Genomic DNA, 60,948 nt, shown 5'->3' on the forward strand with positions numbered 1-60,948 from the left:
CTCATGGGGGGGGCCACTAAATTCACAGTTTCATTGACCATGTCCAATGGTGCAGTTCAATCAATCTTATGGGTGTGAAATTACTAAAGACGATAAAAAAAATAATACGATTTGACGATCTCTGAATAATGTTTTTACGACAATCGAACAAAGAAAATCTTATCAAATAGTTCGAGTTAATGACATATTATACACTTGTGTAGAAAATTCGATTTAAATATAAAAATATAGTTCCGTTTATAATATAATATTTATGTGTAATCTTTGAAATATGGTAGATACTTGAAGCATGTTTCAACCAAACTAACTTTTTTCTGATTAAATGCCTTTAAATATGATTGTAATAAGAAAATAAAAATTATTATTAAAAAAAAATACTCAAAATTCAAGATTAAGTTTGAATCGAGTATTCAAATAGTAAAGGACGTTTTAAAGTAATAGATATACAACCACAAAATAAATAAAAGTGTATAATAAATATTACTTAATAATATGGTATTAAAGTTTGTACCTAAACAAATGCTGTAAGCCATACTATGTGTATACCACAGTTCTCAATAAAAATATGAAATTGATAAAATATAGGTATCAATTATATTAAAACATTTTATAATAATTACCAAGATATCTTTCGAAAGTAGTTATCATTTCAATACTGTTCATATTTCATAGTCAATAATAACCTAAACGTTGTTGAATTAACTAAAATATAAATTAAATATTTTAATTGTATAGTTTATTAATCATCAAAAGTTACATTATTTTTAATCTTCATTATTTATTTGTATATTTACCTAAAAATAAAGATTTAATATGTTAAGATACTACTTAACTGATCAAATCGTACACATTTTAAACTGTAGTTCTTAACTCTCATCTATGCAACAGGGGTTGTCTTTTTTTTTTCTTTTTTTTATTGGTTCATTGAAACGACCTTATCGGTCTTTATCAATGTTTTTTTTTTACTTGGGAAAGGTAGAGTTATTTATATCTTATACGTTGCTAACCCCCTCTTTAAGAAGAGAATCTTCACTTGTGTGGACGTCACTTCCAATGGAATGAATCCGACGAGCAGGGTGGAACAATCGGAACAAAGGCAGGAATGAGACTACGATGTAGTATTTTTACACTACGCCAAGTTTGAACCGATGAACACGCGCATCATGGCCAGCTGTGTGACCATTGCACTACAATACCCTAAAAACAGCAATTGTTTAAAAAAATATATATAATATTACATATTGTTAGGGTTTTCATTTTTAATCCCTCTAAATACATTGGTATTACATTTTTTTTTTTTTTTTTCATAAAGTTTTCTGAAATTCTCTTATTCTTTTTTATTAAAGCAAAATACATTTTTTTATTTCTAACATGAATAATAAAAAAGTTTATTCATAAATAAAATTATACGAAAATGTTAGCTGATATGAACAAAATTAGGAACCAATGAACAATAAATTATTATCATATAGGAACATGAATTACTTGTGTTTTTATATTATAACACAATACTTAATTTAAACAAATTTTACTTATTTAGTTTTATTTAAAATAACCTTAAGTTTTATCTTTTTTCCTAAACTTTATGTTATTTTTCGTAAAATACAACTTAACAAAACTTTAGTCTATTAATCATAACCATTATATTGGCTTGAACTTGTAACATTTCATCCTTCATAAATTTTAAAAAGAATTTAAAGAAAGTAATTCAACAAGTATTTCTCATAGTTTAACATTTGATATGGAGTAGAAATGTTTTAACAGTTATTTAATTTTGTTTATTATGAATTGAAATTTGTTCAACTTTAGAAATAATTTTCTAAAAACTTATACTCATAAATGTCATTGGATTTTATTTTTCAAATAATTTTCAACTATGAATATTTTTAAATATATTATATTTTATTCAAATGTACACTATGTAAATTGTATCGTCATTTATAATAATATAGTAAGACATATGGTTTAATTCAAACTTTGTTCCAAATTGTATTTGACTAATATAATGACTAATGAGTAATAATTAATCTCAAATTAAATATCAAAGCACATAAGCTCACCACTATCCTAAGCCATGTATTTAAATTATGTTGTACAATTACAATGTTCAATAAATGATAATTGACTTTAAACACTTAAAAAAACTATTAAAAGCTAAATAAAATGTACCTGACATTTAAGAAAGAACTTAAAATATATCTTGGTATTCATTTTATTCAATCTAAATTAATAACAATATAATGATAGAATGTAAATAAAACATATTATTTTCTCTATTATTAAATTAAATGTTTTTCAGTACCTATGTTCTTTGTATAAATATTTCATTGAACCAAAATTAATTATGCCATTAATCAGTATTTTCTTCATAGACCTTCGGTTAGAAAACTATAATAAATCAGTACTAGTTTTAAAAAACGACTTGTATCTTATCACATAAATTGAGTTTTATAATGTTATATAGGTATATAAAAAAAAATCTTACTTTAAAAGGATTTAAAACCACCTTACAGTTTATTAAACAGTTTTATATTTTACAATAAAAGTCACTAAACCAACTAAAGGCGTCTATGCATTAAAAAAAATATATATATATATGTGTGTGTATACCTATATCAATTATTACAATGTAAATTTATTTTAATTAAATTAGCTTAAGAATCCTAAAAAAAACTTTAAGTTGAATAATTATGTAAATATTTATATTTATTTAAATACAAAGAATACGAAGTATATTTTCAATAAGTTATATATTTTAAAGTATAAATTTATTTTAAATACATGTAATTTTGGTCATTTTTATATCGTATTGTTACATAAAATAATATATCTATTAAAAGATATATTATAGTTTTTAATCCATAATATAGAAAGATCGATAAACAATTATAAACAATAATGGAATTCAAAATTATTACATAACAATCCAAATCTTACATTTTTATAAATTATATATGAATAGGACATAAAAATGTATTTAGTTTCTAATTTTTCAGAATATTCTGTTGGTGCCTTGAATGAATTAATAGTTTTATGTTAACATAATTTGAATGATTCAAGTAATGTATTGAATTCATAAAGTAATGTGGTTTTTTTTTTTTTAATTTATATGACAACGAATTTGAGTAAAATAAAAGTTTCACAAAACATCTTTTATAGTAATATAAAGAAGATCAAATATTTTATCTATATGGTATCTTCATCAATGTTCTCATAATGTAAAACAAAACTAAAAAAAATTTTACGACCTAACACTCTTCAACAAAATTTGCTATTAAGCCAGTGTAATAATTGTATTTTTAAAAAACTTTGTGCATAAAATATATGTAATAAAATTATTAAAAAACATAGTAAATATTTTTTATTTTAGTAAATTTTTATTTATTAATATAAGAAATGTAATAACGATTATTTTATTCTGGTAAAATTAAAAAAAAAAAAAAAATCATAAAAGCTAAAAACTTATTAAAATGATTAATAAAAACTTATCATATTTCTACTAAAAAAGAACACAGGTATATTTTAATATTTCTTAACTCATAAGCGTATAGGTATCTACTACACTTACTAAACAATAAAAATGCAATAAAATAACTTTTTAATTTTCTCTTATCTAAATAATTATTTGTACCTTCATACTACTTTCTTAACTTTTTAATTAAGTTTATAACACAATTTATATTTATAATTCTTTTTTTTATATAAAATATTTATAAATTGAATGACAATTAAAATTTTAAATTAAAGTACAAAAATTAAACTATAACAAATATTTTTTTATTTTTAAAGAATTATGAACTCGTTAACCAAATTCTATTCATTAGTTGTATGTCAATAAATTCAATATTCTTATAAATCATAACAAATGTTCCACTAACAAATTTGACCATAAAATATAAGACAGCAAAAGCACAACATTTTCTTAAAGAGAATTCGAATACCTTAAAAAACATTTAAAATTTTCTAAAAATTTCATTAATAAAAAAAATTGAAAATTTAATTCAATGATAATAAATAGCTGTTTAAAAATATGGAATTCAATCTTCTTCCTTTATCAATTTTTTTTTTATAGTTATTTAAAATTATGATTTTAAAACAATTCGTCAAAATTTGTAAATCATTTTGTACTTGAAAATGTATAAATTATTTAATTTTTATAACTAAGAATTAAAAATTTAATTCAAAGTTTCTCACAAGTAGTTTATGTTGTAATTAAAAAATCTAAAAAATAAATAAACTGAAAAAACATTACTAATAATATTATAAATTACTTGAAAATCAATATAAATATATAATAAAATATGCTTAGTAATATACAACTCCAATTAAAGTATTTAACACGTACCTACATACCTATCCAGAATCCGTGGTTTTTGGGTTATATTATTTATAATTATACTAAGAAAAATTAACAATATTATAATAACTTAATCATTGTGTTAAATTGGTAACTTTTATGCGTTTAAAGATACGAGATTATCTGACGTCTGGGCTAGCAATGTTAACAAATAACATTATCATTTTTCTATTTTAAACTTATATTATTGAACCTAAGAATGATTAAAAAAATTATATGCTAGATAGGAGTTATTGAGTGACCTATGTATAGAACGATGGACATAAAGATAGTAATAAATACAAAAATATTTGATAGATAATTAAATCTAAAACTATAAGGGGCATTACATTCAGATGTGCATAATATTATGTAAGGTTTGGGATATCAAAGACTGATGAATAATTATCATAACAATATGCACAAATGAAAATACATATACTTGTTCATAAATAATTGAAATGCAAATATTAATTGCTCATTAGACAAAACTATTTGAAAGCCTAAACTATGAGTTAAATGAAATAAAAGATTTTCAGAAAAATGATAATTTTTAAAAAATTACATAACATCTTATTGAATTTTACTAAAGCATAATAATTATTAGAAAATCGTATTATCTCTCAGTCTGGTATAAATAATGGCTAATAAAATAGTCAAATATAAAATTACAAACGTATATTATGTATTTATATTTTTATGACATTATATAGACATAAAATTAAGACATATCTGGCTAACGTTACGTGAATACAATTACAGGATGTATTGAAATTAGATTTTATAGATTTTTATGGTTACAAAATTATTTTTATTTTATTCGAATTATTGATGGAAATACTATCGTAAAGTTTGTTAGCTAATATGACAAAACCTACGTTTAATTAAGAATAATATAATTAATTTAGGCACAGAAAAAAAATAATAATAAATTAAATTAAATTGATGATAACTATAATAGGTACGAGTATCATTAATGCTCTAAGGAATAAGTCTATTATTATAGTTCCGAATAGTCCAACAATTACTTATCATAAAGGTTCTCTAGTGTAACGAACTTTCTGAGAAAAAAGTTACTTCAAGATGTTAGTCTATAATAAAATAATGATGCGAACTACAAAACAATAAATATTAAAAGTATATTGAATCCTGCAAGATTTTCAATAATATAATATTGAGAAAGAACTTTTAAAATCTCGAACATTTCTAAGCTTATAGCTTAACTATAATGTCTAAGAAAATATTATGTGAATATCATAATTAAATATTTATAATATTCACTGTTAATAACATACAAATACAACACAAGTACATAGTAATTAAATTTAACATAAGTAAAAAAAGTAAGTAACATATTAAACAATAAACACATTCATGGAGAAAAGACTAGAAGTGGATGAATTAATATCATTCTATATAAGCAACCGGTGTAGACAAGAAAAGAAAAAGTTTAACATTCGGTACTTGATTAATGAGCAAACATGTAGTCTAGGACACCACGCCCTTTGTTCATACAAAACGGTGACCTCTTGTGTCCTGCATTATAAGTCGGTATGTGTCATTTTGTGTGTGCACGTATTGATATATCACACAATTAGTTCACTATCAAAACATATTTTTATACATTTATCGTTTTTATGAAATTGTGTAGTTATTTCAACGTATAAACAAACAATTTAAATATTATTTTTTTATTATTATTATTATTAAATAAAAACAAAAAAAAATTATTTTTTATTAAACAGTAGTTAATACTATTAAAAATTATTTTAAGTATAATATTATAATATTATGAACATTATTATTTACTATTTCTGAAATTATGTTTTCTATCATTTTATCATATTATAAATTAATTTTTATTATTATATTATTTCTCTATATTTCTATTTTATTTAGTATATTATATTTAGTGTAATATAATACTAATATTTTAAATATTTTAATAATAATAAAAAGATTTATGTTTTATAAAAACAATTTAAATAATTTCACAGCTTGATATAAATTATAAATAGTTATTAATATCTTTCCTTATTAAAAAAATACCTAATGTGAGTTCTAAAAATGAATTTAATGAAAAAATATGAAATATAATATTATTTTTTTAAAGTTTCATAAGTACAAAATCCCGAAGATAATTTAGGTATTTTAAACTGGACAAATGATAATACTCATGATAATATTTTTTTTAACTTTCTGCAGAATCATTCAACTATTATATTTTTAAATACAAGAAAGTACTAAATCTATGAATTTTAACGAGTATGACTTTTAGTATTAACATATAATTTTAATGTGATATAATTGCACAACTTATATATTATTATATACCTATTATTCAAATATTCAATTAAATTATTATGTATTGATAATATCTAAAAGCCATGTTGGTTTTTTAATTGCTACTTTAAAATGTATTGAATAAAATATGCAATAAAAAACTAAAAATTGAGTATTCGCTCTGTATTTCAATTCATAACTAATATATTGAAATATTAAATAACTGTGACAGTATAATACTTTAATAGAGTTAACGTGTCTCATATCGTTTAATTAATATTTGGCACTTACACCGAAATGCATTTATATATTATCTAATATATTGGTTATTACAATGTGTGTAATTAACTGTTCATCTTCATTAATACGGTATGAAAATCACTCTTCGACGTTTTACATTAACGAAATATAAAAAATAATTATAAATTTCGCATTCATCTAATTCACTACTATACGATTGATCTAACTTACAATTACAAAATATAGATAAATTTTTACAAATCAAACATGAAAATAAAATTTATTAGTATAAGAAATGATGCATTATGTATCTATTCATTAGCATAGTGAAACAATTATGTGATTCAATTTTTATAAACTAAAAATAGAAACTCATTTAACATTTATATTAAACTTCAATCAAAAACTATTTATTAAAGGCAATTATACATTCATATAAATTATTAAGTAAAAAAATATGTATACATTTTTAAGGCAACAAGTATTTTATTTAAAAATTAGTAGAGATAAGCTAGAGAGACACCAGAAGACTATGTTCTTTTATTAAACATAAAAAGCATTAAACAATAAGTGTTACTTAATTTATTGATTTTTCAATTTGAACAATACATATTGATTTTTAAAAAGCACATATCAAAAATTTATTAGATTAATAAAATAACATTAAGCCTGCTAAGGAATCTCTACTAGTTTTTAATTTCAACATAATCGTCGTCAAAATACTACTGTATATTCAAACAATGAATCAAGTTGCGAAACGTATGAAAATTTAAATTTAAGCAGCATATATATTTTATTTACTAAAGCGTTTGAATATTATTTGTTAACTAAGAAGTATTTATTAAAATATTATGAATATATATATATATATTAAAAATATAAAAATAATATAAAATATGTTATCCATATAAATTTAAAACATTTAAGTATAAAATAATCAAAAAATGTTTTTGATTCAATGTTAACTTTTGAAAAATAATGTTTAAAAATTTGAAATTATAAAAATAATAATAATAATTCGTATAATATTATAACAATTTGATAATTTAAATGAATACTATTTACATTTTACCAATCTATATTTTTATCAAACACACTAAAATAAATTAAAGCTTATTAGGTGAATACTAGCCAATAAGTAATTTATTAACTGTTGAAGTAATATTATTTTTTATAAAAACCTAAAAAAAATAATAACATTTTAGAAAAATATTTATTTTTCATATTAAACCTAAATTAGTTAATAAGTGTATTTTATATTTTAGCAATTTAAAATAATGTGATAATTAATTTAAACACCAATGATTACTTCATCAAAAAATTGATTAGAGATTTTCTCTAAATAATTGTAATCAAAAATACTTGTTTTTTTTGTTTATTCTGTGCAGTTACACTTTTGTCTAAATTTTCGAATCTAGTACAAATTTAATTAAAAATAATAAATCAACACCTTCAAAATCCAAACAAAATTCAGATAACAGGTATTGGATACTTCACTATCCATCACATTTAGATCATCTCAACACAAGATAAACGGCATATGCATATTAAGTTATTAATAAATTTAAATACAGTGATGAATCGTCACATTATTTACATTCATAAAGCAATTTAAAGAAAAATAGAATTTTAATCGAACGTATTTAATATTTTTGTCAATTGATGATAGTTTAAAACCTTTTTAAAGTCTCTACAAAGCACTAACTAAAGAAAATGGCCGATTTATGAATACAACCGTATAGATCTGTTTCACAGCTTAAAAACAAGAAAAGAAAAGAAAATTGCTATAAGTCGAATTAAATATTTTATATATCATGTACTCAATTTTCTAATGAAAATATATGATATACATTTTTTAAACTAGTTTATACTTAAATATCTATTATTTTATTTTAAATTCATAGTGAATAAACTATGAATAATTCAGTCTTAAAAATAAAAGATCTTATAACATTTAGAAACTATAATATTCTTTTATAAATAAAGAACTTTCCTCAACTTAACGGAAAAATGATGTGATCGTTCATCATTTAATATATAAATGATAATATTTCTTATAAACTCAACAAAATATGTACACTTAATATTATATAACTTTATAAACAATGCTTGACTTGAAAAAGAAATAGTGGACTATAATAAAACAAAAAATTGAGAAAAAATGTGTCCTTAGCTAATTAATATACCTAATATAATCGTAGGGACTTCGACCCCTACACCCCTCTGTTACACACTTAAAACATATTCTCATAATTCAACAAACATTTAATAACTTCTTATACATGTTTACTTAAAACGTTCAGCCATAAGCGTGCGTAGGTGGTATACTTTTCAAATAATTTAAGTTAAACTAATATTGTAAATGGATCAATAATTAAGAAAAGTTTTAAATATTTTAATTAAGTTAGTTATTTATAAAATATTCTATATATCAATATCTTATACAATACCAACTTCTATTTTTAAAATACTAACCCCTTTCATTTTACTATGAACTATTTATCAAATAATTTGTCTAAGATTTGTGTTTATCAAAATCAAAATTTGAACGAGTAATTTTTAGTTATTTAACTCTGTATTGTAAGAATAATAAATCCATGATGTTTGGTCTAGAAAATTTAGAGGCTATAGTGCCTATACTAATATAAAAAGTTTTAGTGATTTATATTAATCTATCAGTATTTATAATTTATAAAAATTAAAAAAGTAAAAAAAAAACATATTTTTATATTTTTGTAAATCTATTTTCGAGAATTTAAATATAAATATTATAATAACTGAAAAATTACTCATTTAAATTTTGAATTAGGTAAATAAAAATTTTCAAAAATATTATCAACTAAATAATTAAAAAAAAAAAAAAATGAGGGTTTTCAATAAAAAATGAAAAATTTGAATTACCATAAAATCAGTTCTAAAGTAGTTCAAAAAATCTCAAGAAATTGAAAATACTATCCAACTCTACACACATTTAAAAATTTAAAAATAACGGATTTCAAATAACTGCACTATATAAAAAAAAAAAAAAAGATGAGCATGCTTGATGAATAAACGTATATATAAACTTACACAACTCTGTAAGTATAAAATCATTTGAAATTATATCCCAAGAGGCAACTGCAGACAAGATAAAAAAAAAAAAACACAACATTGATGTAAAACCAATTTATTCATCATTCTGTTTAGAATTTAATACGATGAAATTGTGTTAAAATAAATATGAAGTATAAAATATTTAAATGTCTAAACAAGAGATCTAAAAATAAAATACTAATATAAAATACTAATAACTGCAACTATACATCTAAACATATAAAATGTAATATTAAAGATAAATTTATCTTTTTATTATTATATATTTCATATAATTATTTCACATATTGATATAACATTAAATTGTATTTGTTTTAATTAAATATTATTGCAAAAATATAATGAAAATTAATTCTACTAATATTTGTTAACTTTATTTTGTTTCAGAATATTGTAAATGAGAATAAAAATTTTAAAATTATATTTTCCTGAATTTAATTTAATATCAATGATTCTCATGTATGATTGTCAACGAGAAAATTAATAAGCATCAATATGCGTAGCTTAGTATGATACTGTGGCAGATTTTTTGCATACTATATGGATTTCAAACAGTGTGTAAGTATGTTATAATTTTTTAAATGGTTAATTCATTTATTCAAATTTATTTTATATTCATTTTCTATTATCCTGTTCCCAAAATCAATAGTTTAGGCCCATCAACCAATTATCCATTATTTTTTTTATTAATTCATGAAATACAAAATTAAATTATTAAACGTAATATTATCTTTAAATTAATGTATTTATATTAAATCAACTACACACACATTCACTATTATATATACTGTCTCAAATTAGGCACCACATACAATAATGAAAATATAAAAATTAACAATGATCACACTACCTTCCTTCATTACAATGGTGCATTAAGTTAAATTATTTTAAATTATCCGTTTTTTGAAACAGATAAACCTCTTCAAATATGAATATCTTTATAAATTCAAAATAATATGTTTTGTCATTTTAATATTTTCTGGAGGGAAAATGTCAAAAAATGTATTATATCATAAAACAATTAATGTGTATTTGACTAAGTAAAAAAAAAAAAATCGTTTAAACACATAATATATTTATACGTATTAAATAAATTAAATTAAATTATGAAATATGTCAATTCTAGAAACTCAATTAATTTACCAATACATAAAAAACAATGATTCTTTATTAAAAAAATATTATCAGTGTTATAAAAATTACAATTTATTTGACCATTGAATAACCAATAACAAAAGAAAAAAACGTATTTGAATTAACAATTCAAAAAATATTGAAAATTCTAATTTTATCTCCCAGCTCCACAAATACCAATTATACCTAGGATTTTATAAAAAAAATTACACTAAAAATTGATGATTTGTACATTTTTAATACTCCATAAGATGATGACAAGCACAAAGAAAAAAAACCTATATTAACGTAAAATACTAGAAACAATGTAGGCTTTAATCGCTTCAATCAGACTTTAAAATTCAAGATTAATGTTCATAAAGTTCTAGATTTATTTTTTAAATTATAGTCTAGTGTAAAACCACGATTTGTTATACTAAATAAAAAATGCAAGCTATATTAAATAAATAAACAAGAAATTAATGACACATCATTGAATATTTATAACACTTAAAAACGTAAAAAGTCTACAAGTAATATTTATTAATTGACAAGAGGTATAAGATTAAGCAATAATTCCCAAATTGTATAACTTATAATAGGTAATATTTTAATTAAACCTATTTTTGTTCTCATAGGGAGTTCTTCTACCAGCCAAGCTCCTGGCGACATCACGGTAATGTTCATAAGTCCAACCACTGTCAAAGTATCTTGGAAAATATCACTAATAGGTATTGAAAAATATGACGTCATGTACAAACCAACCAACGCCAGGTATGATTACAACTATTTTAAGTTTATAACTACTTACGCTATATGACCTAATAAATTATTTAATTTTATAAAAAATCTGATCCTATCTTACGTGAATACGTATTCACAAGGAATGATTTTCTTTAATTTTAAACTTATTTTTATTATTATTAATATTAATTTTATTCAATTCAGTTGATTACAATAAAATATGATACAAATGAATACTATTATAATACTTTTAATAAAATATATTTTAGAATAATATACTTAATAATTTAGGGCGACGAATTTTCTTCGATCAGAATCGTTTTTCGTATAGGTATAATGATTGAACTCAAGTTTAACACATACATTACAGTAAATTATTCGATGCCAAGGTACACTCAACACCAGCTGAGCAGTTCACCTTCTTCCCTTTTTAAATTTTAAGAAGTATATAAATTATAATATTATACAAATTTTGTAGTTTCTTAATAATTCAAAATTAAGTTTTAAGTATTAATATATTTTTTTGTCTCTCAATAATATGTATTATCTATAAGTATAAAGTACTCTACTAAATCTTTTCTAGGATTGTCTATTATGATTTTGATAAAATAACTAAATTTGAAAAATATTCCCTATGGACAATGCAAAATTGAATAAAATCCCAAAATATAACATTTTCTATACATAAAATAATCTAAAATATTTTTAAAATAAAAATACAAACTACAAATTTTTATGTTCCATAGTATAATATAACTTTTAATCATACACATCGTTTGTTAATAAATAAGTCTAATATCAAAATGTAAAAGTGTTTTACATTCTACTTTTCGTGTATTATAAAATGTATAATTTCTCACATGATTAAACACATAAAAACAAATACTGAATGCTGTTTATTTACAAAAATCTTATAATTAATTTTAAACAATAAAAACATTCAATATTTTTATATTAGAAAAAAAAATACATATTTACAGTAATTTTGTAGAAATAAGTTGCGTAAAAATGTAAATGAAAAAGCTAACAAATATAATAATAAAAAAAAAACCAATGAAGTAAAACATTTTCGTGGTGTTTTTAAATATAGTTTTACAGTCGAAAAAATACAAAATAATAAAAACGTACATTTTTTGTGTTGACTGGTTGGAATTTGATTATTAAAATTAAAATAATAAAAGAAAATATATATTAATTAACACTATGTGACTGTTATTATTTTTAAACGTAAACATTTTAACTAATTAAACATTGAATATCTTCCATTTCATGAAACTTGATTTATATTATGTAGTGATTAAAATAGTTTAAAGAAAATTTTACTTTTACACAGTAGGAAAAGTTTTCAAGCAGTGTGTACCTATGAATTCCGTTTTATATTAAATTATATATAAGAACACATTGTTTAAACAACAAAAATACCAGATGATTAAACATTATAAAATTTCAGTTTTCTATCTTATATATATTATTTAAAAATAAACTTTAAAAAAAAATGTTTTAATTTAATACCTATAATTCTATTCTATTTAAATAATTATTATATTTAACTATAAATGTGGATACATAATATTTTATTATATAATTAGTTTAAAAAAAATAGTTCGATTTCCCTTAAAATTAAAAAATCTACAAATTACAATGCTTCATGTCAACGTAATATTACGAACATGCAACTATATAATTTTATTGAATAACTCCTTCTTACGGTCACGATACGTATCATATAGTCATATATATTTAGGTACATTATATATAACTATGACCAACCAACCACTAGTCTACTATTGCTATTAAATATGTAACGATTTGTTTATTTGAGTGGGTATTTTTTCCATTGGTCAGTTACAAGGTAGTAGCGGAGATAGCAGTCAACTCTGATTCCGTGACACTTGGTAACTTGATGCCAAATACACAATATCAAGTAACTGTGACAGCGTTCAAAGCAGGTCGCCGATTTCGGAGTAGACCAGTTATATTTAAAACACTTGGTAAGCAAAATCAAATAATATTAAATATTTAACTTGGTAATATTTTTAATTAAGTTGAATAATACATGACACAAAATTCCAAAACTAATGTTTAATTATTAAATTAATAATTCTTGAGTAATCTCAAGACTTGGAAAATATATCTAGTATTATTATACCACTTTTTAAATGAAAAAATAAACTTAACGTAATATTATGATAGACTTTAAGCTTAAACCAATTTTATCACATAAGTTTGACAATATAATTATCATTAAATTATTTTATGGTAATTTTATATATTATTTTAATTATTAATGAACTTTTAAATTGAAAATTATGATATTATTATTATAATATTTATAAGACCAACACAATCCTACCCTTCCCTTAAAATGTAAAACCAGAAATTTCAAATATTTACACTTAACAGGCGTAATAACTGATTAAAATTTACTACATATTATATTTTTAACTCGCCTAAGAATTGTGTTAAATACTATTTTTTAATGAAAATTAAAATAAAATAATATTTTATAAACTAATAAGAATTATTCTAATATCAAGCATACAAGTATATAGTAAATAAAGTACGAGCGTATTCTACATTACACTTTACGCTGTATATTTACTTAACTAACATTAATTTTTTTAATCTAAAATTATACACGGTAGTTAATTTACTATTATAATTTAAAACCGGTACCTGTTATTACTTCATTGTATTGACTTAATTAATATCTATAAATGTTTGTGTAACCCAACTTCGCCATTAAAAAAAAAAAAATTATCAAATATATAAAATGATAGTTATAAAGGTTGTATCTAGTTTTTCGTGTACTTTGTTTCACAGCAAATTGAGTTCGGTGTACCTTGCTTTGTGGACAAATTTAATCGAGATAGGTTAAATATGGTGGATTATTTATAGCATTTAGTATATTTTTTAACGTAATTCAAACAGCACTTAAGACTTTTCTCATATCTTTGAAGTTTTACTCAAAACCAGTTGAATTTTTTGAGTATACAAACTAAAATATAAGGTTTACAAACATTGTCTTTTAATTTATATTTAAATAAAAATGAGAAATTTAAAAAAAACATTGTAACTTATTGCAGATTTTTTAGATTAGTCTATACCATTTTTTTTTTTTTTTTTTTTTTTTTTTTAATTTTATTTCATTAACCCCGTACCTAAAAATTATTTGATTTTTGTGATCCAAAACAAAATTTATGTTAAATCCCCTTAAATCAACCTATAGAGGTTGATAAATGAATAAGCGAAAAACACTTCCTTCATCTTGAGAATTATGTGTGAAAAATTGATGCCAATTATTGGTTATGTGGTTTTCAAGTCTTTAAGTTTCATACAAACGTACATTAATTTATATATAATATTAGACTGCAATGTATACTATATAACAAATAGCATTACATAATATGTAATAATTTTTTTAATTAAAGATATTATTATTACATAGATTTTGACTTACTGAACATAAATTGATTATTGTAAAACAGAACATTCATTATTAAATGTATCAAAACTTATTTTTTCTTTAAAATTGTCTATAAAAATAAATGATAACTTTACAAATTAAAAAGAAGCTATCTTTAAATTACTTGTCAAAAAGTATTTTTAATATATCTCAAATTATCAACGTATTATTATTTGTTCAATATTGTTTAACATATGAAGTTAAAAACTAATATTGTGTATTCAATATATTTTTTTAAGATAAAGGTGTTTCGTGGCCAGATATTCATCATTCACAAATGAATACTAGTGGTGATTTGGATATATCGCCACCGAATGTTGTAGGTGGTGTTGGACATTCAGTACCACCAGAAGGATCTACTTCCCCTCCTTATGTACAGGTAATAAATAAATTTGACTCTTTTCCATTATTATAATTTTAAAAATATCTATGACAGCAAATCACCTAGTTTGACCTTTATCTTATGAAGAAATTAATGAAAATATACCTATATTATATTCACGAGTATATAAGAATCATCTATTTACTAAACAAGATTTAAATAATAATTAAACAATAGGTTATACGTTTATTCTATTTAAATAAATTCAAAATATTTTCAAACAAAATAAATAAATTCAATTAAATAGTTAATAAATAATACACCGTAATTTTTAAACGAAATGTATTATTTTCTTGTTCATAATATGGCTGCAAAAAATAGTCACGTTAAACTATTATGAATCACGAACTCTGCTAAATGAATATCACTAAAATAGTATGTAGTACTAATAAAGAAAACAGCAGAAATCAAAAAAAAATAAATAAATATTATTTGATACAAATATTTTTTCAACTGAATTAAGCACGTATACAACTTTAAAATCACCCAAGGTCAACACTTTTTCAATAGGTATTTTTTTACCTCATTGAGTAAATTTTTCCTTTAACTTAGTAGTATTTTATTTTTTTCAAATTAATCTCAAAAAGCAAAAAAATAATGGTGACACAGTGAAATAGATTATATATTTAGGTACCAATTCATGGATTAATGTTTCCAGTATATTTTAGGAAATATTATAGATTGTTAATTTAACTGATCATACATTATAAGTTATATGTATAATTTAATATATGTATATATAAGATAAAATTAGAACAAATTACATAAATATTATGTCTATAACAAGTAAATTTGATCTAAGATAATTAGAAGAAAAGAATTAATATTTTTTATTTTTTTTGCGGAGAAATTTAAATTTTATTTAAAATATATTAACAAATAATAATAAAATAAACAACAATTTAAAAAATATATACGTATCACCTCATCATTAATCGCCAAATAAATACTTAAGTAAACTTTACATTTTCAAATTAATTACAAGGTTTCTTAATTTCTTTTTACTTGTTTAAAAATAAATTAACTGTACTAAAACTGTATTTTATGTCGATAAAGTAACTCATTATTAGTGGCTTCGATGTTAAATGTAAATAATTAAATTAAAACTATAAACTATATAAGAATGTCATGTCAAAATACCATCTATTACTATAAGTTATAAATATTAATGTTTATTTAGGTGCGAGGAATAGAAATTACTATTGTAGTACTTGTCTTAATGGTTTGGGTCGGTGCTATAATAATGTTTTTCAACCGCTGGGGTAAAATAAGGATGCTTATACCATATCAACCAGACTATAAAGATACACAACTCAAAGTGCCCGGAACAGGTGCATGCAATACAACCAATTCGTGCCAAAATCAAACAGGTCCAAGTTTTTGTTGTTCACAGGTCAGTATTGTGTTTTTTGTTTTAAAATAACAAGTGTTTATTTTAATTGTGTGATGCACGTGAAAATGTGATTTTTGAACATTCTTTTCTTCTACTTACTATCATTTATTTTTTTTTTTTCTAAATTTATCAACCTAAATTCAGCGCCCCGACATGTAATAAAAGTTAGATTTTAACATAATGTAGTACAATGTAGCATCTAATGTATATTTTATTGCATACCATTAGTCATCAGAGAGATTAAGGAACACAATATTTTTAAAGAAACAAACCGTATATATGAAAAGGAAAATATAAATACCAACAGGCAACAACCCTTATCTCATTTGTAATGGTAAATGGAGTAAAATTATCAAATGTTGGATAGTCTTAAAAAAAAAAATTGTATTCAACTAAATGATAAATGGAAAATTATTAAGTTACCTACTAGGTATTTAATGAGTAGTATTAAATAAAAGTAATAATATTATAAATTCTTGACTAAGAAAATCTTTATATGTTATATGATATAATATGGCTGACACTATTTTTATCTAATCCTTATTTTACCTTTAATATATCTACAAAAAGAATAATTAATGTTTCAAATAATTTCTATGAAATGTTTAAAATAAATTGTTGAGGCTAAATAAATTTACAAGCTTTTAAAAACTTTATTATACATTATTATTTGCATTTATTTAAATCAAGTGATACTATTATTACTTATTTAATATTTAATAATTTTCTGACCTTAATGTATTTTTTCTTAGTTTTTAAGCTTTTACTTTTTTCAAAATATAACGAATTCCATTCAATAAAAACACAAAAATTGAATAACAATTAGTTAAACATTAACTGTTCAATTAAATAAATAAATATTACTAAGTCATTTTAAATATTACATATGTTTTAAGAAATTGTAAGTAAGTGTAATCAAAATTAAGTTATAAACTAATAATTACAATATATCAATTATCTATTAATTATTTTTTTAATTATTCATATGTTATACAACGTTTACAGTAAATTATTTAGATGATATATAGGTGATAACAACAGTAATTTCAGAAGTTTAAAATCATTTTTTTTTTTTTTTTAATTTAAAGACAACAGATAAATAATTATTACATAAAAATTGTATAGTATATTTAACTGTTTTTTATACCTACAGTAATTAACATTTTACAACCAAAAATAACTAAGAATATAAAATATCTGCTTTATAATAGGTATATAATATTAAAAGTGTATATTAAATAAATTATTCAATTTCATACAACTAAAAAATGTGACCAGGTGTGCAATGGGTATTTACTATTTTCACTAATATTATCCTTGTCCCTTGTTAGTGTCATAACCAGCTTTGGATATTAAGATACACTAGAGTACACGACGTTTTTATAAATATAATTTTATGTTCAATCGTGTAAATAAGCTAGATCAATATAATTTCATAATAACAACCTTGGTACTTTTGATGACAGTGAAATGTGAAAATATATATGTATACATATGTCATAGAAATAGTGTAGGGATAAGGGTTGACATTATTTTGAAAAATGTGAGAACAAATAATATTAAAAACAGCCGATACCCTCCCAGAAAAAAAAACATCAAAAATAAAATTAATATTTATAATATTATTATATCATATAAATATATAATCAAACAAAATTATATTCTAAAATTGTCTTGGTTATTAAAAATATCTCGATTAATATGATACAAATACAACATACCAGTAGGTACAATATTGAATGTATACATTGAACGCAAGACCTTTTATTCTATTATGTATAATATTAAATGTAAATGCAATATTTTAACATTTCTCGTTTATATCATTATTTATAGAATATTTTTAGTATTACATTCAAACTCAATTTATAATTGTATAAATTAAAGCAACTATCAACAAGATTATTTCAACAAACAAATTAAATTCAGGTATTTTATGTAAAAATACTTAATATACCGTTGTGTTTGTTCATTGCTAATTTCGTTACTGTGGTTACCATTGTTGGTTTTATAAAATTATTATTCTTTTATAGGTATAATTTACATACAATTTTATTGACACTAATTTAATTAATTAAATTAAGTTGTCTGCTATACAATTATGTAACATGTTTTCTTTTGATGTATACCTATAGTCGTTTAAACTTTGAGGAACGTTAATTTGAACATATTGGATTTCATCATTAAGCAATAGAACATAATTAATTACTGATTATATTTTGTTTTATATTCATACAATCTAGGAAACTAGTATGCACATAATAATCAAGATTTTTCTTTTCGTCTTTTTTAATTTAGAAATTTCTTGTAAAAATCTATTACTTCGATGCTTTTTTATAACAATCGGTAAATTATTTTAATAACAAAATCATCTCGTGTTAAATGATTCGTTTTCCAAAACATGATTATTGTTATATATTATTATATATTAATTTCTTTAACTATAAGCGTATTCGTTACCAAATTGCATAAAATTTATTAATTTATTAGGAATGTTTAATTTTGTCTAGAAATAATATGTGTGGTGGAAATTTATTGTTTCAATTCACTAACTAATTAACTATTTTATAATTAAATAATAATTACATTTTCTGCTATAAAGAGAACTCATAATAATTCAGTAGTAAATTCTTTGAAACAAAAGTTATTGGCACATTAAAAACAACTAATTGACGGGAACATACTTGAGGGGTGTTACGTATAATACATTATTATGTACGATATGCATTATTCACATATATATATATATAATTTTTTAATTATGTATAATGTACATACTCGAATGTAGTACGTATAACACTTTAATATTAATTCAATACCAAGTTTAACATATTATAAAAATTGTATGTATACATACTCGTATAAAGTACCTATATCAATATTATTCATCAATCACCACTAAGTCCTGTAACCATTAAACTTTATGATTGTTTTACTATTTTATATTTTGAATAGAGTAATGATTTTTTTTAATTTTACAAGCATTTTTTTTCTATTTGCAATCACCTTTCAGGATAATAAAAACGCTTCAATTTTCAACTTTCAGGATGGTTCTGGATAAAAAATGGTAACTAGATATTACTTTGAGAGGTCAAAAGACAAAAAAACAAAAAAAATAAATAAAGGAGAAACAAGAATTTTTCGTTAAACCAGTATTTGACAAAATCAATTTTCTTTTAGTATAAGAAACAAAATATTTTTGCTTAGAATCGTTTTTTGTAAGTAATGATTTATTATTAAATTCTAATCTTTAACATATACATTACAATGATTAGTTACTCCTCAAGGTATACTCGTCATTTTTTTATATAACAGAGTGGTTGGTTACCTACTTTCCTCTTTAAAAAAAAAAAAAAAAAAAAATGTATTTAAAAATATATATAAATAATAACTTTTGTTTTTATCAACGTTATATTATTTTAAATATTTAATTTATAATAATAAATCATATAATAAATACCTAAATAAAATTTTTTTTTTAAAAATTGATAATAATAAAAATCAGATGGTTATATCTGTCAGTTTGTCCATTATACTCTGTATATACACATCTTTTTTATATACTTATATATAACAAAGTGCATTTTTTATGTCCGGTATAATCTTGAAAACTACCTAACGGATTCGAACGAGAATTTTTCAATTTAAAGAGCTTACTATAGGATAGGTTATAAGCATAATTTTATGGACCTGAATCTTGTCAACAGAATATTGAACAATAAAATATTAATAGGTACACTAGTAACGCCATCCGTAGATGAACATATTTCCAATAAAATAACATTTTAAGAAATAAATACAAATATAAAAACTTTTCCTTTCGAAAATCAAATAATACAAATAGATGTTCAATATTTTAGATATAAACTTAAATATAACCGTTAATTTTAAAATAATGACTATAAAAATCTATAAAAAATGTTAACGATCCACCAATGAACTGAAATACACAAAAATCGAAGTAAAATGATATAGCACTATTTTCTCCATAAGAAAGTCGGGTTACATAGACAGTATATATACGAAAATATACGAGTATACGTATATACTTACACATGTAATGTCCACACTATACGTTTAATCGTGTTTTTATTGTTGGTGTATAGGTATATTATTAAAACTGAATTCAATGTTTAATGATACTAAACTTACGTATTGTCTACCGAATTTATTTCTCTCGTGTTGATGATAAAGACAATGTGGTATGATCGCTGTGAATAATATTTAAACTAAATAAAATATTGATATAACTTATAGGTTCAATACGCAAATTCAATAATTTACCTCATAGCACGTTTCTATGATTAGATAGACATAGAACTAAAATGACTATCGTAAACCGTTGAATCTATAACTCGGAGTCTATTTGTTTAGGTTATTAATACATTATCCTTAAACATAACAGCTAATTAAATAAAACTAAAATCATCAGAATATTTACACTTTTTATCTAATAAACTTGTATTATAATGGTTCCATATACTTTGAGTATCGTTAAAAAAAATTTACAGTAAAAAAAAATAAACAAATTGTATAACAAAAATTTTAATTTTGCAACACTAAATGCTTCCGTTTAAAACTATTTAAAATTGATTGTTCCATTACATTTTTTTTAACTTTTAACCCCTCCCCCCCCCCCACCAAATATCAACTAGACCCATTTTTTATCAGAAAAAACTTACTCTCACAGTTGAAAATTAAAGTGTTTTTCCCACTACAAAAAATGTCAACAGACATAAAAAAAGACATATTGTAAAAACAATACGATTATGATCTGAACTCAGAACCTAAAATCACATCATAAAATATATTACTCTAAAGCGTTTCCTAAAAAAATTGGGTTTCTTAAATGTAAATAATAAATATTTAGAAGACTTTTTATTTTAATGTAAGCCTATTTTTTTCATCTTGGTTATCTCAATAACGTCTCTGAATGATCAAAGATTGTCAAAAAAAAAAAAATAAATAAATAAATGATAACTTTAAAAAAAAAAACTATCAAACACCGTTTTATTATGCTTGATGTTCTAAGAGTTATTTTTTATAAGAATAATTATAAAATATAACGCATAATTTATTATTATTATGATTTATTAACTGGTAACTTATAATTATACATTACAATTAAGTTCTCTAGTAACTGTTGTTTGCTTAAATTTAAAGTTCAATAGAAAGGCTTAAGTACTTTCATGAAATAATTTCGAAAAATCTGTCTATGTATTATTTATTATGTTTATAAACGAAAATTAATTTACTTTTTCTTTATTCTATAAAAAATGGAAAAATAAATATTACGTCTTTTATAATATCAGTCTAGTTTATGGCTTTAGCATTATTCTAAGCTTTATAATAATTTATATACATTTTAACGAACACTTGAAATCAATAGTCCATTAAAACTTATCGTATGCATGATCGCATATTATATCATCATATATTCATATTACTCAACTTTCTAATATTAAAAGTCGAAGAATATTAGTGAAGGTATTCTATTTTTTTTTTTTTTTAATTAAATCTATATTTAAAAAATGGTTAAGTTGTCAAGAACCTTTAACAAAACAATTTTATTCATATAGTTTGAGAAATTGTAACAATATCTTCGTCTTATTTATTACTGCCACACTTTTTTTAGTAATTATTTTATACTTATATACTTAAAAATAAATCTTTATTACAGACATCCAATTTTGATAAGCTCCGTGATAGTAGGTTCAATATTAATGAGGTAACTTGTAACTTTAGTAAATATACTGCTGATCGGTACATATGTTGAGTGATGATTTTCACTTTACTTAATATATACATCGATTGCAAAACTATAAAATAAAATATATCATCCAAAACTTTGAAAATTTACATCACAGATTGAATGTGCATGATTGCCCTTTCCAGGTTCGTTTCGCATGGCACTTATAGAACATGTTTGCTTATTTTTCCCGTGTGTTTTTCTGTTTTATTTTACATATAACAGCAGAGCAGTTGCTGCATCTTGGACCATTGTTTCAAGTATTCGCCTTCGTCGCCGGACGTACATCCCAGAGACTGCACGTGTCGATTCGCTTTGCTGCATAGAGCGCCGTCGTCCGAATAACCGTTAAGTATACATATGGTAAATGTCAAGACAACAAATAATTGCGACACGTTATCAGAAGTCATGGTTTTTACAATCGTATTTGTTTTTGATCGATTATTGATTTTTATTTTTATATACTAGCACACTATTACATTTTTATTTAATATGCATAAATATTATATATGTATCTATACTATGTACTATGTACTGTAAAATCTGCATAAAATTATAGAAATGATTTTAGACAGAAGTTTATTTAATCCGGTAACTTAATATTATATTTGGTAAATGTAATTGACAGATTTTACGGTTCATACAACTATCATACTACAATAAAAGCACGGTTTTCTTTTTTTAGTTGTAGGTATGTTTTTGGTTTTTTTTATAATTAGTTTGTTAAATAAAATGTATTTAGTGTTGATTAAAAATAACATTAATTAATTACCTACAACTTTTTTAGGTATTCATAGTTTTTATACATACATATTCACATCACAAATGTATGTTTAACCATGTTTCACATTTAATAAATAACATTTTGTGGAGAAATAATATACTCAACTACCTATATAAGTCACGATATGGTTCATTGAAGATTAAGAAGGTGTTTTAATTGCACAACCAAAACTTTAACAGACCGAAATAGTTTGCGGTGTATTGAAATAGTGTGTAGTGATAATGTAATACAGTATAAAACAAACTTTCATAGTAAAGTTTTCCATTATGTTAGTCATACTATAATGACGATAATCGATAACTGAAAAAACTTAAAATTTATTGAAAATATTTAATCGAAAAATACACTTTTTTATTACATATTATGATACAATTATTTTAGTTATATCACATCTAATTCCATAAGTAATAGTTATAATAGTCATAAATTATTTAAAAATACCTAATAACTAACCTTCTTTATTAAAACCAATTGATAATAATTTTTACCTAAATATTTAAGTACAAATAATTTATATTCTTAAATAAAAAATCTAATTTATGAAAAATTGTAAACTGGCTTATCTCTTCCCGCTAGTTTCTAAAACTAAAAAAAACTGTAATGTGTAGTATACTTATTTTCTGTTTAATATAAATTATAATTTAAAATAACAACCATATTACTTAAATAGGATAGATATTTAAAAAGTAAAAATCAATAATTTCGCTTACTATTTATAAATTATTTTTTTTCAATAGGTAATCAAAAGCTTATACTATAATAAATTAAATAATGTATAACATCTATCAACAATGTTTTCAATATTAAAATATTCAACATTTATTATAAGTAATTATTATATTAAAATTTAATCAGATTCCTGGATTACAACACAAATGTCTTATTAATGAATTATCAAATTGCTAGATGATTTTTTTACATTTTCTAGACTATATAGATTATATAGTAAAACTATATAGACTTCCAAAATTGTCATGCTATTATCCTATAATTACTTAATTTACTTAATTAAATCTACCTCTATATCAAGGAATAAAGCTATAAAATACTTTTAAATCTGTAAATAACAAAGTCTCTTATGATTAATATAAGACTGGTGAAGGTAGCATATATTATGAAAAAAACAAAAAAATTCAATAATTATAAAATGTTGAAAATGTATTATCAATAACCTTTATAAATGCAAATCCAAATATTTAAGACAACAAGTATATTATTATCTATAATCTATATTATCTAGATAATAAAATAAATAATTTATAGAAATAAAAAATGACAGACAGTGCACTCAAGAGATGTTTACACGAAAAATAAACATAGCCCCATAATATTATCAATTCTATAGTAAAAATGTTATTTTTTTCAAGTGTCACTTTTTACAGTGTCAGGTTACTATGACTACTATAAATACCCCACAACATTAAAATTGATTATCTTTTAAAACTGATACTGATAGACATCTTTTATAATTTAGGAAAAAATATACTAGAACACTATTAAAAGGACACTTGATAAAAAAATTATTTATAAGTAATAATAAACAATACAAAAAAAAGTTTTTAAAATAAAACATTGGTCAATTTTAAAATGTTAAATAAATAAAATACCAGTTCAAAATATTAAAAATTATTTTACAACAAAGGCATTAAATAAAAAACGTAGCGCCTAATATGAGTATAGCCAATATATTTAATAAAACATTTATATTATGTAATGTTATTTGAATTTAAATAATTTTTTAGCTTTAATAATTGATTTATTTTCTAAATAAAGCTTTAGAATTTAAAAAATACTTATTCCAATAATTATAATATAAAAATTTACTAAAAATACTAAGAGTTTTGAATCAATACAACTTATTATATTAAATATTTTTAACTCAATAGATATGTATTATTACGATGAATACTTAGCGAATTAATGTTTCACTAAAATAAATTAAAATTATTAAAAACATCTTATAAACAAAACTAAATACATAATAAGTATAAAATAAATCCAATTAAAAATTATATTTATAAGTACTAATTATTTCAATTATTTGATCTTAAATTAATTTCTAACGCTAAATTTGAATATCTAATTTATCACGACCGAAATAGTTGTAAGTAAAAACTTTTAATTACCTACTTAAAAAAAAAAAAAAAGTAACATTGTTAAAACGAGCTCATACGTTATAAAATACAATTGATTGGTGCCGTTTCCTACTTAAATACGTTTGCTGCCTGCAGTGTCAATAATCCACTCGTAAATGCTATTGTTTATTCGACTAGCAGACAATCAAAGTTTATTTGTAATAATACTCGTATCAAAATAATGTAAAATGTTCGGCATAGTAATATACACGCGCGAACTCATCTCAACGGAGAGTCCTCTCAAACGATGCCCAAGTACCTAACGACTAGGTCCAAATCGATTTTAAAATGAATAACCACGTTCGACATTAAAGATTTTAGCGTTTTACTGGCTCCAAAAAGTAATAGCTGATGACAATCACAAAAAAAAAAAAAAACCAGTTGTAAAACCAATACATTCATCGGAAATCTAAAAACGTCTAAACTGTTAATAACCGAGAAATATTGACGTGCAAGTCTATTTTCCTATTTAAATAGATGTTAAACCTATTGCAATAATGTCGTCTCGACACCTAAACAATTCGCTAAATCTCCGTCTGTGCACTAGGTACGTAGATTGTAGGTATCTGTGTATATACACTATACATTATACGTATATTGAATCGACGATTACCGCTAAAATATGAAACTGAACGGCGTGCGTTAAGTTGAGTCGTTACTTCAAAGTCCAATCATAGTCCGTGCTTAAATAATTATATTCTGCTAGAATGTAGCTCGATAATACGAAACAATTACAATCACTCACCGCACACTTTTGGACACGTTTTTTTCGGTACGATACATATAATACGACATGAACCGTCTTACGTGACAATTATGTAACATTATATATTTTATGACATTGTTTCCATGGTTTATTAAACCGCGACGTGCGTGCGCGTTGGTGTTTTTCCAGAGGCACCTGATGCGCTGCGGCCTGGCCGACCCGCTGGACTGGCGCGTCCGGAACCTGTTGCGGTCCCGATCCCGCGTCAACTCGGCAATATACATCAGTCCCATCTACCAAGACGCGCACATCCGAAACGGCATATCGGTGAGGCCGATACGGAAGGCCCAGAGTGCGGACTTCCTGCCCAAGTACGACTACAGCGGCTGGGCCAACTACCAACAGTTTTCGTTGCCACTGGCTTCCGGCGTCAGCGGCGGCGGCGGCGTCTGTGCCGGCGGCGTCTGCTCCGGCGGCGTCTGTGTCGGCGGCGTCTGTGCCGGCGGCGTTTGTAGTGTAGGTGGCGTTTGTGCCGGCGCCGTCGACAGTACCGTTCATCAGCGGCACATCAAACGGTTTCAACTGCCCACCGTTTCCATATCCATCGCGTCCGACTCGGATAAGGCGCTCAACGAACTGCTCATCTAAAATACGTACCGTGGTTTTCCTGCACACCGGGTCATCGCTGCTCTACTCGTCACGTAGATAAGTAGATCGTTTCGATACGCGTCGCATCGAGTTTCCGTAAATCGTTTCACAGTTACTACGTTTTTTACGCCGTGTACAAAACACTATAGTTATAATATTACTTTAATTCGTAGGCCTAAACAGCGAAGAGGGATAAGTATCCACTTTCTACTGCTCCCCCCTCCCAAAAAAAAAAAAAGAAAAATAATAATAAATACAACTGAATATGTTACATATTTACGAAGAAAAATGCTTAGGGTTTTTTTAATATCAAAAAAGCCTCATCGAAGTCCGATATGGACCTGAACTTTAGCTACCAAAATAAAAAAAATTTCCAACACTATTTGCGTCTACGTACAATATTAGGTAGGTATCTGGTATATCATTACGTAATGCAGTTTATATCATATATTATTTTGTTTCTTTCGCTTCGGCGGTAATCTGAATACAGAACATTAATTAAGAAACCGACTGACGACCAATTTCGTATCAAAACAGATTAAATTCGCTATATAATCCGATCAATTATAGTATTATACGAATAAAAATATAAACATAATTCCGTGTATCGTATACCTACTTCAATATGCCTGTAAGACGTTTTCTAGCATGATAATAGATAATATTATAACAATAATCGTAAACGAAACAATATTACGTAATGTAGTTAAGTAATAAAATTAGTATTCAGTAATTCTGTTGTCGTGATTCAAAACAACGTAAGTAATTAGAACATTCCGTGTGTGATATCAGTAAAAGTATCTAATACATAATATAATACAATGCTGTTTAAGTGTATAGAGTAGATAGTCGTTAAGGTCGTAGGTATAACTGTATAAGTAAGCATTTTAATAATTATGCTAACATTTATTATAAAAATGTTATTTATAGACAGTACAAAAATGCACTAAAAACTAAATGTATTTAAGTCCGGTTCTAACCGTAACACATTACATAGTTTTTTATCTATTTATAACAATTTATCATAATATTTTATTCTAGAATAAATCACCCAAAACTATTCAATAATATAAAATGTTTTTAATTAAAATATAAAGTTAAATGATAAACTTTTATTCAATAATCGATAAGGGAAATTCAAATTTTTTTTTCGCACAACATGAATTCAACACATAATTTTTCCCACACAGACTGCTCATTATTTAATTATTTAAATTCATTATAAATATAGAATAGTACATCACATTGAATCCTATGTTCAATTTCAAATTTTTATTTAGATATTAAAAAGCGTGATTCTTTTAACAGTATACACAAATTCGATTAACACAACAAATTTCTCGGAAATATAATATTCTATTTAAGAATAATTGAATGACACAAATTTTGGGTCCTTTAATAGGTAAAAATATTGTTTTTCAATACTTAAAATTAAAATTATATCAAAAATCTTATTTCAATGAATATTAACATTATTTGAGATAATAATAATTTTTGACTGTTAAAATAACCACTCTGCAGTTTATTGGGATCATATAGATAGGTTAGCAAAATGTATAGTCTGTACTAATGCATTACCAGCAAGTTCATGGTCAAATTAAGTCAAATTTCATAATTTAATACATACAAATATTAATATCGTCTATTAATCATAATTTTTGCTTGACTGAATTTCTAGATGATTTACATTTACCACAACCCGGAACGTCTGTAAATACTTACTATTAAAATTATTATATACGAGCAGCGTGAGGTTTTGGGACAAATTGTACATAGTTTAATATTCTTATATTTTTTTATAATTAATTATTATTAAATACGTTAATATTACTTTTTTTTTATCTAATATTAATTTAAAAAATAAATCTTGATCTCTATCAAAGTAGGGTAAATATATCACATTTATTGTTATTTTATTGATAATATTTATTGATTTACTCACGCAGTAAACTATATACACATCATTTATCACGTATTAGTTTATTATACCTTTTTTCAAAACCACGTACTTATATCAAATATTTTATTAAAACACAATAGTATAAGATTTAATAAATGTGATAAGTCTAATAACATAATTATCAAAAAGGAATAACGAAGTATTACAATATATTATTAAGGACTAATCAATTAATTTAAACTAATAAGTAATAAGAAACTAATAAGATTATAATTAAATTAATAAAGACGATTAATATTTCTATATCAATTTATATCTACCCATCAATCCACTTAGAATGTATATTTTTTTTTTCTAGTGTTCAATAGTATTTATTAGTTAGGTATTATTAAAAATCACTAATTTGATATTCAAATTTATGATTCATGTATATTGCAATCTATGTTTAATAAATATATATTTGCTGATATACAACTTAGATTCATAATTATTTTAAACCTTTATTGATACATTAAAGCTTTATATATGTGTGATGTATGTACCTATAATATTTGTAATATACATCTTCATATTTACATAATCGATATTAATAATTTTAATAACAAATAAATGACTTAATAATAGTTTAAATAATTTGTTAAATACAAATTGTGCATATGTTATTAACATATAATATTATAAGTACCTACCTTTGTATTTATACCAATACATACTCGTATAATATAGTAATTAGTAGTATAGCGTATAAATATAATCAACTTCAAATTAAAAATAATCTGTATCATAATTTAATTTAAAATATTTATTCATACATTACTAAAATATAAACTCCTGTTAAAAATACCGTTTCCCACAATTAAATCGATAAAAAATATTTTTGTTTAAACAATAATAAATTTAAATTTAAAAAAATTAAAAAGCAGTATTAATATAAGTTTAAAAGTATATCAAATCACCATTAACCATTAATGAGTTGGTATTAAAATAAGGTAAAAAAAAGTAATTTTCCCCAATTCATATGATATCTTTTCTCTTTATAAAGTCATAAATCATAATACATTATCTACGTTTAATACTTTGAATAGGATCTTTTAGAGTATAATGTAAGTAATTAACGAAGTAGTAAATCATTTTAGAAATATTGTCTTTGTAGGTTCTATATAGGTCTATATTTTTTTTTTTTTTTTTTGGAACAAGTCTTTTTTAACCAATAATAGAATATTATATTCTTTTATACACTCGGCCTTTTCAGAAACTGTGTAAAAAATAATAGACGTCTTATATTATATCCAGATAATATACAATTTTCCAAGACTAACTAAATTAAAATGAATCATTAATTTAAAATTAAAAAAATAAATAAATCACAAACTTAATTTTAGTTATAAAAAAACTTCTTTGAAAATTAATTTTCTTAGTATGAATGAATTCATTATTCTGTATTTCTGTAACATTTTTATAAAACAGTTAATAATTATAAATAAAAAATTAAATCCTAGATTTTTAAATACAAGAACATCTTAGTTAACTTATGAAAAATAAGTTTAAAAAGTTATAACATAATTTATCATTAGTTTTTTTTTAAACAATTAAGCATACAATGTTCCGGCTGCCAAATCTTAATAAAAAATAAATTAAAAATATTATTAACTCTCATAAATTTAATTTATATATTTATATTAATATTATTATTACTATTATTATTATAATTATTATTTATTTATTTATATAATCAACTATATTCAATGTGTACAGTAATAAAATAAACTTTAAAAATAACTACTACCTACGTTGTCCTTTATAATGTTTAAATAAAATATACTATTTCATATTTGTATCATCTACTTTAATTTTGTATGTTTTTAATTATTTAATAGAGATAATTATTGATCAATATGTATTAAAAATACTTGATTTATTCTTAGCTATTAAAACATAAGTTATTATTTATCAAAAAATAAACATTTACACGCGTATCGACATACTCTTAATCTAAACTTCTATTATTAAACAATATATTGACTATACACTGAATCGGTAGATAAAAAATTACATTTATATTCCCTTTTTAATTATCATTAACAATCGACAAAATAAGAAAATCAATTTAATTGCTTGTTTTAAGCCAATTATTTTAATAGTGAGAACTCATTATTTCATAAGTTACAATGTTTAAAAATCTTTTATTGGATAAATTAAGATATCTACTTGATAATTACATATCTTATACAACTGTAATTAAACCCGAATATTTTATTTTTTTTAATAAACCCATTATTAATTTTTAAATGGCTATCTATGTATTTAATTATATTATCTAAAATAAAACATATTTTTTAAAAATGTTGACGTTAACAAAATATCAAATTTCAAACGATATTTATTAACAGTTTAGGCTTTAGATGCATAACAACGTGAATAGTGCACCACGAAATACGAATTGCACATGATATATGTATTTCACTCCTTATATTATTATCCAAACTTTAAATTTTCGTAATTTTTAAATATTATTAAGATTATTCAACTTAATATCATAAAATTAAAAACATGAGCTACCTATCATTTAAAAATTTAAAGTTGAAATTAAATTATAATTAAGTTACTTTATTTTTATAAATATCGAAAAAATGTTAACAATAATATTTAGATCAATATAGTGTAAATATGTATAGTATATACAAATATCTTTAGTATAGTAGATTTTATTTGTTTTAATAGTGTATAATTATTAATTTATAACCTTCAAAAATAATAAAATGTGTTGATAAACAAATTTATAATTTAATTTGTATATAACCTATTTTTTAATTTTTAATTATTAGTAAAAATCATGTTGGTTTTTTTTTATGCATGGATTTTACTTTAATGATTTTTACATCCTTTAGGTACTACAATATTTAATACCAAATGAAAATTATACTTTTCAGTATTTACTGGTATGATTAATAAATCCTAGCATTTTGTAACCTAGCTAGTAGCTAGTAATCGTAATTTGTCGAAAATATCCATAGCTATTGCGATTTTCAAATGTTTAAAAACATATAAACTTAAAACTTCTAGCATTATTTATATGTATAATTTACTACACTAAACAAAGAATAAGGCTCAAAACTTTTAGATTCTATACAAACCATAAATTAATTCTACGGAAGATAACATTTATTTTTTTGTATTTTGTTAAATATATTTTTACTGTTTCTGGTAAAACCACATAAAAAGTTACATACTATTTTTTTTATAAACATCGAAAAAAATTAATTTAATATACACAGTTATTGTGAATATCTGCATCAAATATATAATTACAAAATCTTGACCATTTTTCTTTAGTCAGAATCGTTTTTTATTTATTTTCACTGCTTTCAAATGTTATAAAAATATACTCATCCACCCTAGCTATTAGTGACTCATTCATACTGTTTCTGATTCATTTCACTTAAAAGTTATGACAGTAAATTGTATTATTTGTATTCAATTGCTAAAATCAGTTTATTTAATTAATGTGGGCTAAAACAATAGATTTTCAAGATCAATTAAACTTCAAATGTTTATAATTTAAAGATGTCTTTTGGGTCTAATAAATAACCATTGATATTACTATTACAACAATATTTCTTGTATCTGAATTATCTTGACGATAATTTTATTTTTATAAAAGTTTATAAAAGTGAAAATTGTTTAATAATATACCTACACTGTGTTAAAAGGTTAAAATATTGATAAAATAATATAGAAAACATATATGATTACGAGTTGGAACTCATCATTTGAGGAGTATATTTTGATACAACATTAAAAAAATGGTTTTTCTTTATTTTTTACTCATTGGTTTGCTTATAAGCTGTCGGGAAATCCACCTTTATTATATTATCCATATACATACAACAGACATTAGCTTTGTATTTATTTAATTAAGCTATTTTTTTCTGCTATTTAAGTTAGTTTTTTTTTTATTTTATTAATTCTCCTATCACACACACACACACACACACCTTTCACTAAGAACATTAATATACACTGTTCAATTTAAGAGTACATCGGTTTGCGCATATGCTACTGACTGCTGTACGTAAGTACGTTGCCGGACCCCTCTGATTGATCGTCGGTAATAATCGTTACTATATAACCGTATTCCATCGTCATACGGTGGCGTGGTGGTGAACAGGTGATGGTTGTAGTGGTGGGGATGATCGATGGGTGGATATACCAACACCGATAACCAGTAGTGGGGAGATATGCAAGGATACGATGAGTTTTCGTCCGCCGCCGGTGCACTCTTAAACTGAATATAACATACTATATAGTACTTGTATTACTTTCACCATAGGTATAACACAAAATAATATTGTACTAGCTGTAGGTACCTACATGAACGAACGCGCGGAAGCAGTATGGAAAATTATATATATTATATTAAATATAAACACCGATTGCACGTAGACATAATAGTGTTAATATATAATGTAAATGCATTAGTTTTAAATAATGTAAATGTCAAATAAATAAAATACGATATCTTATCATGTAATTTAAAACAGCAGTATACCTATGAATAATATTTTATTATTAAAATTATAATTGTTACCATATTATTCAGTACCTACAAAGTGTAAAAATATTAAGATTCGTCTCATTAAAAATAATTGTTTCAAAACTTCCTTACAGCCTACAGTCTTATTATCACTATATTTTACTTAAGTATGAGTATTTACGTGCTGCTTCACAGAATAAATTGTGAATAAAAACCGGCCGCAATGTCTTATCTTCTCAAAAGCACCTCGGGCTCATCTGTGAACACTATCTACTTTGGGTTACCCATAATGGATATATTACGCATACCGTCTATAGACTATACTGCACTGCTCTAGAACATTGTTACCACGGTGATGTTTTTATAGTATACAACAAAAAACAAAAAATAATTACGACAAAAAAAAAATTTTTTTTTTAAATACCATAGGTACTATAAAAATAAAATACGATACTTTTACATTTTTGGTTATGATATTACAACAGTTATAAGTGTTATAACATACTTTATAGTTTATAGCAATAGATTCAATAATACATTTGTATAAATTATATGAAACAAAGGTAATGTAAAATAATATTAAGAATAATAAAAAGTATTTATACATATCGATATTGACATACGTCACGAAATATACTAACATTTCAGCGATTCAAAACCAATTTATTGTAAATTGAAACGATGACGACTTCGTTTTAAAAACACAGACTAGTTATTAATAATATAATATACATATGCAGAATTAGTCCTTGTTATTTAAGTACAATATATAATAAAACAATTATTGTTAGAAACATAAGTATGTTCAAAAATATAGTTGAAATTTATTAGGTATACTTAAATTATAATAATACATATGTATTGAATATTGATAAATCGATGATTAAATGGCATAAGAGTGCACACAACGTACAATTGTACTATATTTTGTTTACAATAAGTATTTTTTAATACATTTTTAAATCGTTATAATTTATATTAGCATAAAGTAATATTAAAAACATAATTCCAAGTATGGATTCTTAAAAAATTCATAAAATACACGTTTATATAAAAGTGCACCATGTATATATTATCAATAATACATATGACGTAAATGCTTAACTATAGAATTGTAAATAATTAATTATACAGCATCAGTATTCGCGGTATAACTTTCATGTGAAAATCCATTTTACTATACTAGCCCATTATAATTACACTTTGAGTTAAATTTACCACTGCATAATAAAAAAAATTAAAAAAATCCCCGTATTTAACGTATGTTCAACAAGCTTGTCGGCAAACATATTAACAAATGTATACATACCAAGGCCACGTCGACCACACAGAGTTCCCATCCAGACATTTTGCATTATGATAAACGCAGACAACCATAGCACACGAGATGGCTAGTAATCCGTTGATCCGGGTTTTTTTACTTCAGATGTTTAACAATTGGATACATGGTATTTATATTATGTAAACATACTCGTATATAGCCGTACACGAATTATGACAGTTTTAAATATTTCATCCCCAAACATTATATTTAACGTCACATATTCTATCCCGATGGTACACCTTATAAATACCCAAGACTTAGAGCTTACGAGAGAATAAAATAGATATTAATTTCGTCCTCAAAAAAAATGTATAACGGTCTTAATTTAAACCGTTATGCTACAACGTCCTTAAAGCCCTTCCCTCTCTAAAAAAACCAACAATTCGATTCCAAATCAGTGACAATATTTTGCAACTCATTTTTTAGTATTTGTAACTAAAATTTGATAGATTGTAAACTAATTTTTCTTCGCCACAAAATAAAATTGACTGATAGCCAAGAGAAAGATATCCTAATATTGTTAAGCCAATTAATAAAATTATAAATGCCATAAGTAGTCAATAGATGGCAAATGGAAATTAGGTGTCTGCCTTCGTTAGATTAAAAGTACCTAATACTCTACTGTATTATTTGATAATTGACTTTTTATTAATTATGAAAAAAAATCATCAATTTTTTATGGTTTGAGAAAGGTCAGAAAAATATTAACACCTCGACACCAAATTTCTTAATATATCTTTGGTTAAGTGTAGATATACAATATACACGGTTTATAAATAAATATAACATAATACCTACTTGTATCGTGTATACGTGTTAGACTATCAGAGTATTACATAATTATATTTAGGGTATAAGTTTTAAGACTAACATTTTATGCGAGATTGTGTAAGTTTTACATGAATATTACAAATTATAACTAAATAGCGTAAGATAATTATACAAATATAATATCTTATAAAATGTATATGTTTATGCATTGTCTCTGTTACCGGCAGTATGGATAATCCGGTGTTTTGTGAAATGCCTAGGCATTATATAAAATGCCAAAAATCACTCGGAAATATGCACAATACGAACTTTGCCTAGGTATTATGTATAATGCCAGAAGTGAAATAGGAAATATGATCAAAATAAACAAAATTGGGTATCGACTATTACTAGAGCGCGGTTTTTTGCAAGGATTGTTTTTTATTTATTTAAAATTTACAAATTAATTAATAATAAAAATCTATTATTTTCAATCAATCTATTATAATTTATAAAGATAAAATATTGAAAATGAAGTAACAGAAACAGAAAAAATTACAGAACAACCACAAAACATCGAAAATGAAGCATTACATACAGAACAACAATTAGCTACAACTATCAAATTAAATAACGAAAACGCCAATGTCATGCGAACTAAAGCCAAGGAAAATCTTGAAAATCAAGCAAAAAAAATGATGGCGTGGTCGGATAAGAAGCTATTACCGGTGGCAATTCATTCAACTGTACGTGTTCCAGTTCCTGAGGTAGATAAAGGACGTTTAGATGCAAGAAGTATACTGGCAATTGTTTTAGAAGTAATAAATAAGTTTAAAAATTATGCATTTAATAATAATAACTATAAGATATTTTATTTTTTTTAGGTGACAAGTGATGGTTTTTATCGATTAGGAACTCGGGATGGAGTTCTGAAGCAGTTATATGCCAGAAGTCAGTTTACAGTATGTCAGAAAAAGCTACTACAAATTGACGAGGTTCCAATAGAGACAGAAGTGGCATTACGAACAGTCGCAAAGGAACAGTCCACAGGAACTGGCCAAGGATTTTTTAAATGTATTTGTAAGACCAAGTGCCAAAATAAAAAGTGCATTTGCCTTAAAAATAATGTTTTGTGCACTTCAAAATGTCATTTTTCTACAACATGTTGTAATAAGTAGCTATTAGTTTAAGTAAAATGTATAAATAATATTACTTAATAAAATAATATAATACAATAATAATAATAATATCAATGTATGAAAATATAGTAATAGATAAAAATTAAAAATTAATATAATGTTTTAACAGATTATGAAAAATTGTTTGTTACTTTGCCTAAAAAGAAATTGGCATTTTACATAATGCCTAGGTATTTTATAAAATACTTAGGTTATATGTAAAATAATATTAAACATTATATGTTTTATTTATATTGCCTAAAATGGGTCAGCAATATGCATAAAGCCTAGGTAGTTTGCAAAATACCTGAATTGTCTATATTGCCGGTAACATCTCTACAACATAATAGTTCCTACATAAACAGTAATAAGCTGTATGAACTAGGTTAGATAATCAGGAGTTACTTTTTTATATATCAATTATTGCGCTCTAAATATTGTAAGGTCGATAGACTAATGACGTTCAAAACATTTTACAATACCTAAGGAAAACTTATTAGTTAGCTATAATTTATTATATAATAAATGAATACACTAATTTTATTGTTTTTGTGAGTATTAATACATAAGATGACATAAATAAATAAATATTTTTTCTTCACATTTAAACTTTTTGATAGTCAATTATTCAAAACTAAAGTTATACCAGTTACATTATTATTCACATTCAAACTATTTTACAATTATATCTAATATTTAATAATCCACTGACTAAAAATTCTATTTCAATAATAAAATTGATTGATAATTTTTTTTTGTTAAATATGTGTTCTATATGAAATATATTTATTTTACCTATTCTGTACTATTTATTGCAATAAACGTGGTAATCGTTTTGAAACTTTCGGTGACTACTTTAACAAAGACAAAAATATTTGAATGGGAAGAATAAAAGTTTGAAGAAAATGAAGCGTGTAAAGCTCCACTGCATTAGTTGTACGTTCAGAACTTATCTAAAAGTAGACACACACAGTATCAAAGGAAACGTAGAATTAAATGAAATTTAATTTTCAACAGTTTAGTCAGCAGATTCGGTAAGATTTGAAGTAATGGTTGAATCGTAATTATTTTTTCTACAAATACCCTCCGCTTCTTCGTGTGAAAAAAATGACAAACCAAAAATTAAATGCAGCCATTTTTTTTAATTTTAGAATTAAGGTTTTTATACTTTGTTTGTAGTCCACAACTTTGAATATCGCTCTGTCAAGCTTAAATGAAATCTACATCCTACTAGTATAGTACTCAACACTGAATATTGAAAGCCAAACTTGTTTAATTGTAAAATCAATGACTACTTGTTCGAAATCAGCAACAACTATTATTGGATTAAAATCAAGATTGAACGTTGCATATAATATTAGTCAAAACTCAAAATTCATATTGGTGTGTAGGTGCTAAATAACTTGTTTGGCAGTAAAGAAAATATTAATAGAATATTCAATATAGTATCATGGTGCTCATTTTTCAAACCATATATTGTAAAATGTTAATACAAATATTTAGAACAAAATTCAAAAATTACATCGACAAATATTTTGACACAACTACATAAAAATTCTAAATTTGTTTCTGTAGAAAAACCTATTATAGGTATTCAAAATATTGTCGTTTAAAAGCAATAAATTCTCACCCTTGAATATATTCGTACCTATCTAAATATTTAATGGTGTATACACTTCGGTTATATTTTTCAGTAATGGCGGTAATGTTTTTTCTACGAACACGATAAACGCTTCGTCGTATAGAATGCACATCATTTAATGTCAAATCTAACGCACTTGATTGCACTTTATTACAAATTAATTTTACTGGTCGTGTTGTAATTTGTTCTGGTGTTTTTTTTTTCTAAATAATTAGCAAAAACTTGTCTGTAAATATTTACACTTGCTTTATGGTTATGATTTAAATTGGATTTTAAAAGCACCGTTTCACTTTCATTAGGTAATAAATTCGAAGAACACAATTTAACTGCAGTACACCTCCATTCATAATTCTATTTTTTGATTTAATACATTTTTGAAACTTAAAATCATCGAAAAGTAACAACGGTTAAACTTTTTCACTAAAATACTTGCTTAAAAAAATCCATATTGTAATGTCTGTTGCGTACCAATATCAGATCCAGATCCAGGGTGTTATTAAAATGAAATTTACAACTCTTAAATACAATAATGTTTTAATCTGCATAAATGAAGTACATGTAACTGTTACAAAAAGTGGCTGAGTGTCGAAAAGTTGCTCAGGTCTTCGTAGCTCTGGTACATCTGCCCCTGTTGGTCTTCGGACTCCCTTATAATACAAGAAAATCTCTTGTTGTTGTAATCGTCAACCTTCCAATTTAGATTAGTTCTTGGAATTGTTTTCACATTTGAAACAACAATCTCCAGGATGTTATCGTCCTTACTGGCAGTTCTTGGAAATGCAAAACGACCTCGCCTAACAACTACTATTTTGATTTATTATGATGTTTTTACAAAATATGAATCTAATATTTCGTATACATTATAATTATTAGATCACATATATATTTATATTACTATTGCCAACACCTATAGAAATATTACACATTATATTATATATATTTATATTATTAGTATATCTCGTAGCCCATAACATGTCAAACAACTCAAACTAATAGGTACTAAACAACAAGATATAAGTATCTGCTATCATCAATGTGTTATTCTATATGATACAATATATTGTGTAGTTGTGTACAACGAAACAATAATTATTAAGCTGATAAATATCCGATGATAATGAAAACTTGTTTTCGTCTATCACTCAAGTCAAATTCATACTTGCATGATCAAATGTACGTAATAATAACAATAATGTTTCATAAAATTCCCGATACTGTTATAATATATATTACAACCAGTCATTTAAACCAGTAATTAAATGATAAATAATTAAGTTTTTAGTTTTCAAACATTTTAGTGTGTAAATTGTTTATGTTGATGTTGATGGAATTAGACTGAATAACAATATTTTCATAACTGAAGGTTGACAAATTTGAATACAAGCGCAATTGATATACACTGTCCTACACAAAAACTTAGTTTTAGATGCAATTGATCTATGCCCATTGCCCATCCATAAAAAATATAAATTATTGGGCTCTTATCAAAAAAAACTCAACAAGTGACACGTGGGCCGTAACAGAAAAAATTGTATATTTTTACTTCTTTTTATGTTCATTATTTTCTGGCATCTCTTCTCGTGACGATTATAAATTTACGAAATTCAAAACCTATTCATTCACCTACAAATCGCATCAAATCTGGTTTTCATAAAAAAAAACGTACCTATATGCAAACGCATCATTTGGAGGGATCAAGAAGTGTGTGGTTGCACTCTTTACTTTCAAAAATAGTACTAATTGGCCCACGCCCTGCTGAGATAATGTTCAAAATTAAATCTTCTTAAATGATATAGGTATTAATTTTAATTTTGACATTCATCAATATTGGTATAGGTACTATCAATTATTATGATTTTAATTATTTACTATATTTTCGTTTTTAAATTGATTTTTTCTATTTACATCGACGTAAGAATTCGGAAATAATTTAATGCAGGATAATTTACATATATACGTGTAGGTAGGTATCTATTTTGGTATGGCCTGTTTAAAACATCGCACACCTAAAAAAAAATCAGAAATGACCCCCCGTCGGTAATGTTCGTCATCAATTTTACGCTTTTTGTCTGACATTTTTAAAACACTACTAAACAGTAAACACAAAAACAATTAAACCGACGGTAGTGACTGAGTGGCCAGCGTGAGTGTGTGTACTGTGTACGATTGATACCTACAGCCATGGGCCCATGATAGGTATGAATGTATGATATAGAAATATAAGCTATAAAAATTGTTAACTTGTAAAAGTAAAATTGTAATCATTATGTATAATGTATTAGATGAAACATGAACATCAATACTCGAATAGTTTATACATCATACGTGTATCGTATGCTTATATATATCGTAGCTTATATATTATTAATTAATTTAAAATTATTATTTTATAATTTTATAATTTTCGATTATTCACATCATATTATATTAACTATGATACAATATACCTAGTCAATTAATTCAAAATTGTACCTTGTATAGCCATGTAGAAAAAATTTTGATTAATATAAAATATCTTCTAACTATACATTGTTGGTTACACTGTACTCAATGTTTTCGTGGAGTCCGAGTTGGTTTATTTTTATAATTATTTTTATATGAGATTTTACAAATAACACAATACCTAACAGTTATTATTATTAATAATATTAGAAATGTAAATTGTAAAGTTTATACCTAACCTAAATTATATTGAGTTTTGATTTTGAATTTTCAACTTGAATCTTTCCGTTTTGACTTCGTGTTAATCATAATATTTTTATGTGTTAATGTGTTCATAATCAATATCTACGTTTAATTTAGTATTTCCAGTATTAAAGTATTGCTATTTAACTATTCACGCTATTAAAACAATCACTGAAGTAAAAATAGTTAATAATCTTTTTATTCTATAAAAGTATAAAACATTAATGATTATCAATATTCCTAAACAATTATATTTCAATAGAAAAATTCGGTTAAATTGATGTGATCCAGTTTTCAAATTCTATTTTCCTGTACTCGCACTAAGAAGTAACTAAAAATAACAATCATCAATTTGTTGCAATTAGGTAAGTGTAAATTGAGCTAACTACTAATATTATTAATAAAAATTAATCATATATGTGGAAGTTTTTATCATGAAAATGTTTGATGCTTAAATATATTAATGTATAACCTATATTGTAACAGTACAATATGTAATACATTTCTACATAGTCTATGTTTATTTTAATATAATTTATGGGATATTGTCACTTAAGCGGCAACCACATCTATTTCACACTTTTGTCAAATTGTATTTCACTTAAAAGTTACAAGATATACTATTGTCTATCAACCTGCACAGGAATTAATTATTTGATTTGGTTAAATTAGAAATTGTGACTATTAAGTACATAGTAATGGCTCTTAGAAAATAATTTTAAAAAAACATAATTATTAAAAAAATTTATGAAATAAGTCTATATATACATATCTGACTTAAGCAATTAATATATAGATAATGCAAGTTTTGATTAAAGTACTAACTAGTAATTTTGTCAAAAATATTCCCCCAAATTTTTTAATTATGTAAATCAATATATCGTGTATTAATCAGAAAGTTGGTAAACATTTATTCATTTTTTTTTTATTATTTTTTTTTTTTGTAAATTCATGGCTTGATTTAATAAAAAAAAAGTAGAAACTGTGCACTGTATTTAGTTTGGATTATTTTTAATAAAAAATGTTGGTAAAAACTTAATACAAGTTAAAATGAAATAAAAATACAAAATATTTAACCGGTTTTCTATAAAATAATTAACTATATTTTTATTTTTATATTACATGATTTTTATTTATGTACCTTACTGATTATTAAAATTTTAAATTTTAAATATAAATTAAAATGTACAGCTAATTACCAAATACAAGTTTAATACATAAATTACAATGATTTTTTTCAAAGTTTACAGACTACTATATACATTTTTTTCTTACTTTAATAATTCAACATTAATTTATTAATGTTTTGTAATGTTATAATTAATTGCTATTAATGACAGAGTGATTTTTGTTTTGCAAAAATGTAAAGTTTTTATTTGTCTGAAGAGCAAAAATTGAAAGTTCACTATTTCAAATTTGTTTAAAGCATTGAAAAATATATTTTTTTTCTGGTATAGATTTATGAAGGGCCCTAAAAATGTGGAAACTGTATGCTTATGCTTTAACTGAACATACTTAGATCATGGTAAAAGTGAGAAAATAAGTCATGTATCTATTGCATTAAAATATTCACACTACATCATAAACTATAATAAACTATGTTAACCAACTTTCCAAAAACAGTTTTCCTACACAATTTTAATCATACAGGTATTAATATATTATCTCTAGATGTACTATTAACTTCCCAATAAACATATAAATTAAATTCAATTTAACATATTGTATCATTTTTTATTTTCTTATTATAATTTTTTGCAACCTAAATTTGTAATCTTTTATTTATGTATAAAGTGTATTTCAAAATTCCAGTATAACCTTAACCATAAATATATAAATCAATATATAGTAAATGCTATTTTTCTAAAAGTGATAGATGAAAAATGTATGCCATTAAATTATAATTTTCTTTTAGATTCTTGTTTGAATTCCAGAATTTTATTCTATGGTATTGCAACTCACAGTGTTATTTATGGTGATAAGGAACTTTTGAGACATTTGTTTTAACATAATTATATCATATACATTATACCTATGTTATGAAACAAATAATTTTTAATTTTTTAAATAATAATAGATACAAAATAACTATCAACAAATTTTGTATGTATAAATATTTGTTCAACTATTTTACAGGCATCATATAAAATAAATATCATGACTGACCTAGAAAATGCAGTTGACCGCTACTTGAACAATTATGATGATGTTATGAAACAACTTCCTCCAGATGGGCAAAGACAAGCAAGTCGTTTTTTTGAAATTGATTGTCGTCACTCACATATTTTAAACAAATTGACAAAATTCACTAAAAACCCTAAAGAATTTACATCTACTGATGGACAACGCATGAAGAAAATGTTGATAGAGTCATTAGATTTGGCGGATAGAAAAGTTGACATTTCAGAATGTCTATTGGACATGGTTGAAAAAAATATGCTTACTTTAAATATGAATTATAAAGAATTTAAAACGACAAAATTATGTTTAAATAAATCCAATAAAAATACTAAAAGATTGTTAAATTGGACACCTGATTATAAGGAAATTGATTCAGACTCTAATGATGTACTAAATATAGATAATTCTAGTAAGCGTCCAAAAAGAAATATAACAAAAACAACCACTACAACATCAAACAAAAGTGTAGAAAATAATGCAAATTTGGATAGCAAATCAAGCACTAATCAAAATATAAAGAACACTACAAACAAAAAGTCTAAAGCACATCGACCTAAAAATAGAAAAGTAGTTTCAGAATCAGAAAGTTCTGATAGTGATAATGAATTACAACCAAATTACTGTATTTGTGAAAAAATATCTTATGGTGATATGGTTTGTTGTGACAATGATTTATGTCCATTTGAATGGTTTCATTTTGGCTGTGTGTCTTTAAGAAAAAAACCCAAAGGAAAATGGTATTGTCCACGTTGCAGAGGAACTAATTCCAAAACCATGAAGCCTATAGAAGTAATTCGTAAAGAACTTGAAGAATATAATAAACGTAAAGAAGAAAACTGGTGAATGGTGCAATTCATTTAAAGATTATATTGTATTTAATTTAACTCTCAATGTATTAATAAAAAAAAAACATACATTATGTGTCTATTATTATATTATTATTATTATATTATCTCAACAAATTCAATTATCATGAATGATAATAATACTATACATATTACATAGGATATCTTTTGGTTTTTCTGCAACTTAAATGAAAAAACAGTTGGTTATCCTAATATCGTGTATTTAATAATTTTAAGTAAAAATAAAATTTGTTTGTTTAAGTATAAAACTATACATTAAAACTTTAAATTGTCTAAAATGCTGGTGTATTAAAAAAGTTATTATATAGTAGTAAGTATTAATTATATACATGATGATTATTTTTTTCTGTTAATTTAAAATTCTAAAAATTTGTTTGTAAATTAGAAGATTATAAAAGTAATTTTATTTTATGTAATGGTTAGTACATATTAATTTAAAACTGTCAAATAATCTTTTATTTGTATTTAATATATTACTCTAGTGATGTACAATTATTAACCGAGCTATTGTGTAATATAATAAAAAGTTATTAATTTTATTTTTAAATAGTCTTTTTTTTTTATATTTAAAAAAAAAGTTTTGATATAAAATAAATTTGTTTATGTTAAGATTAAAAATTTTCTAGAGTATAACAACATAATTAAGTTTTTTTGAATTAAGTAATTCTTATAATCATTTATTATAAATAAATATTACATGTTATATATTCCTACTAATCATAATAACAATTATACAATAAAATTTTCCTTAACAAACTATCTACAAAGTTAACCCACTAAATTACTGACTAAATTTTAGCAATCCAAAGTGCCTATTGTTATTTATGTGTTTCATTATTATTAAATAGTTAATACCAAACATAGACCTGAATAAGTATCAAAAAAAATTAAGTAATGCTACTTAATATATTTGTAAGTTTTAGGCCATTACTAATTTATGTACTTTATACCATTTCCAATTTCAAACTCGGAATTTATTTGAACAATAACACAATAGTATACTCTGCATTTATATGTTTAATGTTAATATTATTTTCCTGTCGCTCAAAATTATTTACTCAGCTGTATACCTTTCCAATTTACAAAATCCCATTCCTGAAATATTTTGTTTTTTAGATGTTAAACAAACATAATTTTACACAATAATTTGAGAAACATTTCAAAATTGATGTACTTTCTCACATTCTCAATCAGCCACTTATTATCAAAAACATTTAAATAAACTATAAAAATATACTCAAAACGTGTACTTTCCAATTTAGTTTAGGTCAATCTTAATTTAGTTGAATATAAATTAACGATTCTTTACTACAAGAGTATAAAAATAAATTTGAAGGTAAATGATTTAATATTTATTTGATTTACCACCAAAAGAAATAGATATTATTTTCTGCTTCATGTATTTTATTTAGTTCAAATTTTGATAGAATTCTGTTCCTGCGAGCAATGATAAACAACCAAACATAACGAATAGAGCTGGAACTTTCTTTTATAAGCATTTTAATGATGGAAAGTAAGTGTATATTTTATGCATGAAATATATAAAAAATGTAGTTTAAGTAAATGTATTTAAGTTAGAGCCAGCTAAATTATATTATGACCTATGGTAGTAAAGTATGAATTAAATCTAAATATTGTAAGTACTTAATTAAAGTTTATTTTTATAATTTGTGTTAAACTTGATTATTTAAGAGAATTGTTTGAAATTCAAAAACAAATATTAAACAAACTATTTGTCATGTACAAAAATATATTTAATTTTTTATAATACAATAATTAAACATTTTGAATAAAAAGATACAAAACCACTAGTAGTAATATATAACTTATTACTTATTTATATTGTAAGACTATCTTCTGTGTTATCTGTCGAATCATTTAACAATGATGCCCATGGATCTTCCAACATTGATGGATGAAAGTAGCTTTCATTAATATTATCATTATTCGAATTTTGATATCTCTAAAAAAAATTGCCAATAATTTATTAACCCATGCAATGAACAAACATTTTTTTATATTACATAAATGCATAATAATAACTTAATTAAGTAAATTTATTATTTCATAAATCATAATCATATGCCCTAGTATATTAATGTTACATTAATTTACAGAGATGAATAGCATAATATTAAAATTCTTACTTACATTAGGATTTTGACTTTTATATTTATTGAATTGTGGTCTGTATGAGGAATAATTATTTTGTTCGCGTGGCGTGTAACCATACGAACTGTTTTGCTAATGAAAAAAATCAAAAATTATAGCAATTATTGAAAAAATCAAATTATTATTTTAATAAAATTAGCTACATCTGAACTGCTACTGTTGTTAAATCTATTAGGAGTCCATTGGTATGGTGATCCTCTGCCTCTGGATCGTGGGCTATTGAATCTTGGTGAACTACCACCACGTCCTCGCCAATTTTGTTTGGCAGGTGATAGTTGAGGAGTGTTATCATACAACACAATATCGTCCTTCAAGATTTGTTGAATTGGGTTTGAAGGAGATTCTACATTTGGAAATGGCGATGGGTTATTTGTAGTAGCAGATGTATTTTTTGATCTTATTAGTGGTGATTTGTACTTTGAACTCATTTTGAGTAGCAAATTTTTATAAAATTGTATACCTAGCGGCAAAAATTAATTTAAATAGTTACCTAAATTTTATTAATTTTATAAATATTAATTGCACAATAAATCCATAACAATTCTGTTACAGCGCTTGTACAATAATACAATTAGTCAATTACATTAATATGCATTATGTATTATAAATTTATAAATGTGTAACTGTTAACACTTATCATGAAATTATAACAAATTTAAATTGATCCGCTTATAATAAATATATTATTATTTATTATCAATGTACGTCGTTATAAAGATTTTGTCATGCGAATGAAAAGTGGCCGCTGGTGTGAACGCTCCCAGCGTTGAATTTCTATAGTGGCTTCTCAAAATTATGAAAAAAGCGCGCGTATTTTGAATTGTGAATATATTTACATGGTAAAAATCTTGTATACCAATCTCGTTTCAGATTGAGAGCCCCTGTTTTTCGAAAAAAAAATCATTACTATCATACATATTTGCCAGCGGCAACTTTTCATTCACCTGATAGTGATATTTTAGTGATAACAATAATATTTATTCTTCAGCTTACCTATTATTATTATTTATTATAAATCTATGCGATTGTTTTATACGTTTTAAAACTTAACTGAATATTATCGAAGTTGTATTCTAATTAAAATGCTATCTTCCCTTGTCAAAGAACATCAAGTAAAACAAGCTGCGCGCAAAGAAAGCCAAGGTAACCATATTTTGTCATAATTTCTCTTTATGTGTAGCTTATTATACTAAAATATCCTCATTTGTGGTTCTGTATTATATTTAATACTATACTCGTTACACAATACAATTTATGTTTATTCCAAAGATATTAAAAGAAAAGAGGCAGTGAATGCAGCCAATGAATTAACTAACGCACTGGTCGAACACCTGAATGTTGGGTATGGAAAATTTATTTATTTTTTTTTTCATCAAATAAATTATATTTCTTGAATTGTTTCAAATTAAATGAATGCAACTATTAAATTAGAACACTTGGAGACCATTAATGAAAAATATTATATTAATATTTTAGTTGAAAAAAATATATTTGTAAATGATTAATTTTATAATTGACATTAGTGTTGCTCAAGCATATCTCAATCAAAAAAAATTGGATGCTGAAGCAAAACAATTACACCAAAGTGCTATTGTCTTTTCCAAACAGACTTCTCAATGGCTGTCACTGATTGACAACTTTAATAGTGCACTTAAGGAATTGGGTGATGTCGAAAACTGGACGCGTACCATTGAAAATGACATGCAAAATATCACTACTACCTTGGAGTATGCATATAAAGGTAATTTTCACATGTATGAATAATAAAATATTTTAAACCAGTTTTAATTAATTATTATTTTGCAGTTTCACAAAAGCCTTAATTAATATGGACCAAAAGAACATGGTTTGCTTTCTCAATCTCAATTTTATTTCATTGTCCATTTTTACTTATTTAAAATAACTGGATACATTATTTGTTATAATTTATTTTTATTCCTTTTATATTTATAAATCTATATTTAAACTATAATAGTTTTTATTTTATTATTGTTACTCTTTGCATAGTAAAATAATGACCATTTGTAAAAAAACCATTATAATCAATGATGACTAAGTATCGATAATGGTTACACGTCAAAACATTAGATAACATCAGTATTTAGCAAATTTGCTAAATTTTTTTAACATTAATAAACTCTTAAAAATATTTATAATGCAATTATAACTACTTGTGACTAGTCTGATTTAATTATGATTAATTAACTTTCATATAAAAATACATTATCAAATAAAAATAAGTATGAAGAGATTATAAATTAATTATCTATTAGAATTGAGCCTTTCAAGTTTAAGTCAAAGAGAAAAATAAATATTAGTTATTTTTAAGTTTAATCTTGAACAAATCTATAAATTTGTCTCCATTCCTAGATTTGTAAAAACATAGTGGGGGTATTTGGAAAATAATTACAACAATAATAAACATATAAATGAGACCTATTATTTGTTATAACATGTTGAATACCAAAAATATCATCAGTTTAATAAACAATTGTTTTTCAATTTTAAAAAGTTTATTATTAAAAATGTTAGTTAATATAAGAAGTATTTGGTGGTACAAAATATGATTTTACTTGCAGTTACTAAAAAAAATATTTATATTAAAAAAATCAAAATTTAATTTTAAAACTAGTATAAAGTGGTAGAATTAGGTCAAGTTTAATTTTCAAATAGCAGAACTACTAATTTTAAAAAGTAATCATATTTCTTTACATATTATTCTGTATATAAAAAAAAAATTAAATAATATCTAAGCTCAAATTTAACAGTTTATCATAATATATAAACGTAATTAATTGATAAACTAAAAAACAACTCTACACATTACCCTTCTTTAAGTATTGGTTTCTACAACATTAAAAATAAATTGGAAATTAAAGTAATGAAAAAATAAATAAATAAATACAGGATAAAGGATAAAAATAAATATACCTAACAACTTGAATGTTTTACATGTAAACTAAACACAAAGATATTAAAACAAATATATTTTGTATAATAATAGTCAATGCATTTTATTACATGTATATATAGCATACATCAAATAGAATTCTTGATAACAACAGTAACTTATAATGGTGTACAGTTTAACACTTTAACCACAAGATATTAAAATTACATTTTTTAATTAGCTTACATACAATTACAGACTATGTAATTAAAAGTAAACATAGTATAAGACTTGAACATGCAATCATGTGTATATATTTAGTAAAAGTATGAAACGCAATAAAATGAATTACAAATAATCAATTTAAAAATATATAAACTATATTATTAATAAATAAAAATGATTGTATGGTTGTTGATGTAGTTGCCAGTGGGATAGTAATAAAAAAGATTAAAAATAAATATAGTAGTCCATGTGATGATACTAAAACCAAACAAATTTCATGGAAATTTATGTTGGTTTTTTTTTTTTTGATTATATTTATGTTTTAAATTATATTCAACTATAAAATTTTTATTATCCCTTTCCCTAATGATTATTTACAACGTAAATGTACATACTATTATTTATCTAAATTTATGACTAGGAGAGATTAAGTAAAATAAAAATATATGCAATAAATAATAATGTAATATAATTTATCATAAAATAAATATATATATATTACCCCCCTTCTTAGCAAATATAATGCTAAATCATAACAACAAACGGAAGAAATTGACTGAATTTTGTCTTACATAGTAAAAAATTGAACGCCAAATAGACAAATTAATTTTGAAAAAATAAAATGTTCTTATTGATACATGCAGTAAAAACAACATAAAAACAAACAAACTGATAAACTTGGTTAATTTACTTAAAAAAAAAAAAAAAAAAACCATGGTTTTAAGTATAAAAATAAAAGCACATTTAGTACAATAACAAGTGCAATAATATTATCACAAATTTTTTGGGGAAATTGTTTCTTTTCAAAATGATATAATTTTAACTTAAAATGTACATCTAAAAATATAATATCAATAACAATAGTACTATATAAAGTTATTGTTGGAATAATTCATGTAAAAACAAATATATTAGACAAAAAAATAAATACTTTTCTCTTTTTTTTTCACCATTAATGATACTTTCAAGTTATCTTTATCACAATAATGCCTTTGGTTTAAAAGTAATAATATTGTACTTTTACAAGCAAAAATATAGTTTTGTCCTAAGGAAAAAATTATTTAACATACAAACCTAGGTAGAAAGTAAAATATTTGGAATATAAATCCAAAATTTCTCATATTTGAGCAAAACAAATTATACTGTTCAATAGCCTGGTGGCTTAGGAGCTTGATGTTTTGCAACTGAAATAAAATCAGATATTAATATTAGATATATATATGAGTTTTTTATAGAGAAAAATTTATTCTTACCGACTAGTCTACTATTATAAATTTTATCTACTCTTTGGAAAATTGGAGGCGATGGAATCCTAACCAATGGTTTGAACATAGTAGAAAACTTCATTTCCATTTCCTCTACAAAAATTATATTTTCACATTAAAAAAATCATTTATATTTAGTTAATAAGTTATATTACCCAAAAGAGACATGTTTAAAACAGAAGTTGGACCATTTCGCATAGAAGAATGACGTGTTGGAGGTGTTGGAGGAGCTCCATTAGTTACCTAAAAAAATATAAATAACTTATAAGTTATAACTATGAATTATTAAATTTGAAATAAACATAAATACTTACATTGTTATTTTGGTAGCTTTTATGAGGGGGTACATTTGGTGGTGGTGGAGGAGGCCCACTTCGATGTGGAGGTGGTGGTGGTGGCGGTGCACACACTGGTGGATTCAAAGGTGCTTTGATAGGTGGTGGTGGTGGCCTAGTATTTGGATGTTTAATAGGTCGTAATGTCCGTGATCCCCATTGGGAATTTGGTGGAGGATTTGGAGAGTTCCTCAAAATACTGTCTTGTGATTGATGGAAAGCAGGTAATTGATTTTTACTACTGATGGTCAAGTTATTGAATTGAGGTGCTGTATAAAATAACATTAAAATATTATAAAACTTTACACTTTATTAATAAAATATTTTTATATAAACACATACGTTGGCTATTTGGAGCAACTGGAGGTGTTTTTGGTATCCTCATGCTTTGTGCTCTAGATACAAGATTTCGTCCATCAGCTGCAGTTACTAAATTACTTGAACTAACTGTTAACGTTGACTTTTTTGTGGGCACGGCTGGCCTGATAGATGGTGGTTTTGGGGCTACATTTGGTTTGCCATATCCACCAGGAGGAGGACCTCTGCCTGCCACATTATCAGATACAAGACTTGGGACACTACCTGTCAAGTTGTGACCAACACCAGGTGGTATAATTGAAACAGGTTCAGAAGTACTCTAAAAATTAAAAATTAAACAACACGTACTTATATAAATACAATTTAAAATAAATGTATAAAGTATATTATTTGAATAAAATTACCGAAGGAATAGTTGGTTTTTGATTAAAAGGTGGTGGTTGAGGAGGTGGTCCTCTTAATTTAATATCGTTTTGAATTTTTCTTATACCATCATTTCTCTAAAATTATCAAAATCATATAGTCAATTTCCATACAAAATACTTTCTTTAAACACTATAACTCACTTTTTGTAATGGAAGAGTACTTGTATTAGAAGGAGAGTTGTTTGCTGTTGTTTGATTAAATAATGAGACTGGTGATAAATTATTGGTTGGTGGCGTTTGAATTCTTGATTGACCTAGAATTAAAGATTTATTATTTATTTTATAAATTGGTATAAGTCATAAGTTTTCATAGTAATTTTATCATATTATGCTAATAATATTTTGTAACTATTTTTATTTGACACAGTAAAATATGCATAAATACAGGTATCAAATTTTTCCTAATAAAGTTTATAAATGTATAATGTATTGAATATTGCATGAACTAATACAAAATGTATTTTATTTAGTAAAATAAAAATAATGATAATTAGATGAATAAGAAAATGTACTAGTTATATTAATACCCAATATTGTAATAGAATTAACATTTTATTTTTCATCTTTTAGAATACATATTATAATGGCTTATTAGAAAATAAAATAAAAACAAATTACTAATAAAAATAATAAGTCTTGATAAAAAAAAATTCTTAAGAATAAAAAAATAATCTTTAATTTTTGCTATAAAATAAAAATATTAAAATAAACTCATAGTACAAAATATATTTGTATAGTGTTCAAAGTGAAATCAATCAATATATTATAAGCTATTCATTCTTTGTACATCTATGACAATTACATCCAAATGGAGAAATAAAGAAAAATGTGAAGAAATACCAACCACATAACTAACTGGCATACAAGATGCTAACATTTCCTTTTTAAGGTTCAGGTAAAAAAATTAGGTCATCTGATCAAGGTCATAATATAAACTTTTTTAAACATCAATCAAATCATCAATACCTACACAAATAGTCTTATGTTGGTAAATACTTAATAAATAATTATATTTATCATTTCCTTCATAAATGTTTTAACCTTAATTTTAAGAAATAACAGTAAAACTATGATAAGTAGTTATACAATTACTATTGTACAATTGTCTATAATGCACAAATGAATTTAGATTAAACACAGTTATTAACAAAAGAAACACATGTGAAGCAAATATGACAGTACTGGCAGTAACTTATATTATATTTAAATAAATTACTCGCAATAAAATAAAAAATTCTAAGCAGTTTTGTATTACCACAAAAATATAAGAATCAAATATTTTTTTTATATAAATTTTATAAATATATTAACATAAATTATACTTTTGTCAAATATATAGTTCTAAGTATGTCTTAATTAGTATATTCAAATCTTAAAGATTTTATTTTAAAAATAGAATTATTAGTTTTTTCATAGTTTTCTAGGCATATATATGTATATATATGTTTGTACTATATGATTATATTATCATGAACCAGGCAAATATTTTTTAAAATATAAGGCATTTTTAAATCATTTATTTTCTGATTAAAAAATAAACTAAGTACTTCATGTTTTTCTGAGTTAACCATACAATTTCAAAATTCTTTTTTTAAGATATTGCCTGGTTCATAATACAAAATAATTATTTTTCATATATCTTGGAAAAATAAAAATAAAAAAATATTACTTAAATAATATTTAGTAAAATATATTATTATAAAATATGTATGTTACAAATGTATTTATTTATTAATTGTTTAAAGGCAATAAGATATAATTTAAGTATAGTATAGGTTACTGTTTTATTATCACTTAATAATGTAATTTAGCAATTAAAATTAATTGAGCATATTCAAGTTTATTGATTTAAATTATTGTAAATCAGTTAGATAGAACAAATTATAATTTAAGAAAATTTAACTCAAATTAATGACACAAAAAATAAAGATTATTTACTAATTTCTAAGAAAGTGAATACACATTTATGAGTTCTGTATAACTTGTTCAATTGAGATGTCAAAACCATAAAAAATATATTCATTATTTAGGCTATATTATAGTCAAAGGAAATAATTAATTTTAACTAAAATAGTCAAATGACAAATCATAAAATATTAGGCATTTATAAAAATGTCATACAAATCAGTGTCATTGGTATAGATATAAGTTGTTCTTAATTATTATTTCTATTGCATTTAGAACATAGAAAATACACTAATATCTGCAAGTATAATGTAATCTACATCATTAATACAATAGTAGGAAATTAGAGTAATGATGTAATGACAGATATGGAATAAATACTTATTAACAAATTAAAATATGAATGTAATGATTTCTATTTTTAATGTTGGGTATTATCTATAGAATTAGAAAATAAAATTATTAATATTTTATAAGATTTAGATATTGACAGAATATAATTTTATAATAGTTTTTATTATTAACATTTAACATAAATACATTATTATAATACAATATTTATGAACTATGGTTATAATTTATATATTTGATAAAAAAAATTGTTCTCCTATTTTACTAAACAAATTAGTGAGTAAAGTTAGGTGACTTTTTAATACATACTTCTAATAAAAAAATAGGATCTAAAATTTTTAAATTACATACATATTTATAATACTTCTAAATAGATAGTACTACCTACCTTTAACTATTAAATATTTAGTAAGTTATATGTTTGTATTCACAATATAGGTCAGAAAGACTAAGTCATTTATAACAACATAAGTAAGCTTATTAGATGTTACTATACTAAATAGGTAACCAAACAACTTTAGAATACTATTATAAGTACTTACATTTTATAAGTCAGAATAGTTTTTCTAATATTATCAAGTGACTTTGTCTTTCTGTCCTACTCACCCGATACAGTATTCAATTCTTATTTTTCAAATTTTCTGATTTCATCAGAGTATAATCATACCTGTTACAGCTAATCCAGTTGATTTAAGTTTAGGCATGCCTCCAGCAAATAACTCTGCTAAGCCATTAGGTGTTCGTGCAGCTATAGAACTCATTTCTCCGTTTTTTACAGTACCATTACATTTTACAGGTGTTTTTTGTGAATCTATATCATTAAAAATCAGACTTGAACATTTCACATAAGCAACTAAATGAAATACTACAGGCATGATTTGTGTAATTGAGTCATGTACAAAACACTGATCAATACACCAACTATCACAGTTAGTTACATATGTCAAGACGGCAGACAATAATGCTAGGTAACAACAAGGCAATGGCCTAGAGCAAAATGGAAAAGGAGACATGCTACCGGGTATGTCACATACATCACTAGGTAGTAAGTACTCACTGTTGATGAGCGGGCTGCTCTTGTCATTGGTCACGGTTTTCTTCAGAGGCTTTCCAAGTCTGATGGACTGCAGCAGCTGATCCCTGGCCTGCAACGGGTTGTTGCCGCCCTTCTTGTTCGCGCCTGCACCAAACATTGGCGGTGGTCCAGACGGTGGAGGTGGCGGCGGCGGGCCCGACAGGGTTGTAGAAGCCGGGGGCGGCGGCGGCGGAGGAGGCGGAAACGGCATAGCGGTCTGTACCCGTGCCGGAAAAACAGACAAAAACAGGTAGTGTTAAGTCAATCGTATGGGACACCAGTTCGACGGTCGGACCACCATTCGCCGTTAGGACCGACGGAGCGAGGACACGGTGTGGCGCGGTCGGACCGTGTGAGTAATGTGTGTTGGCGACACGGCGAACCCACCGTCAATGACGGAGTGACGTGTGTGAGTCACGCGCGCGCGACATTGTGGAAGCGACGGCGATGACGAAAGAACGCAATAAGAGGATTTGGCCGAGAGCGGTTATCACTACTCCGGTCGAGCGCGTCGCGGCGACTTACCGCGAGATTCGTATGGACTACTGCTGCTCCTGTTGCTAACGTCGGCTGTCGATCATCGACGGTTCTTTTCCACCGTCGTCGTCGTCGTCGTCGTCGAAGTCGATTTGTTGCCGTCGACGATCGCGAATTTCAAATCGACGGGCATCGCTGGACGATCAACCGGACGTGATAGTCAGCTGAGATTGTGTGCGTACGACGTGCATGTGTTTGTCGTACTGTCGTGTGTGTTTATAATAATTATATCATGTAGCGTAGAGTCATTTCCATAGGGAAATAATTATATGAATTTCTAAGAGTTTACCGCGAAACTACAACAACTGCATCCACCGTTATCGTGTGCGATAATTATTTTAATATTTTATTTCATTTTTTCATTTTTTTTCATCGATATTATTATACTTTAGATCTGTGTTGTTGACAGTCACTGGTTACTACTCCATAACATTGTGTCTTCATAGTGCATAACAGTATAATATATTATACATTATAGTTACTACTTACTACTACTACTAGTATTACTTCTATGATAATAACTATATTTGTAAATAATAATAAAAGACAAATTACAAACTAATATTTATGATATCATGTAGGTGCGCTCGAGGTGACATGACGTACACTACACTGTGTGTGCATAGTGTTTACCACGGGACACGGGTGTGTGCGTGCGTGTGAAAAACACAGATGATAAAATAAAAACACACGCGAACTCGAGCGGAGGGGCAACATGGCGGTGGCACAAGGCCGTCGTCGTCATCATAGTCACCGCCGACGGTGGACGATGTCTCTACGTGTGGTGGCTGTGTTCCGTGTGGGAAACACCACGCACGACGACAACGCGCTCCGTATAATAATAACAATATTATACTCATCGTAGTCCAAGTCCCTGGGGTTCTTAGTGCTCACTGCTTCCGATTGCGCAACATCATTAAATAATTACCAACGAGAATGGGAGAGGGCTTAGCAGACTCAATTGATATATTTTGCTATTTCCAAGTGTGAACTCAATAATATAATGGAACATTTTTCGTTTCCCAACTACGGGGACTCGATATTAGTACATTTTTCTTCTGTGCCGGGACTCAATTGGTGTACTATGCACGAGTGCCGATCACTGGGGCCCCCCTAATGTTTACCGGCTGAATAAGGGGCCGTATTAACAATAGCTTGTTTCCGTATTTGTTTTCAAAGTTCACAACAAATATCAAAATCATAATATTTTGATACGAAAATAATATTTTATAAACTACGATAGGTATATACGGTCTAATACGTTAGTAACAATAAATTAACATATTTATCGAAAACATTTTATATGTAAACGAATTTAATATAAGAATACGGATATATTGTTCCATAAATAGTGTAAAGTCGGGGATGTATTGTTAAAAAATTCATTGGTATCCGGTTTAAATTTTTTATTTACTTAATTATTGGGGTTTTTCATTGCCACATACCTACCTTTATACCTATATTCTATTATAAATATGTGTGTGTTTGTGTATACTATTATGTACTTACTATATCTATTATAAAAACCTTACAATTAAGCAAATGTAAATGTTATCATCTCACTTGAATAATAATGATTTTATCAAACTCCTTACTATGCAAACTAATATAAATATTAATTTGTACTTTACGGAAATCGATTTGAAGAATCTTAAAAAAAGTGATATAGATAATTGAAGGTTTATATTACACAAAAATGTATTAAGCCAATTCAAATAAACTGATATTAAAAAATGTATTTTGAAATTTTTTCACCTTTATAATTTGTAAAGTAATAACTAATAACCAATAAACATATTAGGTTTTATTTTATTTTTCATAATATGATAGATATTTTTTAAATTGATAAAAATTAATAATTAGTAAATAATATTACAATTGAGATAACTGATAGATTATTTTTTGATAGATCATTAGCTATTGGTTCAAATTTTAAAAAATAAATTATTTTTATTAAATTCCTGGGATCTGCATGTTGGTTAATCATACATTATGGTGCTCCGTTGGGCATTTAACAAATTTCTTTTTTGTATAGGGTTTATATTATAATACATACAAATCAAAAAATCTTTAAATTTTAAATCATATGATTAATTACTAATATCTATTTAAAATATATATATGCAATCAATTGTGGTATACATACGGTATAGTTATTATCAATCAAGAATAATTATTTAAATATAATAGGCTAATAGGTAATAATAATTATGTATTTTATGATAATTCATAATTTACAAAAATAAAATAAAAATGTATTACATTTGATAAATAATCGCCAATGGGTATTATTAACGTATTATTCGCCTGACAGCCCACTAACAGTTAATAAATTAATATTCAATAAATCCTATAATTATTAATAATAAAAAACATTACCATAGATTTAGTTATTTATTTTTAAATAAAATAAGACTACAAAATATTCGTCAACGAGTAAATTTCTTTTTAAAACTAATATTTGTCTACCAATAGGTACTAATTAATGGCTCAACTAGAACGCTAGAAAGAAGAATTAAATCATATTTCATAATATTCTTTAAAAACATTACTAAATGCCTTAAGATATTGTAATTCAAATTTTTCTTGAAAATATCTTAAACTTTATGCATATAAAACTTGAGTCATTATTTGTAAATATTACTATCATTATGCTCTAAACAGCCAAAACCTTAATGTTTTAAAACAATCATCTTCGGAATTCTATTATACATAGTCTAATTCAGTTAAGTTTTCATTAAGCGTTTTACATTATACAACATAATGATAATTATATTTTAAAAAGTATCTTAGTTAATAGTTACTTCTTTAAGGTACACAATATTTTGTATCTAAAAATTAAAATACAGATACAGATTCATTTTTAAAAAATAGTATCTATATATAGATACTAGATACAAAAAATAATCTTGATATATTATTTGTTTATAGAGGTTCTGATTATATGAAATTCCTAACTTTTTTAGATCTAAGGTTAAATTAAAAAAATCGACTCAATTCAAACGCCTATCCAAATTTAAACAAAGCTCTATGCGTGAGGCGGTGCGGTTATTAATATACATTATATTATACATTTATAATATAATATAATTAACGAACAACGATGTACAGATATATAATACGACCGCCTTCGACGAATATTTATTTAAATATATAAGTTATAAAATTAAACATGGTACCATTATAGTTACGTTTCATTGAACTCTCGCGTGTATTTTATTTTAGTCTTCAAGAATCTCAGCATCCTTGGCCGTCACCGCTGCACTGCGTGGGGGCCCGTGACGTAGTAAAAGCTCGCGACCAATGATCACCAACATTGTTATTATTGTCACTGAGCTTACACAATAAGTATTCAAGTTGTTTAACAGATAAAATTGTGAAAAAAACAATTTGTTTGATAATTACCTATCAGTTATTATCAAATATATGTGAAATTTAGTTTTGTCGGTAACAGCTTATTTTTGAAATAATAACAATACTAATAACACTATAACTATATTATGAATTTATGATGGTGATCAGACGTGCTGTTTTTCATAGAGCAGTACTTTTTTTAGTGTCCATTACAATAGTATTAATAATACATGAAATTGTACTCATTTTTTGAAAATATTCAAGGCTAATACGAGTACATGGTAATAATATTATATAATTTGATTAATAATTTATATTTTGTGATTTGACGTTCAGCCTTTTTTAATCTATTGACTATTACAACTTATAATATGTGATTTTATTGAAGTTAAATATGTAGAAAACGCATAAATAATTTTTTGTATTTAAAGCTTTATTTTTTAAATAACCATGCATTCAAGTATTTTTTTTATTTTCAATGTATCTACTAAGTTTTAAAATATTTTCACCATAAAAAAACACATTTAATAATTTGACAAAACAATAAAATTATAATTTCAAATAAATCAAATATTTAGTGATATAAATTATATCAATCAATTCATGGACTCGGAGAGTGTCAAATAGGCTTTTTTACCCAGGGATTCAATAAAATCCTATAGGATGCCAAAAATATATGAATTTTGTTTTTAAAATATTAAAAATGTTTTTATTTTAGTTTTGCTTATTTCTGTTTTCTATTGATTACACAGAAGAAAAAAACAAATACCTTATAATATATCTACTCATCTTTATTTAATTTATTCGTCACGGTTAAGAAAATCTATTATAAAAAAATCATATTGTTCGTTTATTGTTCTCAAGTGTGAAGTGTACCACTTATCCAATAGTACAGCAGAATTTTTAATTTACAGAGCATATACTACGGAATGTATAAGATTAAAATCCAGCATTGGATATTCAAAAGCGGTTTGCGGGAAAATTAAAATATCTAACACACTGTGCCGTAATTATTAATAATAATCAGGGCTATAAATTTAATGCATTAAAAATATATAAAATATATACACAGAAATTTTTTGAAAAATGTCTGTATCAAAAAATAAAATGAATAAATTTTAAATTTTTTATTTATATATTACCTTCCAGTTAGATTATATAGATCTCTTTAATCTAAAATTACGAAATTATACTCGGATTACGGACTTATAGATACCAGAACAAAAATAGTCTTATTATCGAGTAACAATTTAATTTTAATACTTACCTAACTAAAAATATAATAGTTCCATTGGACGACTAAAAACTAAGGAAAAAAGCATTAATATGAAAAAATCACGAAAACGTGCAGTTGTATGCCCTACTTTAAAAAAAAAAAAAAAAAATATGCAAATTAAAATTTCGTTTTTGAATTATAAATAAGACAAAAACGACTTTGTCCGAATCCATTATCTTATACAGTGTAGCAAAACAAATGTGAATTAAATTCACAGCTCTGTTAATAACCATAACAACTAGTACCGAAGGAGTAACTATTAAGTACACATGAATTTCTAGCAATAATATGTAGGTATAACTTGAAAATTATATGATTTTTTTTAATTAAAAAACTATTTACATTTTTTGTGGATTTGACAAAATTTGTCAAAATTTGAAATTCAAACTTATTAAAAACTGAATCATTTTTTTCTGCACCAAAAGGTCACGACCATGACTAATAACATACAAAAACTTCCAATTGAATAATAAAAAAGCGGAAATTTTAAGTAACTGTTTTTTTCTACTATAAGTGTCGATTATCGAATGTGCTTTCGGTACTCACTAACAATAAATAACGATGTTAATTATTTAGTAATAATTTTAAAACATTATTCGTGAGGCCTAAAAACTTATACGTAAATATAAAATAATAATTTTTCTATAATATGCAATAACATTTTCAAAATATGTACTTATAATTTATA

The 60,948-nt window shown here is 24.4% G+C and overlaps 6 protein-coding genes across 9 annotated transcripts; 4 read left to right on the forward strand and 2 right to left on the reverse strand.

Annotated features, from left to right (window-relative positions):
- The first annotated feature begins 10,351 nt into the window (after positions 1-10,351).
- Positions 10,352-27,319, forward strand: LOC112595923. Of its 2 annotated transcripts, none has more exons than XM_025341322.1 (6): positions 10,352-10,514; positions 11,704-11,839; positions 13,655-13,800; positions 15,515-15,654; positions 16,838-17,050; positions 26,614-27,319. In XM_025341322.1, exons 1-6 carry the CDS (start codon positions 10,493-10,495, stop codon positions 27,070-27,072), a joined length of 1,116 nt encoding a protein of 371 aa, XP_025197107.1. In that variant the 5' UTR covers positions 10,352-10,492; the 3' UTR covers positions 27,073-27,319. The 2 variants fall into 2 exon arrangements, with proteins under 2 accessions (XP_025197107.1, XP_025197106.1); XM_025341321.1 differs by having other exon boundaries at positions 10,352-10,510.
- A 7,574-nt stretch (positions 27,320-34,893) lies between these two features.
- On the forward strand, positions 34,894-36,758 carry LOC112595888. The gene is made up of 3 exons (XM_025341276.1): positions 34,894-34,954; positions 36,118-36,398; positions 36,465-36,758. The coding sequence occupies exons 1-3, from the start codon at positions 34,894-34,896 to the stop codon at positions 36,756-36,758; spliced, it is 636 nt and encodes a 211-aa protein (XP_025197061.1).
- A 4,520-nt stretch (positions 36,759-41,278) lies between these two features.
- LOC112595972 (inhibitor of growth protein 1-like) lies at positions 41,279-44,199 on the forward strand. The gene is made up of 2 exons (XM_025341396.1): positions 41,279-41,450; positions 43,222-44,199. The coding sequence occupies exon 2, from the start codon at positions 43,243-43,245 to the stop codon at positions 44,107-44,109; it is 867 nt and encodes a 288-aa protein (XP_025197181.1). The 5' UTR covers positions 41,279-41,450; positions 43,222-43,242; the 3' UTR covers positions 44,110-44,199.
- A 1,716-nt stretch (positions 44,200-45,915) lies between these two features.
- LOC112595956 (M-phase-specific PLK1-interacting protein-like) lies at positions 45,916-46,918 on the reverse strand. Its single transcript, XM_025341372.1, has 3 exons — positions 46,448-46,918; positions 46,284-46,376; positions 45,916-46,095 (listed from the first exon to the last, which is right to left on the reverse strand). Exons 1-3 carry the CDS (start codon positions 46,730-46,732, stop codon positions 45,970-45,972), a joined length of 504 nt encoding a protein of 167 aa, XP_025197157.1. The 5' UTR covers positions 46,733-46,918; the 3' UTR covers positions 45,916-45,969.
- Positions 46,919-47,260: 342 nt separating this feature from the next.
- Positions 47,261-48,231, forward strand: LOC112595958 (biogenesis of lysosome-related organelles complex 1 subunit 1). The gene is made up of 4 exons (XM_025341373.1): positions 47,261-47,447; positions 47,574-47,646; positions 47,828-48,045; positions 48,111-48,231. The coding sequence occupies exons 1-4, from the start codon at positions 47,387-47,389 to the stop codon at positions 48,125-48,127; spliced, it is 369 nt and encodes a 122-aa protein (XP_025197158.1). The 5' UTR covers positions 47,261-47,386; the 3' UTR covers positions 48,128-48,231.
- A 2,063-nt stretch (positions 48,232-50,294) lies between these two features.
- Positions 50,295-56,450, reverse strand: LOC112596038 (WAS/WASL-interacting protein family member 3-like). 3 transcript variants are annotated; one of them, XM_025341485.1, is made up of 10 exons: positions 55,619-56,443; positions 55,076-55,310; positions 54,686-54,829; positions 51,904-52,016; positions 51,742-51,837; positions 51,362-51,656; positions 50,999-51,288; positions 50,840-50,927; positions 50,673-50,777; positions 50,297-50,603 (listed from the first exon to the last, which is right to left on the reverse strand). In XM_025341485.1, exons 2-10 carry the CDS (start codon positions 55,302-55,304, stop codon positions 50,566-50,568), a joined length of 1,398 nt encoding a protein of 465 aa, XP_025197270.1. In that variant the 5' UTR covers positions 55,305-55,310; positions 55,619-56,443; the 3' UTR covers positions 50,297-50,565. The 3 variants fall into 3 exon arrangements, with proteins under 3 accessions (XP_025197271.1, XP_025197270.1, XP_025197268.1); XM_025341483.1 differs by having other exon boundaries at positions 55,076-56,443; XM_025341486.1 differs by lacking the exon at positions 54,686-54,829 and having other exon boundaries at positions 50,295-50,603; positions 55,076-56,450.
- Positions 56,451-60,948: the final 4,498 nt, after the last annotated feature.

This window comes from Melanaphis sacchari, unplaced genomic scaffold, assembly GCF_002803265.2.
Source record: "Melanaphis sacchari strain LSU unplaced genomic scaffold, SCAv2.0 Contig2_pilon_pilon, whole genome shotgun sequence".
Taxonomy (NCBI): Eukaryota; Metazoa; Arthropoda; class Insecta; order Hemiptera; family Aphididae; genus Melanaphis; species Melanaphis sacchari.

What these genes read in the sequence shown, in the direction of transcription:
- LOC112595923 (XM_025341321.1), top strand. Translation starts at nt 10,462, where the DNA reads ATGATACTGTGGCAGATTTTTTGCATACTATATGGATTTCAAACAGTG. An exon ending in TACAAACCAACCAACGCCAG is followed by an intron (nt 11,840 to 13,654) that starts GTATGATTACAA and finishes TCCATTGGTCAG; the next exon opens with TTACAAGGTAGTAGCGGAGA. An exon ending in CAAGTTTTTGTTGTTCACAG is followed by an intron (nt 17,051 to 26,613) that starts GTCAGTATTGTG and finishes GTGTTTTTCCAG; the next exon opens with AGGCACCTGATGCGCTGCGG.
- LOC112595888 (XM_025341276.1), top strand. Translation starts at nt 34,894, where the DNA reads ATGGCTAGTAATCCGTTGATCCGGGTTTTTTTACTTCAGATGTTTAAC. An exon ending in GTTTAACAATTGGATACATG is followed by an intron (nt 34,955 to 36,117) that starts GTATTTATATTA and finishes TTGAAAATGAAG; the next exon opens with TAACAGAAACAGAAAAAATT. An exon ending in TACTGGCAATTGTTTTAGAA is followed by an intron (nt 36,399 to 36,464) that starts GTAATAAATAAG and finishes TATTTTTTTTAG; the next exon opens with GTGACAAGTGATGGTTTTTA.
- LOC112595972 (XM_025341396.1), top strand. Translation starts at nt 43,243, where the DNA reads ATGACTGACCTAGAAAATGCAGTTGACCGCTACTTGAACAATTATGAT.
- LOC112595956 (XM_025341372.1), bottom strand. Translation starts at nt 46,732, where the DNA reads ATGAGTTCAAAGTACAAATCACCACTAATAAGATCAAAAAATACATCT. An exon ending in ACAACAGTAGCAGTTCAGAT is followed by an intron (nt 46,377 to 46,447) that starts GTAGCTAATTTT and finishes TTTTTTCATTAG; the next exon opens with CAAAACAGTTCGTATGGTTA. An exon ending in ATAAAAGTCAAAATCCTAAT is followed by an intron (nt 46,096 to 46,283) that starts GTAAGTAAGAAT and finishes AATTTTTTTTAG; the next exon opens with AGATATCAAAATTCGAATAA.
- LOC112595958 (XM_025341373.1), top strand. Translation starts at nt 47,387, where the DNA reads ATGCTATCTTCCCTTGTCAAAGAACATCAAGTAAAACAAGCTGCGCGC. An exon ending in TGCGCGCAAAGAAAGCCAAG is followed by an intron (nt 47,448 to 47,573) that starts GTAACCATATTT and finishes TTTATTCCAAAG; the next exon opens with ATATTAAAAGAAAAGAGGCA. An exon ending in GTCGAACACCTGAATGTTGG is followed by an intron (nt 47,647 to 47,827) that starts GTATGGAAAATT and finishes AATTGACATTAG; the next exon opens with TGTTGCTCAAGCATATCTCA.
- LOC112596038 (XM_025341485.1), bottom strand. Translation starts at nt 55,304, where the DNA reads ATGCCGTTTCCGCCTCCTCCGCCGCCGCCGCCCCCGGCTTCTACAACC. An exon ending in GTACTCTTCCATTACAAAAA is followed by an intron (nt 51,838 to 51,903) that starts GTGAGTTATAGT and finishes TGATAATTTTAG; the next exon opens with AGAAATGATGGTATAAGAAA. An exon ending in TTTAAACATGTCTCTTTTGG is followed by an intron (nt 50,778 to 50,839) that starts GTAATATAACTT and finishes TAATTTTTGTAG; the next exon opens with AGGAAATGGAAATGAAGTTT.